The 72,089-nt window shown below is 41.8% G+C and overlaps 3 protein-coding genes across 7 annotated transcripts in view; 2 read left to right on the forward strand and 1 right to left on the reverse strand.

Moving 5' to 3' along the window:
* Positions 1-2,720: 2,720 nt before the first annotated feature.
* On the forward strand, positions 2,721-31,262 carry avpr2aa (arginine vasopressin receptor 2a, duplicate a). 2 transcript variants are annotated; one of them, XM_061775168.1, is made up of 6 exons: positions 2,721-3,038; positions 15,513-15,892; positions 18,250-18,495; positions 18,681-18,827; positions 25,212-25,728; positions 27,884-31,262. In XM_061775168.1, exons 2-6 carry the CDS (start codon positions 15,515-15,517, stop codon positions 28,081-28,083), a joined length of 1,488 nt encoding a protein of 495 aa, XP_061631152.1. In that variant the 5' UTR covers positions 2,721-3,038; positions 15,513-15,514; the 3' UTR covers positions 28,084-31,262. The 2 variants fall into 2 exon arrangements, with proteins under 2 accessions (XP_061631152.1, XP_061631143.1); XM_061775159.1 differs by lacking the exon at positions 2,721-3,038 and adding an exon at positions 8,956-12,028.
* A 17,888-nt stretch (positions 31,263-49,150) lies between these two features.
* On the reverse strand, positions 49,151-61,590 carry LOC133478736 (DNA-binding protein SATB2-like). 3 transcript variants are annotated; one of them, XM_061775201.1, is made up of 13 exons: positions 61,243-61,590; positions 59,620-59,832; positions 58,001-58,186; positions 56,383-56,509; positions 56,179-56,302; positions 54,590-54,692; positions 53,304-53,347; positions 53,134-53,217; positions 52,754-53,056; positions 52,462-52,662; positions 50,975-51,118; positions 50,560-50,751; positions 49,151-49,992 (listed from the first exon to the last, which is right to left on the reverse strand). In XM_061775201.1, the coding sequence occupies exons 1-13, from the start codon at positions 61,247-61,249 to the stop codon at positions 49,438-49,440; spliced, it is 2,283 nt and encodes a 760-aa protein (XP_061631185.1). In that variant the 5' UTR covers positions 61,250-61,590; the 3' UTR covers positions 49,151-49,437. The 3 variants fall into 3 exon arrangements, with proteins under 3 accessions (XP_061631185.1, XP_061631177.1, XP_061631167.1); XM_061775193.1 differs by lacking the exon at positions 53,134-53,217 and having other exon boundaries at positions 52,754-53,133; positions 53,297-53,347; XM_061775183.1 differs by having other exon boundaries at positions 52,754-53,217; positions 53,297-53,347; positions 61,243-61,589.
* Positions 61,591-64,919: 3,329 nt separating this feature from the next.
* The window catches only part of LOC133485934 (alpha-tectorin-like), a 21,604-nt gene continuing 14,434 nt past the window's right edge, over positions 64,920-72,089 (forward strand). Inside the window, exon 1 of one of the 2 annotated variants that reach the window (XM_061791623.1) lies at positions 64,920-65,048. The gene's annotated coding sequence lies outside the window, so the exon portion shown is untranslated. The remainder of the gene's footprint in view (positions 65,049-72,089) is intronic. The other variant, XM_061790783.1, reaches the window with a different exon arrangement.

Consider the following 72,089-nt stretch of genomic DNA (forward strand, 5'->3'; position numbering starts at 1 on the left):
AGAAGACTGGACCAATACAGCCAAGGTGATCAGAGAGGCAGGAAGGAGAGTACTTGGTGTATCTTCTGGCAGGAAAGTTGAGAAGGAGACTTGGTGGTGGAACCTCACAGTACAGGAAAGCATATAAGGAAAAAGGTTAGCTGAGAAGAAGTGGGACACTGAGAGGACCGAGGAGAGGTGAAAGGAATACATTGAGATGCAACATAGGGAAAAGGTAGATGTGGCAAACGTCAAACAAGAGGCATATGATGACATGTATGCCAGGTTGGACAGTGTGCTGGTGCCCATTTTTAAGAACAAGGGTGATGTGCAGAGCTGTGGGAACTATAGAGGAATAAAGTTGATGAGCCACACAATGAAGTTATGGAAAGAGTAGTGGAGGCTAAACTCAGGACAGAAGTGAGTATTTGCGAGCAACAGTATGGTTCCATGCCTAGAAAGAGTACCACAGATGCATTATTTGCATTGAGTTTGTTGATGGAAAAGTACAGAGAAGGTCAGAAAGAGCTACATTTCGTCTTTGTAGATCTAGAGAAAGCCTATGACAGAGTACCCAGAGAGGAACTGTGGTACTGCATGCAGAAGTCTGGAGTGGCAGAGAAGTATGTTAGAATAATACAGGACATGTACGAGGGCAGCAGAACAGGTGTGCTGTAGGTCTGACAGACGAATTTAAGGTGGAGGAGGGACTGCACCAGGGATCAGCCCCGAGCCCCTTCCTGTTTGCAGTGGTGATGGAAAGGCTGACAGATGAGCTTAGACTGGAATCCCCATGGACCATGATGTTTGTAGATGACATTGTGATCTGCAGTGAAAGCAGGGAGCAGGTGGATGAACAGTTAGAAAGATGGAGGCATGCACTGGAAAGCAGAGGAATGAAGATTAGCCGAAGTAAGACAGAATATATGTGCATGAATAAGAGGGGTTGTGGGGGAAGAGTGAGGCTACAGGGAGAAGAGATGGCAAGGGTGGAGGACTTCAAATACTTGGGGTCAACAGTCCAGAGCAATGGTGAGTCTGGTCAGGAAGTGAAGAAACGGGTCCAAGCAGGTTGGAACGGGTGGAGGAAGGTGTCAGGTGTGTTATGTGACAGAAAAGTCTCTGCTAGGATGAAGGGCAAAGTTTATGAGACAGTGGTGAGGCCAGCCATGATGTACGGATTAGAGACAATGGCACTGACGAGACAACAGGAAGCAGAGCTCGAGGTGGTGGAAATGAAGATGTTCGCTCTCGGAGTGACCAGGTTGGATAAAATTAGAAATGAGCTCATCAGAGGGACAGCCAAGGTTCGATGTTTTGGAGACAAAGTTAGAGAGAGCAGACTTCGATGGTTTAGACACGTCCAAAGGAGAACTAGTGAGTACATTGGTAGAAGGATGATGAGGATGGAGCTGCCAGGCAAGAGAGCTAGAGGAAGACCAAAGAGAAGGTTGATGGATGTCGTGAGGGAAGTCATGAGGGCAGTTGGTGTTCGAGAAGAGGATGCAGGAGATAGGCTTACATGGAAAAGGATGACACGCTGTGGCGACCCCTTAAGGGACAAGCCGAAAGGAAAAGAAGAAGAAGTTAACTGCTATTTGCGTGGGATAAGGACAGACCGAAAAACCGCTAGTAATTGATGCCTACTCAAAAATGTTTAATTGCCCATATCAATCATTTAAACCTTAAATACTATATACCACAGAATATGATTCCTAAACATCTTGTCATTTCTAATGTATCCTTCAATATTACCCCTAAAAATAAATGGCTTACATGAAGAAACCACTGGAAGTACGCATGTACATGCACATATGCTGACGACTCTACGCAACCTACACCAACAACCCAGGCTAAACTTAGCTCCTCCCCCAACGTACAAAGCTTGTTTCTTAGTGGAGTTGTATGATTTCAACATGCTTCCTTGACACCGACTACGATACTACTTTCCTATTTAGACAGGGCTTTGGTGGGATCTTGTGGCATTTTACTATGTTTCAGAAAGATCACGAAAAGGGCTGAGTAGCTTTTTCAGCAAATAGTGGAGGGATAGGTTTCACAGAATGCAAATTGGTGAGTTTGTGAATTGTGAACCGGTATTTCGGGATTACTGTACATCGCAATTGATTACAGAGGCTCCTCTCATGGTTTAAAATTACTTCTTGTGGCCAATGGAACAGAATTGTGTCACTCGAAGCACACAGTGGGAACCCAGCCATAAGAGAGGCTTGACACTGGCTGTGGAAGAGAGACTTTTTTCACATTAACCTTTACTGCTCTGTACATGCCAAGGTCATGACCTGCTGCTGGCCTGGCTGACTCAGCAAAAAGACATTGCTGCATGGGTCGTGGAAGTGAACAAGTACTCAGCCACCAGAAACAAAGGTCATGTTAGACAGCTGAACACAAGACAAGGGAGTGCTCGGAATCAAAAGAAAAGCAGTGTGTATGCACAAAGCATGAAGGGTTTGAATGAGGGGAGGGAGGCTTCCCACTCCTCAGCAAACATTAACCTTTATTTGTTTATAACGTGAGTGAGCAGCCCACCCTCTCCTGGTCTGTCTCTGTCTCACACACACATTATAGGTATGTAAAACAATCACACCCTTCCTCGACTGCCTACACGCTCCACCCCAGCCCTCGAGGACACGCTTGACCCAGGAGGAGGGGATACCAGTGGGAGGCAGGGAAGGAGGTGGGGGAGGCAGGAGCTCAAATTCATTTGTACTGGTGCAGCTGAAGGCAGAGCACATTGGAAGAGCATTTACAAGTGAGGCACAAGCTGCTGTCGCTGCTGCCGGGACGCACATGGCTACCACCGGGGATTACAAGCATTTCTGAAATACTACAGCATTAGAAGAGAGCCAGCCACCTACTTTGTCACCTACACAGGGAAAAAACACTTATATAAAGATGCGGTGACATTGTTGTTTATTTTGCATTCAACCTGAGTCATCGGAGAGCTGATGTTTTTTTTTTTAAACTGACCTGGATTGACCACTCTATCATTTCTTCTTCTGAGATCTCTCAGACTGTTGCACAGCCAAAGTGGATCATACGTGAGTGTTTCATGTACCCCCCCCCCCCCCAATTATTATTATTATTATTATTAATTCATTCATTAAAATATGGAATCAATCTTAAAGTCTGATTACTATAAGTGGTGGGGTATGGTTCAACTGTTCAAGGATTAATGTGGGTCATCACTCTGACAAACAAACTGCAGCTGACGTCTCCACGGGACACACACACATGCTTTTATTATGGGATCAATAATTCTGCCTTTTATTTTGATATTCAAGTACACAATGCTCTTACTATTAAGAAATACAAAAGTATGCTCTGTCACCTCTGTGTAGTTAAATGCAAATTGCAATAAAAACAAATCACAAAAGTGTTTATTATCTTTCTATTGTAATAATAAGATGATTAAAGCAACTGGATGTAATGATCATTATTCTTTTTTTTATAATCACAGGAAAAAAAATTCTGATATCAAAATATTTACTCTCATAACACGAGCTTTGTTCCACCAATTACTTTTGCTGTCATTCAAGACGTTTTCTGCCTCAATGGCGTATGCAGTACAAAAATGTACCTTTTACACGGACCATCTAAGGAGAAAACAGCTGTTTTAAAAATTCACTTGGATTGATACTGTAGATAACAAACACACAGTTTGTATTGAACTATATTAAAACATACTAGAAACGTCCCTCACCATGCTACAGCAGTCTACAACACTGCAACCACAAACACATTAATTAAGCCAATAAAATCCATCAAAAAATAACATTAACATTAACATTAAATGGAACAAAAATGAAGTGAAATGAAAACAAATCCAAATTATTTTTGTCAAGGCAGTCCTGATCAGCAAAATATTAACTATGTCTAGCATGGATGAGTGATAATGTGTTTAATGGCAGAGGTCCCTCAAGAGGGTTTGACTTGATTAGACGAGCTCCAGGAAAGTGTCAGCTTATTCCTGCCTGTTAACCGCTGAAGCCTGAAATGTTAATGGCCTGTAAATGGTGACAGCACTAAAGCTTTGTCTAGCAGCCGCGGTGGCAAAACACACGTGAGGAAGAGCAGAGCAAGGTGAGAGGCAGCCCGTGCATTCGCAACAGGGTTGGATGTCATAATCGATGAATGAACCCTTAAGAATTTTGTCAAATGGCAAAATGTGTGATTACCTTGAAGTGAGACGTGGAACACAAAAAATACATTATTCTTGTCAAACTGCGACTTTTCCCCTCAAAAAGGACTTTGAAATGAGTTTTTTTCTTTAATGTACCACTTTACTCAAAAATGCATTTTTCTTGAAACTATTCTTGATGGTACAATTTTATTCTTGACTAAATAGGGAGTATACAGTAATTAATACAATGACTTTTTCATTAAAACAATTATTTACCCTACCTTTCTCGCAAAAATATGACTACGAATACAACATGACTTTTAAAGACTTAATTCATGTAAAATTATGACTTTTTCATTAAAAAAAACTACTTTAATAAAAACTGATTAGAACTTTATTTTGGTAATATAATTATTGATTTTCTTTCCAGTGTAGCCCTACAGCTGTCGTGAGAAGCTGTGTTCTTGGTTTCTTTTACACTGACGTGTAAGAAAATTGTATTTTTAGCCTGCTGTGTGCTTGCAGAACTTTCCAGCTGGAGTAATGGCAATTAATCCCAGAAATATCTTCAACTTGTCTGCTGAAACAACACATAAAAGTTTGAGCGACTGACTTGTATTTTGGTGTGTTCACTTGATCATCCCTTCACCATTTTGCCTCACCCCTCCGCTGTAGTAAAGTGTTTGTTCAGGGCACTTGTTTGTGGTTAATGATATATAAACCCCACCCCACCCCACCCCAAAAAAAGTAAACTTATTCAACACTGCCAATTGGTGTACTGTATTGTGGAAATACACCGACACTGTTTGCGCCTGACACAAAGCGCAGGTGGCAGTGACAATGTGGGTGACTAATGAGGTGTGGTTACACACGATTAACATTTAATGAGCTGTTTTGGTGTGACGGTGAAAGAACAAATTGTTTACTTTTATTCATCGTGGCTGATGAATAAATCACAGGCTGACCACTGCTAATCCGCATGCATGTGTCAGAGCGTCCACCTACCTGGCATTGAAACGCCTCATTCACATAGTGTAATGTGTTTGTGCTGCATGAGGATCTAATTTAGTCACAGGCAAAGCTTCAAGAAGAAAGCTAGGTCATGCAGGCTTTATAATGCACTGGTGACTCACGCAGCCCTTTGTAGTATTGATCAGTATGTAAATTAAGTCTCATGCCATGCTGACAACAGCAACACAAAACTCACCACATTGTGCATCACAATAATATACTACTACCTACTCTCGGATAAAAAATGCCATTAATCCGTTTCACGTAATATTTCCACAGAGCTGGCAAAAGTACTCACACTCAGTACTTTAGCACACATATTGGTAAGAGTAGAAGAACTGATTCAACTACTGTACTTAGTTTGCCATTTTCAAAAAACAAAACAAAAACAACACTTTTTGTCACATTTGTTGAAACCGTCATTCAGAGACAGAAGGTGTCAATCATTGTCGCACACTCGCCGGCATACTCGTCGCAGGCGCGCCGCCGCGGCCTCGCGTTGACTTGTTACCTTGTTACCCCAGATAAGCACCTTTTTCGTAATGGATTGTTAATGCAACATCAAATGTTCTTGGTTTGAAGTTTCTTTTTTTGTGTGATGCTGTGGGGTGTGCCATAAGTACAAACTCCAATTCCAATGAGGTTGGGATGCTCTGCAAAACAAATAAAAAACGATATTCAATTGAATATAGTACAAATACAAGATATTTAATGTCCACACCTTTGCTGTTTGGTTTTGCAAACATTCGGTCATTTTAAATTTGATGCCTGCAACACATTGTACAAAAGCTGGGATGGGCACGTTTACCACTATCTTTCATCACCTTTCCGTTTAGCAATACTCAGTAAGCGTTTGGGACCTGAGGACACTAATTGTTGAAGCTTTGTAGGTGGAATTCATTCCCATTCTTGCTTGATGTATTGGGATGTTTAGATTAGGGGATGTTGTCAATCATTGCCAACTGTGGGCCTATGAAGCCCTTTGAGACTCTTTTGTAATCAAGGGCTATACAAGTAAACTCGACTTGACATGTACAACTTCAGTTCACTTCTTGCTCAACAGTCCAGGGTCTCCGTTGTCGTATTTTGCACTTCCAACGCCACATGCATTTTCAATGGCAGACCAGCGTAGTACTCGCACCCTTTTACTAAGAAGCCACGATGTTGTAACACATGCAGAATGTGGCTTGCCATTGTCTTATTTAAACAAGCATGGACATCCCTAAAAAAAATACATTGCTTGGGTGGCAGCACACTGTATGTTGCTCCAAAACCTGTATGTACCTTTCAGCATTAATGGTGCCTTCACAGATGTCCAAGTTACCCATGCCATGGGCATAAACACACCACTATACCATCACAAATGCTGGCTTTTGAACTTTGCACTGACAACAGTCCGAATGGTCCTTTTCCTCTTTGGCCCGGAGGAGGACACGATATCCATAATTTACAAAAGTAATCTGAAATGTGGACTTTTCAGACCACAGCACACTTTTGCACTTTCCGTCAGTCCATCACAGATGAGCTCGCGCCCAGAGAAGCTGCCGGCGTTTCTGGGTGTTGTTGATTAAATATACATATACATATATTGACTTTGCATGGTAGGTTTAACTTAAATTTGTAGATGAACTATGTTAACTTACAAAGCTTTTCTGAAGTGTTCCTGAGCCCACGTGGAAAAATCCTTGACACAATGATGCCGGTTTTCAATGTAGGTGCCACCTGAGGATCGAAGGTCACGGGCATTCAGTGTTTGTTTTCGGACTAGCCGCTTACGTGCAGAGATTTCTCCAGATTCTGTGAATGAATCTTTTGATGATCTTATGGATTGTAGGGCTTGGGCAGTTAATTTTGATTTTAGCTTTTCCCAATCACAAAAATGTTATAATCAAAGAAAAATGATGAGTGTGCCGCGGCACATGTTGTGTATGTGTACGTTCCTGCGTTAAAAACGCACCTTTGTTTCTTGCAGCAAGTGTGTGACGGTTTACCAACATTATTTCTATTTGCTAAATGCCAGATTATTATTGAGAGGATTTTTTTATACAACTATACATAACAGACAATACAGTCACCCCAGGTGTCCCAGTGTTTTTAGTCATGACTGTATTTTTTTAAATTTCTATTGTTTATTATGTTATTATTTTACTTGTTACTAATTTATTTTGGTGGGTGGTTGTTCTTTTAAATTATATTTAGCTGAGTTTTGGTAGTTAAATACCAGGTTTCGAAACCAATGAATAATCGTATTTATTAATCGTGATTTCATTATCAATCAAAATACTCGTGATTATTTTTTTCCATAATTGCCCAGCTCAACCATAGATGATAAAATCCCTAAATTCTTTGCAATTTACATTGAGAAATGGTGTTTCCTCAATTGTTGGACTATTTGCTCATGCAGTTGTCCACAAAGTGGTGCACCTTGCTTGTGAACAAGTGAACCTTTCGGGGAATGGCACTCAATCATGACACTCAACTTTCCCAATCTTTTTTGTTGTCCCTGTCCCAGCGTTTTTGGAATATGTCGCAGGAATCAAATTCAAACTGAGAGAATATTTGCAAAAAAAACAATAACGTTCATCAGTTTGAACATGAACTACTGTAGCTTGTCTTTGTAGTGTATTCAATTGAATTTGGATTTGCAAATCATTGTATTCTGTTTTTATTTACGTTTTACACAATGTCCCGACTTCATTGCAATTGGGGTGTGTATGTACTAATTTCAAGTCATAATAACTGTTTTAACAACTATGACAAAAATTATCTTTTTGAAAATTGCAAACTCTCCTTTAAGTAAAAATAAAAAATAATATACTCTGAAATGTACTTAAGTACGTAAAGTATAAGCAAATTTTTATATACAATACCCGTTGTGATAACTTGACACAACAACAACGAAATAATTATTTTGTTTTTCTCAGCCAAGAGCGAGCTAGCTAGCGTTGGCTCAGGCTTTTCATTCTATTAAAACAACGTGTTTCCATTGCTTTGCTAATTACACAAACTGACTGCTAAATTAGCTAATGATAACAAATGGAACTTTATAATACAATGTATGTTTTTTCAGATCAAACCGCACATTTTTGATCATCAGAATTGTGTGGTATTTATGCTATCGCAAGATACAATGCTTTAGCTACATATCATTCTTGGAGCCGACAATGTCAAACAATTCTCTTAAATAGGGCCATGGATAAGGAATATCTTGCTTCTCCAAGCCTGTTTCCACTGTGCTCAATGCTCCCGGGTTCACCTTTGTCCATGTCACTGCGTTAACTGTGTTTTGTTTTGTTTTTTTACCTTATAAGGTCCCATGATCTCAATTAACAAGGATGCCAAACACAAACGTCATTCCTTCTCTCTATTTTTGTCTTTTTACATTGTGCTGCCATCTGCAGAGGTTGAAAACAGTAATGATCCTATTTTGACAAAGTAAGTGGTAGAATGTAAAGTTATCTATGTTCAAATACAGGGGCAAAAAATAAAAAAGTTGTCAGAAAAAAGCAATCCAGTAAAGTACAGATACAACAAATCAAAATACAGATACTCTACCTTATAAAATCTACTTATCTAATTACTTCCCCACCACTGTATTTCTGATGCTTTTTTCTTGACAGTTATCATAATTGACAAGGAGCTCTTAGGGACGACAATAGAGAAGGAGTAAGTTAAATTAAAAAACGGAAGAAGATAAGAAATATAGGGGAAATTAGTTTTAAGGGAAGCACTGCACCGAAGTGAAAATGCGCAGTGGTCCCACCACAGTCCGTTCCCACACACAAACTGGTCCACTTTCACTAAATAAATAAATGGTCTCAACTTCCCATTGTTGCTGTCATGTTGCACTTCTTCAGACCAGCGGTACGCAACCTTTTTGTGCCACAGAACAGTTTTACATGCCGGCCCGGCATAGAAACAAATAGAAATAAATTATTCAAAGTACAGCTCACCATCACGCTGAATGTAAGAGAATGTTGACTTAAAAATGTATCAGTTGTGGTTTTAACATAGAGCAATTTAGCATAGCGTAAATCGAAAACCTTTTTTTGCTATATTTCTTTATTGCTCCGTTCATATTTAACTGATAGTCTCAGAGAGCTAATGGCGTTTGGCTGTGTGCATAGTTGGCTGATGACATCCTTTTTAGGGCTTTTGACCCAAACGTGTGCACAACATGTAAGCAGGACTGACATGCTGAAAGATTCTCTCGACCTGTAATATTTTATTGCGCACCTTAACTACCTGTTTCATGAAGCCTGAGGCAGCGTTACCAAGTCTGCCGAGCTCGGAGAGGATGAGGATGACATGGAAATTGATGGTTGCGCATCAGTTTGCCTCTGGAGAGATACATGGGGAATGAGCAGACTCCTTCAATAATCTGAGTGAAAGCCTCAAAGAGAGAATGCAATGTAGGACTAAGAGCGATGTCTGCAGTCCATTAAATTAATCAAACTTATTTCTAAAGCACTTTTAAAACAACAGATGTCAAATAAAGTGCTGTACCAGGAGAATAAAAGGGAATTATATCTAAAAATAAGGAATGAAATCAACCAAATTGAGTAAAATAAAAACACACAAAGGACAGACTTGTCATAGATAATAGATACTTTTTTTTATTGAATCACTAGGACAGATATCATGACTGCAAAGGAAGTAGAGAAAAATGACTTCATTTAACCACAATTGCTTGTGCAGATGACAGGACATGCAAGCAGTTTTAAACTATGCGCGGAACAGTTGTAGCCGTGGAGCCATTTGAAAATCACCAGTCTTGATTTCCAGGATGCACATGGAATACAAACTATAGTATATTTTGAGCGGGGAAAGGAGCAAGCACAAAAAAGGCATTTGCAGTACACCTTCAACCAGGAACTACCAAATTTACCAGTTATAATATTGTCATTCCCAGATGGCGCCTCCCCGTGTGGACGCCTCGGTTACATGCTCTCAAGTATTGTTTTTGTGTTGTGTTTTTTGTTCGTCTTTGGAGACATTATGCGACTCACTTACACAAGGGGGGGCTTGCTGAACATCAAGGAATCTACTCCGGACTTTCTTTCACCAACTTTCGCAAATCCGCTCAGTTTCCCCCCCGAGTTACTCACCGGAGCAGCGACTGCGGTCTTTGGCGCATGGAGACGAAGGCGACACCACAGAGGGAAGCGCAAGAGAGGATACAGATTGGCGTTTCCGTCAATCCACCTCGCGAATCTACGCTCTCTACCCAACAAATTGGACGAGCTTCATCTTCTGATAAAGACCAGTAAAGACTTCGGACGTTCCGCCGCCCTGTGCTTTACGGAGACTTGACTTTGTGAGGCTGTACCCGATGGCGGCGTGATGCTTCCTGGCTTCCGTCTTCACCAGGCAGACCGCGACATCGAATCATCGGGGAAAACAAAAGGCGGCGGAATATGCTTCTATATCAACGAAAAATGGCGTACGGACGTCACGGAGCTCAGGACACACTGCAGCCCGCATTTAGAGTCGCTGTTTTTGAACTGTAAGCCATTCTACTCGCCTCGTGAGTTTGCATCATTCATTCTCGCCGGTGTCTACATTACGCCTCAAGCTAACACGAACGCCGCACTGCTAACGCTCGCTGAGCAAGTAAACGAAATTGGAAAAAAAATACCCGGACTCACCCCTCATTATTCTCGGGGACTTTAACAAAGCTAAACACAACCACGAACTCCCTAAATACAAGCAGCACATCGACTGTCCCACCAGGGAAAATAACATTTTAGACCACTGCTATACTACGCTAAATCACGCATACTGTGCCATACCTCGTGCAGCCCTGGGGTTGTCTGATCACTGCTTAATTCACTTCTTTTTTTTTTTTTTTTTTTTGTCCTGTTTGGCTGTTAGGTCAAGCAGAATGGAAAATCTGTATCCCTTTTATGCCGGACCAGTTTTACAGTGTCACAGTGGAGTTTTTAAGCTTCCGCTGTGGTATTATAATTGAGGTTTATTGAGAATCAGACTTTGATAAGGCGAACAGAACAAAGTTTCTCGAGCGGAGAGAGAAACAAAGACAAAAGACAAAGCACTAATTGTAAACAGGATGAGAGAAGTAAATCTTTACATTATCTACAACAATGAAACATTAAATATGAGTGTTGCATGGGGCTGTAGTGCTACACCCTGGGAGGGAAGGACAGGACAAGATAGAACAGGACAAGGACAGGAGAAGAAGCATGCAAGACAAGGGTCGTGAACCCAGCAGTACAACTGAAGTGTGGTGGGATTAATTATGTAAATTATAAAAGTCTACAGAACAAGAGTATAAGTGAGGGGATACACAGGCGATTTGCATATTCATAAGTTAATTGTTGCAGTAAGTGCATGATCCCACACCCAGTGAAAGAGTCCTAGGGAAGCTGTGGTGCGGCCGACACAACCTGGAGCTACAGATGCTCAAGACTGTAGCGATGATTGTAGACTTCAGGAAGCATCCTTCCCCACAGCTTCCCCTCACGCTGTCCAGCTGCCTTCTGTCAACTGTCAAAACCTTCAAGTTCCTGGGAATTATAGTCTCTCAGGACCTGAAGTGGGCGATCAACATCAAGTCCGTCCTCAAAAAGGCCCAGCAGAGTATGTACTTCCTGCGGCTTCTGGGGAAGCACGGCCTGCCACAGGAGCTGTTGAGGCAGTTCTACACCGCGGTCATCGAATCAGTCCTGTGTTCTTCCATCACAGTCTGGTTTGGTGCTGCTACAAAAAAGGACAAAATCCGACTGCAACGGATAATCAAAACTGCTGAAAAGATTGTCGGTACCCCCCTACCCACCCTTGAGGACTTGCACGCTACCAGAACTAAGACAAAAGCGTGCAAAATCCTCTTGGACCCTCCACGTACCGGTCACCAGCTCTTCCAGCTCCTTCCCTCAGGTAGGCGCTACCGATCAATGCAAACTAAAACTAGCAGACATTCCAACAGCTTCTTCCCTCTTGCCATCAACTTCTTAAATAGCTAACTTACAATTCCATTGCAACATGCTGCCAATTATTTGTTTTGAGTTTGCTGTCACATTTCTGTCAGGCCAATTATACATTACTCGTGCACTCACTGTAGTAGTCTCGCCACGCTGCACTATTTGCATATCTGTTGTTGACCAATACTGGCCACTCATGCCAGAGTAGCATCCACAACTTACACACTGATTGAGGAGTATCTGCAACATTTGCACAATCGACATTGTCCCAGAATATCGCACTACTAGTCACTTTAAACTGCGTGCATTCCTTGAAGCCTGGATGCCCTTTGCACAATGGTCATTGCACCACACTATTGTTATATTAGTCATTCAAACTGCTCTAATTGCTAGAGGACTTTTTGCACAATTGTCAAAAAACAAATAAAATAAAATATATTGTACCGGCATAATCAGATTACTAGCAACCTTTTATTGCTCAGTGATTGTTTTTCTCAATGTATTCTCTGTCTTTTGTCGTACTAGAGCAGCTCCAACTACTGGAGACAAATTCCTTGGGTGTTTTTTTGGACATACTTGGCACAATAAAGATGATTCTGATTCTGATTGTTAGCCTAATAGCATAGTTGCCTGAGTCATATTTTCAATGAAAAACCCCACAGCATTCAAAAAACAAAAAGAGTCTAGTTGTGTCGATTCAAGAACAGATTACAATTAGCTGGATGACTGAGAATCTATATAGACATGAAGAAAAAACACAATTTTTAGCAAACACATTGGTATTTTTTTATTGCTCTTGTAACAGTAAGTTAAAAGGGATTTAGGCAATTGTACTATAAGGCTAATGATATGGTGATTCAGCAAACGTGTACGCCATTTTCTAAATTGAATTTTGAAATGAATGTGCACATTTTAATTCATACTTCGTGGTTTTGTTCTGTTGTTGATGTTGACATAACACTTTCAGCTGGTATTAAACACTTTTTGCAAAAATAATTTTTGCAAACAAAGGACTGACTCGTCAATGACTTTGAGTCCGCCGCTTTGTGATGTTTGACCAGAAGATGCGCTGAGTGAAAATGCAGACTGTTATGTAGCGCCAACTGGCTTGCTGCCGTATGCTTGTCACATGTTTTATGTGGTGTTCTAATATTTGACATGACATTAGTGGTTGATTTTATGATATACTTGTGTTTGTGTCACTGTTGATGATTAAAAAAAATAATAATGTGTGACATTTATTACACCTCCTCCTCTATTAAATTTCAGAGGGTTTAAAGAGTGTTTGATTGTTTTTGCTCTGTAATGTTACTTTATCTGCTTCTAGGCATTAAATGTCAGTTACATGGTCATACAGTTGCCTACAGAGACCATAAGACGTTACTGTATTGTCGGAACAAAGAATCCTCTATAGCGTAATTACAGAGAGGGGAGCAAGACTCCGAGTTCCTTTGAAGAAAAAATAAGACCTCCTTGTACCATTAAACCTTAATTAAAAAAATCTAAGGACAGTCATTTACGTCACACTGTATCTATATGCAGGTATTGAGTCACAAAAAGCTACCTAAGCTGAATGTTGCCTTGGTGTGCCATAAGGACAAAATATAGCAACAGCTAATAAGAACATTTAATATCCAAGGACAGGTTTAATGGAAATGTGGAGTAATGTTTAACAAGAGAAGAGTCCCGTTCTGGTTCTGCCTTGGTGCTGGTCACAGAAGTCCATCTGGCAAGGCTTCTCACTCATTCCTCCGTCAAAGCCAGCATGCGACACTTGACAATATTAGCAGCTAATTGGCCAGCACGTTCCCAGTGGAATAGTGAGAACCTCCCCCTACTAAGACACTTTTACCTCCCTATTTATAGCCAAGCAGGATATTTCCAAACACCCATTCAATGCAAGACATCATGTTGAAAACATAAACTAGCTACAGTGGTACCTCCAATTTCCATTTAGTAAACTCTCAAAACAAATTTCCGATTGGAATATTTAAAACCATCACCATCAAAATGTATACTGCACAGGCAATGATTGACATTATTAATTGCTACGAACAGGCAGAACTGGTCTCTGACCAAAGCTAAGTTCCTCACTAACATGTACGAGCACGATTGTCAAACATGGCCGTTCATAATGGCATGCGATTATGAAAGTGTGTAGTCGTGATAAATAGTCACAGAGAATGCCTGTCCAGTTTCAAGGAAATAGCGGCGGTAGTGCTGATGAACGTACCCACTGAGCAGAAATATTGCTAATTCCGAGTCGCTTCTGAATGGTCTCAGCTGCCCGCAATTCCCTCGCTCTGCTCCTGTTTGCAAGTCACACCACCTGTTGTTAGCAAATGAGGGATGAGCATTTTATTTTTATTTTCCAATGAGAGCTATTCAGTTATAGTTTCAGAAAAGCACCTGAAGCCCAGGGTAACATGACACTAGCGCGAGGCTGCGGGGGTGTACCCGCTTTGAGTGTGTCCACAAGTGCACGGCAATTGATTGACACCTCGTTAAATCCGCTGCATTAAAAGCAACCAAACTCAATATTTAGCCACCCACTCCTTTCTTATCATCATCTCTGACTCTTTGACCTGATATGTGTTATTTTCTTTTCCTGGCATTTTTTTCCACAATATCCCCCTCCTCCTCCCGGACTTTCTTCTATGGTCACGTTTATTTAAGCAAGACATGCACCCATGCTCCCATGGTCCGTCCAATCCTCAAATTGTCATGTCATTCATCTCTCTTGCGACGTTTGAGCAATTTATTTATAAGCAAAGAAAAATAAACATGACATTCATTGCACTCAAGAGTGACATGGGGAGGAGAAAAGAATCAGATGTACGCGATGAAGGGAGAGAGAGGGGGGCAGGGAAGAAAAACAAGCAAAAACAGAAATGCCCGGGGTAAGCATGGGATGATTGTGTGGAATGGAGGTAATGGGATAAAACTGGAGGGATAGAGGGAAAATCTGTCGATCAACCTTGAAAAAGTATGAAAGGGAAAATAAACCGCGCTGGACTTGCGTCAAACCGAACAGAAGAATCTGAGCGGTGGACAAACACACATACACAGACACACACTCCTGACTCATTAAAAACTTGAGATGTAATAACATGACAGCATGATTGCTACACGTCTGCCTTTTGTCTGTCACTCTGTCAAATTTGATAAAGTTGAGGCTGTTTGAAGAAAATGCAATCAGTGTTAATCAATCTCAAATATAAGGCTCAGGTGCTTGCCTTTCCATTGAGGGCAACTGTCAGGCCTTTGGAGAAAGGCAGACAAGATGTCAATCAGGTTATAATAAAATAATGTGAAGATAACAGCGATCTCATGACCGGGTACCACCACACACCGAGCAACATTTTCATCACGTTTGATACGTAGTACACAAAAAGATAATTGATTTTCCTCCCCACATGACCATGTTGTTCGTCTTGCAGGAATGGAAAGCATCAATGTGGAAACGGACTGGGATGCTTTAACCCTCTCCTCTCTGATCCTGACGGGAAGGAATAACCACTCTTCCTCATCTTTGTTTGAGCTCAACACCCTCAATGGCTCCCACAGCAGAGGATCTTTCTTTGGGATCTATCCAGAGAATGGCTCAAACACCACCCCTTACCCATTTCCCCAGCCCAGGGTGAGGGACCAGGGCCTGGCCCGAGCGGAGATCGCTGTGCTCGGGGTGATACTGGCTCTTACCACCCTGGGAAACAGTTTTGTGCTTTGGGTGCTGCTCAGGAGGAGGAAGCACAATGCGCCGATGCACGTGTTCATGGTCAACTTGTGCGTGGCTGACCTGGTGGTGGCCTTCTTTCAGGTGACCTCATGATTTCTTGACCTAATTACTTACAGTAGCCTATGACCTGCGTGTACTATAAAAGCCACAATCTCGCTGGAGTGACAGGTATATACACATTCCCCAGGGGTGACTGTTCTCAGAAGTATTTGCTAGGCTTCTACAGTAAAAATAATATAAACAATCTTATTTTGGGGTTACTTGACCCATGCATCCGCCATCCATCTGTCCATTGTTTTTAGCTAAAGTTAGGGTAACCTCTCGGTATGAAGCAGCAGTGTCAATCCATCCATCCATTTTCTTCGCGTTTCGGGGGCAGCAGCTTCAGCAGGGAAGCCCAGATTTCCTTTTCCCCAGCCACTTTGTCCAGCTCATCTGAGGGGATATTGAGGTCCCAGGCGAGCCGGGAGACATAGTCTTTTCACTGTGTCCTGGGTCGTCTCAGGGGCCTCCCCCGGTGGGACCTGCCTGGAACATCTCACCGGAGAAGTGTCCAGGGGGCATCCTGACCAGATGCCCGAGTCACCTCATCTGGCTCCTCTCGGTATGAATGAACAGTGCCTCACATCTGCACTCCTGACCGAGCTTCTCATGTTAACATTAAGTAGTATCAGTCAGTTCAAACTCATTCACTGCCAGCCTTCCCAGTTAACATGGATATTTGAGTTCCAAAGCCGTCAATGGCAGTGAATGTGTTTAAAAAAAAATAATAATAGGACTTTAATGACGAATGAGGAGTGTTATACTTAAAACGATAACAATCAAACAAAATCAACCAGTAATTCCAGCATTACACTGAGCGACGTGACTGAACTAGTCAAAAATGGACAATCACCAACAAATTCCAGTCAGTGACTGAGCCTCAAACATCTACCGAACTCTGGCATTCATAGCGGAAAACAACATTTTTAAGCAACACCGACAGTATATTTTATTGAATCACAAAAAGCGATTTGCCCTGACTGATGTGTCGTAGCTTTACATTTCTCTGTTAGCAGGGAAATACAAAGAGAGGAAAGGGCGAGAAGAGAGGATACAGTGGATAAAGTCCCACATATGTTTTTATGATGATGAAGTGGAATTTTTCAACCCTATCACCAGGTTTCAAGATGGTGATCATGTATCCTTTGCAAATTTCACCAGAATACATCCGGATACTACATTGGAAAAAGTATTCACTCAACTGCCTTGACTCGCATATTAACTTTATGACATCCCTGTATAGCCCTTAATCACAAAAGAATCTAAAAAAAACAGTTTACAAAGATTGACAACATCCCCTGATCTAAACCCCCCAACTGGGCAAGGAAAAACTAAAAAAACCAATTTGGGGATCAAAGAAAAAACCTTGATAAGGAACCTCAGATGGAGTATCCCCCTTTCAGGATGACCAGGCTGCAACTGCAATGGATGAATAAATGAATCTGAAATGGATGTTGAATGCATGAATAGTCCAGTTTTTTTTCAGTCTCAACTTGCTGTGCGCTCCAATATATATATATATAAACTTGCTGTGCCCATGCCTTCAAAGTCCAAACACAAGGTCACTCACTCACTCACTCACTCACTCACTCACTCACCCTGCCGTCCGTACACAGACTCATTAATCCAATCACATTCAGAAACTCGCTCGTCCAATCAAATTCAGATACCTTTAATGTACAGTTGGAATTTTTACAAATCTAACACCAATTCATGTAACACAACTTCATGGTTGAATGGTGTCCTTGAGTTCAGAGAAATGCACCTATATCTAATATGTATTATTATTATTATTATTATTATACAGTAATTACTATCTACTTATTTTATTATAAAACAAGCCAGAATATCACATTCCGTGTGCCTTCATCCTATGCTGGCCCGTAAGTGTGATCACTCACTCAGCAGACAATAGGAAAGCGACAGGTTTGTCTCAACACATACTGTATGTTACAATGATACTTAAAACCATAGCTCCACAGGACTAACTTCTAACATCTACAAATAGTTTTTAACATCCTACATCTGTCTGGCTCACTATTTGGGAATTTCTTGCCATGAGCTAAAATAATCAACATCATCAATACCAACTTTGTGAAGCAACCCCAATTAATCAAAGATATGACTCACCAGCGTCAAGAGTCATCTCTCGCAAATAGGAGTGATCGAGGCTCACTGCCAAACAGAGATCTGTTTTCCCAAAGTTCAATACTTGAGATTTAAAAATCTTGAGACTTTAGACTCAAGTTAGCAGCAGCTCATCAGTCAACAGAGGCAAACAATGAAAAAGTGAGGGTAGAAATGAACATTGGAATGATAAACTGGAAATGGGATTTATATAAAAAGAATGTGTGTGTGTGTGTGTGTGTGTGTGTGTGTTCTCAATGTGTGTACAGGTTCTTCCCCAGTTCATTTGGGACATCACAGATAAGTTCCAGGGACCTGATTTCCTGTGCCGCTCCGTCAAGTACTTGCAGATTGTGGGCATGTTTGCTTCCTCCTACATGATAGTCGCCATGACAGTAGACCGGCACCATGCCATCTGCTGCCCGTTGCAGGCTTACCGTAGCGGGGCAGTCTCCCGCTGGAACACCCCTGTCATGGTGGCTTGGGGCTTGGCTCTTGTCCTCAGCCTACCACAGGTAAGGGCTGTTGACATCATCTCTCCAACATAGACATACAGTATGTTCAGACAGGAAATGAGAGGCCAGGCTATGACTACATACCAGAGAACTCAATCTGTTTTTAGTGCCATGAGGTCATTGCCAACGTAAAATTCATGTCTGTCTGTTTGATGACCATCGCGTGTCTCTCGTCATTCTGTCAGGTGTTCATCTTCTCGCGCTCAGAAGTGAGTCCCGGGGAGTTTGAGTGCTGGGCTAACTTTGCTGCGGAGTGGGGACTCAAGGCGTACATCACCTGGATGACGGTGGCTGTCTTTCTACTGCCTGCCCTCATCATCACCATCTGTCAGGTAAAACTGGTTTCGGTTTTCATGCAGTTTCTGGTACATCGACAAAAGCCTGGTGACTGACTGGCGACCAGTTCAGGGTATACTCCGCCTTTTGCCCGAAGTCAGCTGGGATAGGCTCCAGCGTCCCGTGACCCTAACCAGGTTAAGCGGTGTTGAAAATGGATGGATGGATGATGTGATACCATCCATCTATTTTGCAAACTGCTTACTCTCATTCGGGTCACAGGTAGGGATGGGAATTGATAAGAATTTAGTAATTCCGATCCATTATCGATACTGCATATTGATCCGATTCCTTATTTTGTAATTGTAAGCATTTACATTACTGGGAGAAAATGTTTAATAAAAACTAGAGTTTCTTTTGGAAATTTCCATGATTACAGTTTTACTTAAATTTAACAAATAGTCGCTAAATTTTCTTTCACATTATTTCCTCCTACTAAAGCTGACGCCTGTGATTTGCTTTCTCTGGTCATGTGCCCTTCTGCCAAAGTCTCAAACATGACATATTTTTCCAAATATGACCTCAAAGTGCCACCAAGTGGTGCAATTTATTCGTTTTTCTGAGATTTTGAAAAAGTTGACTCAGAGTTACACTTTTGAACACATAAATACACAACATAACAGCAATTAACTAAACACAACGGCAAAGTTAAAAACACAACAGCAAATAACTAATCACAACGACAAATAACCAAGCACAACAGCAAATCAAACAGCACAACAACAAATAGATAATCACAAAAAATAACTGAACACCACAGGAAATCAAAGAAAAGACAGCAAGTATCTAATCATAGCAAGAAATAACTGAACTCAACAGCAAATGAAAATTCACTATCACAAAATGAAATCAAGCTACCGGAAAAGGTAGGTACTGGTGCGTGTGATAAGATTCATCGCCGATTGGACCACGCCGTCTGTGCAGCCGTAACCTCTTTTAAACGTTTTGTCAAGCGTGCCTATACTTATTTGAATGTCGTGATTAGTCCTGAGCATATCTATCCAGTATCACCACATATGTAATGCAAGAAAGCTCGGCTGTGTGGATGTACGTGAAGAAACCCCGGTCCCCAAGCCTTAAGAGGGTGCTGGTCGCTGAATTATGTAGCCCAATACATGACACGGTAGAAGTGTGGTTTTGAACCCCAGTGTGGTCGACCGCACAGGAAGTGTCGCTATAGTTACATAACCTAGAACACAACACAGAGGCACAAAATCAGATGGGTTACATACAGTGCCACGAAAAAGTATCGGCCCCCTTCTCAAATTCGTATATTTTTGCATAGTTTCACCACTTTGTTTAAGGTCATCAAACAGATGATGTAAATATCGGACAAATATAACACAAGTGAACTTAAAATGCTCTTTTTAAATGGTGATTTTATTTATTAAGAAAAAGGTTAAGGTTAAGGTTAAGGTTACCTGGCCCTGTGAGAAAAAGTAATGGCCCCCTAAACCTGATAACTGGTTGGACCATCCTGAGCAGCAACAGCTGAAACGAGGCCTTTTATCTAACTGGCAATGAGTCTTTCACATCTCTGTGGAGATATTTTGGCCCACTCTTCCTTGCAGAATTGTTTGAATCAAAAATTGAGGGTTTTCAAGCATAAAAGTCCTTTTTAAGGCCATGCCACGGCATTTCAATCGTATTCAAGTCTGGACTTTGACTAGGCCACTCCAAAACCTTAATTTTCTCTTTTTAAGCCACAAACTGATGGCTGAACATTCTCCTTCAGGATTTTCTGTTAAAGAGCAAAATTCATGGATCCATCGATCACAGCAATTTGTCCAAGTCCTGAAGGAAAAAAGCAGCAGAAGACTATTACACTACCACCACCATGTTTGACTGTTGGTGTGATGTTCTTTCTCTGAAATGCTGTGCTACATTTACGCCAGATGTTACAAGACACACACCTTCCAAAAAGCTCAACTTTCTTCTCGTCAGTGCATATAATATTATCCCAAAAGTACACCCTGAACTGGTTGCCAGCCAATCGCAGGGCACATACAAACAAATAACCATTTGCACTCGCATTCACACCTACGGGCAATTTAGAGTCTCCAATTCATGCATGTTTTTTGGGATGTGGGAGGAAACCGGAGTGCCCGGAGAAAACCCACGCAGGCACGGGGAGAACATGCAAACTCCACACAGGCGGGGCCGGGGATTGAACCCCGCACCTCAGAACTGTGAGGCTGACGCTCTAACCAGTCGGCCACCGTGCCGAAATCACCTTTTAAAAACAGCATTTGAAGTTCACTTAGGTTATATTTGCCAGATACCTACATTGGTTTGGTGATCTTAAACATTAAAGTGGTGAAACTATGCAAAAAAATAATAATTTGAGAAGGGGGCAATAATCTTTCACGGCACTGTATGTCGCGAGTCAAAATATTCTTTGATACCGACGGTAATTAAAAAAAAACAACAAAAAAAACGCCAGATGCGGAATAACTTCCTGGTCAAAGCGTCCAATCAAGTCCTCCAGCTTGTCCAATCAGCGATGAGTCTTATGTATCTCCCCATCAGTGGGCCACTAGTACCTACCTCTTCCAGTAGCATTATTTCATTTTTGTTTTTTTTTATGTGCTGTGATTTTTCATATGCTGTTGTCTTTTTTAACTTGCCGTGTTTATTTATTTGCTGTTTTGTTTTGCACTTCAGGGCCACCGTACATGAAAGAACATTGACTTTTGAAAAGTTTCATCTTTACAATTTTGTACTTTTATCCAACATTCCCTTATCTGGGTTGTTATATGAAGCGAGATTGTCTAAATTGTGCACATTTGTCATTACGTCAACATGGTATGGTATTATGGTTTTCCACATGCTGTACGCATATACAGACCTTTTCCAAAACATTCGAATATCATAGAAAAGTTTAGTTATTTCCATAAATCCATGCAAAAGGTTAAACTATAAGTAAGTATAGATTCACGGCCCACAATTTAAACAATTTAAAGTATTTATTTGTACATAATTTGGGCTTCCAATGACCAGCTTTAGTACAAAATCTGTGCACCTGATCTCCTGGCATGACCAGTCATCCCATGCTTAATCCACCTGTTAAATTAGTGTACAAGATGTATCCAAGGTAAATAAATTGTTCATGCCTGGAGAGTGAGCGCTCTGCATATTGGAAGTATTCCCCCCTTCGACGAAATTAAAGCTTTGCAAGTGTCATCTTTTCACATCAAATACAGCCAAACTTCAGAGTGCTTCTGCCTTGACGCCATGTTCAGAAGCAAAATATACTTCTTGCGTGTGACATCATATCCCATTTACGACATAAGAGGAATCCATAAACGGAATTGTCACGCAAGCAAACAAACGACTCGTAAGAATTGGATTACAGAGGATAGGATCTTAAAAATAACCAGTTTTCAATTCCCATCGCTAGTCACGACTTGCGGGTGAGCTGGATCCTAACCCAGCTGACTTTTGGGTGACAGGCGGCGCATATGCTGGACTGGTCACCAGCCAATCGCGGGTTACATAAAGACAAACAACCATTCACACTCACATTCAGATCTATGGACAATGTAAAGTCTTCAATGTACAGTGAATAGGTGAATTTGTGAATATCCTCCCGCAAATAGGTTGGGGTTCACTATACTTGTCATCTTGTCCAAATTGTTTTTTTTCTTATTAAATCCAAAAAGTAGACAAACACTGGACTTGTGTGCACTTCTTTAGGACACGAAGCTCCGCCTCCACCATGACAGTTGCGCTTTGTTGACACTCACAGTAGCGTGGGATTTGGCTCAGCCTTTGATGCGATTCGAGTGCCAAGTGACAACAAACAAGAAGGGGATTTGAGATACAACAGATAATGAAGCAATCATAAATGAAATTATTGGAAGTGAACTATTTGTGATTTTGCAAGTCATGAAGCCAGAGGGTCTTTAATTGAGTCAATTACACATGAAATTACAAGTGACAGTGTACGTGATGCATTGCCATCTCAAATTGTATATGTGACGCAGGTTTTCAATTTTAATAATGCATCAATGCATATTAATTATTGGTCACATCTGTAATGTATAAAATAAGTTCAAGGTTGTGTTGATTTCATGAAGGGCACATGCGGAGGATTTTGTTCGATAACCTACAGGGCACGCTGGTCGGTGTTATGTAACGTCCGTGGTGAGCAGGCCTCTTGGGCTCTTCTATTTAAGGAAACATATTTTCAGAGTCTAGCTATTTCCATTAATTAACACAACACTTGGACGACCACAACTGTGAGGACTGCTCAAAATGCTGCCCACACGGAGAGCTTCTTGCCAAAGAATGGAGATTGCAGCCAAACAGAATCGCTGATCCTTTTTTATGATCTCATTACAAATTTCAGGCTTTTTTTAAATGTGACAGTTTCTGCAAAAGGAAATCCTTCTTAAAGTTTCAATTTACTTGACTGTTCAGCACCATGTCTTTTACAAAATGGCGTGGGGCTATATTCTGCAGTATATTGTTGCAAACTTCATGTATGTAGAATAAACCCCTTCCCGTTTGGTTTGCGCTAACTCAGTCCAGTTTTAAATAAGTAAAAAAGGTATTTTTTAAAGACAACTGAGTGAGGACAACAAAGGAATGTCAACAAACAAGCATATCCTCACGAGGGTCGCGGGCGTGCTGGAGGCCATACCAGCTATCTTCGGCCGAGAGGCAGGGTACACCCTGAACTGGTCGCCAGCCAATCACAGGGCACATAGAAACAAACAACCATTCGCACTCACAGTCATGCCTACGGGCAATTTACAGTCTTCAATTCACCTTGCATGCATGTTTTTGAGATGAAACCGGAGTACCCAGAGAAAATCCACACAGGCACAGGGAGAACATGCAAACTCCACACAGGCAAGGCCGGGATCTTGGGAACAACCCAATATAAATAATTTATATAATTTGTTACACTATGCCAAGTTTATTATTATTCTTTAAAACATATCCAATATGTGGATAAAAATGTTAGTCGAGTCAATGCAGACACCCACATATTTATACTTTGTACTTATCGACTTGCTGTTAGGCAGCAGTGCCTGGCAGCCCTCGCTAAGCTCAACTAAACTAGGCTACAACCAGCGCTTCCATACAAGAAGCATCTTGTTACCATGGATATTGTCAAAGTCATTAAGTCACTCAACATTTGCAACTACCGCTACATTCCTTTACAGCAGTAGAAATGTAAACAAAACAAGCCAGTCACTTACTGTATTTAGTAGGCCTACCTAAACTAGCCAAAACTGCAGAAGCACCAAAGACTATCCATAACGCTAACATAAACAATAAATAAAAAACTCCAACTTAACAGTGATGTTGAGTGGATAAATATCAACATAGCAGAGAAGAAAACAGCAGCAACTCATTAAGTCCACATTAAGTCCCCGACATCGGCAAACTCACAGAAACTACAGATGGAGGAGAGGGTATGAAGGGTATGAAGGGCATGAAGGCACGTTCTGCATCCTTTTGAATGCAAAAGAGATTAAACTTACCATCAACCATAATACTAAATGTGGACTTCTGCCGAGTCAATACATGAATGAAACGGAGGTTTCAAGATCAGCTTTGATTGTTGACTTTCTCGACCAGGTAGCCATTTTGTTCCTCAAGTTGCTCAAGTTAAGTCTTATGATCTTCAATATCATCTTCTTTTCAGCTGACTTGTTTCTCCAGCTCATCGGCTATGATTACTCAAATTGTTCAAGGGAGACTGTAGAGCAGTCCAATTGGTCTGATGGGATCAATCTTCTCAGTGATATGAAGTTTAATGCCTTGTATGGCAAACAGCTCATTGAGTAATTTCTCTGGGATCTGCGCCAATGTGTCAGCGTCTGTTTAAAAACAAAAAAAACTCATTTGAAAGGAACACATGTCAAAAGAAGCCAAAATTCAGCAGTAGAAGTTAGGATAAAAGAAATAAGCTTGTAACGTTATTTTAAAGCTAGTAAGTCATGACAGACATGAGCGCTTGGTGCCTCAAATCCCCTTGCGACCATCTTGATCATATACAGTATATAGCGTTTGGAGTAGCAGATGCCCTAAAGTGTGGTGCGAAAGGGCTATGAGTATGAGTACTGAGGAATCGTTCTGTGCTAGTAAATGTTTATTGAGTCCATTCTGAACCCAAAAGAGAGAATAACAGAATTAAATAATGGTTGGCTGGTGTATGGCTGATGGTGAAGGCCAACACACACTCCTCCTTTTGTTTCAATTTCCTGCAGCGCTTCAACCAGAAATGCTAGCAGGATAACTTGCAGCTGAATCTGGCATGTGCCCATCTTAAAATTTAATCCAGAGTCCTTTTGCATGAGCGAACGTCTTGGTGATGTCATTTCAACTGTACTAAATCAAATTAAAAAACTATTGCCATCTTCCAGATAAGAATCTTCCGGGAGATCCACAACAACATCTACCTGAAGTCAGAAAGGATGGTGATGGCTGAGTTGAAGAGGAATGAAATCCTTTTCCGTTTCCACAGCTTTAAGAAGGAAGAGGAGCGGCCCAGGGAAAGGGGTCAGCGGGCGTCCGGAGGTGGAAGTTGGGCGGGGCTGCACTATGAGCCGATGACCAACATACCTCCCAAAAACACTTACAATAAAAGTCAAGTGGCGGATGTGACAACAACAACCACACCACCTACAGATCTGCAGCAAGTGAACAGTACTGACTGTCAGGAGTCCTGTACATCCTGCGAGACGGCCTCAGGTTCAGCTCGGTGCAAAGTCGACTATGCACCGCCTCACACACCAACGGCGCCACCACCAAGCATCACCACAGCCATGTCCAAAACAGTCCGAATGACACTGGTCATTGTGCTGGTCTACACCGTCTGCTGGTCCCCTTTCTTTATTGTCCAGCTGTGGGCTGCCTGGGACCCCAATCCTCCCAATCAAGGTCAGAAACATTCAACACTTACAAAGAGTTAGGGATATTTGGCTTTCATTTCTTTAATTTGACCTTCTCTAAATTCTTGAATGCACATGTCTAGGCCTGTCATGATTATGACTGTATCGATTTGAATGGACAGCCCACTTCCGAGCACTGGTGACGACACCACGCTTTTCCTCTTTTTGTTCTTTTTCTCCCCCAACACAATACAATACACTGGTGCGATCCATTGTTGTTATCGTCACCATGGTAACAGGTGTATCCGGACACGTTCACCGGTGACATGTTTTCTGGTTCCGCCTCTCCAACAGTGTTTGATTTGAAAACATAATGCCCACTGATCGTAAAAGAAGGGATACGGTGCTATTGCCCAAGATACGGCAAGATTTTATGGCAGTAGTCTGACGTGCAATTGTGAAAGACCAAATTTGTCTTGTAGTCTGATCCAGACATACGTCACAGCTTTTCCCATCCGGAAGCAGTAGGGCGTGTTCTGCCGGGATACAGAAGCCAATCATAGCGTAGTGGCGGGTGTCCTGGAACCAGTAATATTGGAGCAGCGCGTGTCCTGCCTGAAAACTACTGTATGTGGGAATCCTAATAACGCACCACAGAGTGTCATCAGCAGGCTGCAGCAGAGATAAAAAAGAGACTGGAAGAGTCACAGAGAGGCATAGTAGAGAAAGAATAAAAGGTTCCTTGAAATTCTGGTGGAACAGATTCACGGCTTATAATACCATTGTAAGGAAATATTCATTGCAACTATCCTCAAAAACGCAAACATTTTCATTGTTTTAAAGAGTGCAGATGGTAACTGAAGCTCTTAGTTTAGATCAACGAATGCCAACCTTTATTGATCTAATGCACATATTTTACATGAGAAAAATGTCATAGCACATGACCAAATAAAAATGGCACAAAAATGACATACTGTATACTGAAATAATGATGATCTTATCTCAATGTACTCACAATTTGACTTACTGAGTGTGAAATCCTGTGTAGTTGAATGCAAAACTAATTATTCTGTTGTTAACAGGTGGTTGCCCAGGCTAATTATGGAAGACCGATTAAGTAAAACTGGATCATTTGGCGAGGCACACCTGCTAAACAGTCGGCACACCTGATACACCCTCACTATTCCTGCTTTAGATGCATTTTTGGGAGAAAGTTTAGATTTTAAGGACAAAACAAAAGCACGGTGAGCGTATGCAGCTTCAAGACGAGCCCAATAATATACAGTAGATGGTGTCCTGTGATCTGAAGCCAAAGACAAACAACAGACCCCAGTAAATAACCTGTTTATATTCCCCACTGATTTTGCAACATGATCAGATGTTGAGATTTCATCAACAATGATCGGTGCCAGCAGCCTGCACACAGTCAAAATTACAGGCGGACACAAAGAGGACATTGTGCTCCCATGCATGCCTCACCTTTGTTTTGGAATTGACTTTTACTTTCAACGAACTAAATGTAATCTTATTTAATGTAACCCCCTCCCCACTATACACCCCCAAACCCCCACACACACAGGGCTGATGTTTATTGCTCTGTATTCACAAATCTTTTTTTTCTTCATTGTTATCCACGGTGATTGTGCATAAGCTTGTTTCAGTTATTGCATAATACTTATTATTAGCACCAAAATGAAACAGGATGTGCAGTTTTGCCCAACTGTCATGTTTACAGTACTATTGGGGGAAAGTTAATTATAATGCTGACTGGTCTGTATTTGGGGTTGAACAGACTGGTCGACAAGTTGATGAGTCAACTTTACGACACCGCATTGACATTTAGAACTTGAAATCAACTAATCGCTAATCACGTTTTTAGCATCTCGTAGTCCAATCGGCCAATTTACAGAAAACTTCGACTTGCCCATCACTGGTCAACGCGGCAACCCATTCTTTATACATTTGCGCGGGTCTGAGAGTACGATCACCGCTTGTCTTCAAATATTGATACTAGTGAGACCACGGAACGAGGCCAGCTCCATGATTATCGCCAAAATGTTATGTACAATGACACGCTGGCAACAACTTTGGCTCGACTTCCGTTTCTTTTGAATCGACTACAGTCGGCAGTTGTACAACCCCTATTCTATAATCAAATAGACTAACAATGTGATGTCCCCGCAATGACTTGATGCTGTTCACAGGAGTGGCCTTCACTATCCTCATGCTGCTGGCCAGTCTCAACTCGTGCACCAATCCGTGGATCTACACGGCCTTCTCTAGCAGCGTGTCCAGAGAGCTGCAGAACTTGCTGCATTGTAGGTCGCGACCTGGACGACGGGGCTCGCTGCCTGATGACTCCACTACCACGCACACCTCCACCACCAAGGACACCCAGTACTGACTGACTGAGACAAATGTGGGAAATTTGCATGTGCCCTTGCCCTGTCCTCTGAAGAACACAGGTGGCCTGCTACCGCCAGATGTTCCCAACAACAAATGACAGCTAGGCCATCAACAGGAACTCCATCTGCATTGGGCCCCTCCATACAAACAGAAAAGGAGCGCGTTATTGGACGTGTCAGTGCATGACAGAATGCGCAGTGACAGTAAGTGCGAGGCAAGGTGGCCACACCTCAGCTTTTGAGTGACACGTTTATTCCCAAATGAAGTTCTGTCAAATAAAGATGAGAGGGAATGAATGCAAAGTGTGAATCGCAGCGGACGTAATCGAGGACGAAGGGCTTGCCAACATTCCAACATCACGCCAACATTAAAGATGGCGAGGTTGCTGCTGCGGGACTGACAACCGATAGTGGATGTGGTGAATGTTCCATAAATCAAACTTTGTTAAATCAGAGTAAGTGAATTAGCGATGGATGAATTTATATTCGCTCAGGAGGAACCCAGTTTCTCAGAACAATAGAGAACTGGAAGCGAGCTGGCGAGAGACTCATTCAAGAGCAATTGAAACACACACTCACACAAACAAACACGAGTCCAAACAGCAGGTTAGGCTCGCAAGATGAACAATCCAAATTTCCGCAAACAAGTGAGACACAATGATGTGATTTTATTACATGTATACACAGCATGTAAAGTATACAAAATGACCTTCCTGACTGTGAAACACGAAGCATTACGCTGAAGAAACAAAAGGAAACATTTCAAAACCATTCCATGCATGAGAACGAACCATTTGAAATACAGTGTATTTATTTAAAATGTATCACGCGCATTAGACATGATTATATTTCTTGCAATGTAAATGTTGTCAGATGTCACTCATAAGGTCGTAATGCTGCATAACATGGGCGTTAGTAAGCCAATCCAAGATAAAATTGTGGTCTTCTTCCCAAAAAACACATTTCAAGGATATCAAAAGAAACAAAGAAAGTGTATGCCAGTCAAGCAATGAAAGTAGTCGTAGTCTAAAGCAAGAGTCCTTGATGCCCATGTACATTTTTAGAGGGGCCCCCCTCTCTGGTTTAATCGCACGCTGATGTCAGCCATGTTATATTAGGAGGCGCTATCAGCAGAGGTGGGCTCTTGTGTTCTATTTCACCAGCGCACTTTCATTTTTCAATTGTGTTTGTCAACAGTTTCTACCCTATGTCCAATCTCACACTTTGAAATCGGTAATGCATTCTGCCCCTCAACTGCGTGAACAGACATCAAAGTACATGTATTATAATTTTTTTTTAAGTATTGCTATATAACATCCTGAACATCCCGTAGATATGAATGTGTATTAACTGAGATCCCACCCAAATGTACATTCACGGACCACAGCATTAGGTACACTTGCACAAACCAATGAGAACTTAAAGACTGTAATGACACTGCAGGTTTCTGTGCCTGATTCTTACAATTTGCCCCCAAGTGGCACAATAAAAATCATATTTTTTTTATTTCATTCAATTTATTATACTCACTAATCCCTCAAGGGGAAATCCAACTCATCCATGGCTGTATACAGTATTGTGTTGATCACACACATGCAGACATGCAAGCGGACGTGTCAGAGTGATGAATCGTACGTCTGTTAATGTGAATGCAACGTAAACAAACAAATCCGATCTACTTCGTTCATGTAAGCCTGACATCATTGAAATGCTCGGTAAATCCACAGTTAAAGTATAATAAGTCTAATACTGTATGCGTAAATATGATATATTAGAGGTGCTAAGACGATTAAATAAGGAAAAATGACTGCCAACAGCAGTCAGTGGAGAAATATTGAGGTGGTGGAAGAGTCGTTTCAGGCCAAGAAAATATTATGTAACATATAATATTTGTATTGTATATACTGTATGTTCTTGTTTGTGTGTTCTCACTGCCCTATGTTAACACTCACACACGCAAGTTGTTTCAGGTGTAAAAGTAAACACAGAGCTATTTTATACATTAATTTATATGTACAGTTCTGCTCATTGGCGGCACGGTGGGCGACTGGTTAGCACATCTGCCTCACAGTTCTGAGGACTGGGGTTCAAATCCCGGCCCCGCCTGTGTGGAGTTTGCATGTTCTCCCCGTGCCTGTGTGGGTTTTCTCCGGGTACTCCGGTTTCCTCCCACATCCCAAAAACATGCGTGGTAGGTTAATTGAAGACTCTAAATTGCCCGTAGGTATGACTGTGAGTGCGAATAGTTGTTTGTTTCTAGGTGCCCTGCGATTGGCTGGCGACCAGTTCAGGGTGTACCCCGCCACTCGCCCGAAGATAGCTGGGATAGGCTCCAGCACGCCCGCGGCCCTAGTGAAGATAAGCGGAACGGAACATGAATGAATGAATGACTTGCAAGAATTTGTGAGGTGTACCATTCTTTAAAGAAAACAAAACACATTTATCTTATTTTTAATGGGATTCAATTAATAATAATCATAAAACATGTCAGAAATGCACAATCATTAAACAAAGCATAGCAATAAAGAAAATAATGAGATGGTCCCGGTTCAGTCATCAGTCGTATTTTTCCCAAAAATTACAAGTATTTCACCCTGAGCACAGCTGCACATATAAATAGACAGTTCAAAAACAAAATCACAATTGGGCACTTAGACCTGCAGTGTAAATCCAGTCTAATAAAATACCTGTATCTTTACAATGATACTGATTAATAAAAGTGTTCCAAAAAGTGTTTTTTGTTTTTTTTATGTTGGCTCTCAGAGGATGACACAAGACAACAAGAGAGTGCCATTTTATATTTGGCGCAGTGGTAACAGCTCCACCATGATTCAAAACGGCACAGGGAGAGAATGGATGGCTCTCTCCAAAAATATTTTAAAAAATCATTAAGCACTGTAGTTCGTTTTTGTCTGTCTGTTTGTCCTTTTAACAGGCAAATTCCTCATTCACTGAGTATGGCATAAGGTCTTATTCTATTTTGTTAAACGCCACATTGAAGCTATGGCTTCCCTCAGAATGCTGTTATGAGCATAAACCATATAAATGTACAATTGTCTCATCGCATTATTACATACTGTATGCCAATGGTGGGCGGTGAGTTTTGGGCCTGGGCCTTCAATAACATGATAAAAAAAAAAAAATTTTTAATAAATATTGTATATATATTCACTGGAAAGGCTGACAGATGCAGCAGACCTCCTTCCTTTTCTTCTGCCTGTCTATGTAAACTATATGTCGTGCTAATACATGCTGCTCTGAAAGTGCCCCAAAAAATAATTTTCCAGGTTGAAACAGGCCTTACATTTACAGTACATGGAAACACATACAGTAGAAGCTTAAATCTGATTGGACAATAACATCTATGTCACGATCGGATGGAGACTGGACTCAAGAGCAGGCAAAGGCTGAGAGGTTGTGATGAAGAGTTTATTGAAAGGGAAATGAGGATGGTCCTTGGGATGCGCTGGTGGGTTGTTGAGGCAGAGAATACGTGGCAGGCAGTGACGAGGACGAGCGGCTGGCTGGACGGCCAGGTGGCAGATATCCCCTTGATGAGGGACACGGAGGATACACTGAGGACAAGGAGAGACACGGAGGTCAGAAAGGAGATGAGGAATTGTGGAGCTTACGTGGAGACTGGGGAGCCATTGTACCGTTTGGAAGCTTCAATACTCCGGCGAGAGTTTCCAGGATCTGGCAGGCTTTTATGCAGGTGGTAACGAGAGCTGATTGGTGACACGTGCGCGGCTGAGGAAGGTGCTGGAAAGACAGAGGGGAGGGGAGAGAGAGGGCACAAAGCGCCACCCAGGCTCCAACCATAGTACAGCAGGGTGGCTCACGACAATCTACTTAATACAGTATAGTACATAACTGGAAGCTGGGCAGCCAAGACTGCACGCTATTAAATTAAGACAAAAGGCTGTTAGAAATGCCATCCATCCATTTTCTGAGCCGCTTGTCCTCACTAGGGTCGCGGGCGTGCTGGAGCCTATCCCAGCTGCCATCGGGCACGAGGCGGGGTACACCCTGAACTGGTTTGTTAGAAATTAATTAATATTATTATATTTTATGTATTATAATAAGCGGCACGGTGGACGACTGGTTAGCACATCTGCCTCACAGTTCTGGGGACCTGGGTTCAAATCCCGGCCCCGCCTGTGTGGAGTTTGCATGTTCTCCCCATGCCTGGGTGGGTTTTCTACGGGCACTCCTGTTTCCTCCCACATCCCAAAAACATGCGTGGTAAGTTGATTGAAGACTCTAAATTGCCCGTAGGTTCGAATGTGAGTGCGAATAGTTGTTTGTTTCTATGTGCCCTGCGATTGGCTGGCGACCTGTTCAGGGTGTACCCCGCCTCCCTCCTCGAAGATAGCTGGGCTAGGCTCCAGCAGCCCGTGACCCTAGTGAGGATAAGCGGTAAAGAAAATGGATGGATGAATGGATGTTATAATAAATATTATAACTAACTAATTATAGTTTAATGAAGTTGTAATTGTAGGTCAGTGCTTTTGATCGTGTTTACTGTTTAGGCTAGCAGAGAATGCTCTGAAGGCCCTTAGTGCACACTACTGCTGTATATACAACAAACTGATGGATAACATACAACACAGAAGTTTAAAAATCTGAAATCAAGGTAAATACTTTCTCTTGTTCAATTGATTCATACTGTAGTTGAACAAACAGTTTTTACTGGCTTCTGATTTAAAAAAATAATTTGTGTATATGTAATAATATGAGGTAATCATAAGGGTTTGCAGCCATAACGGCCCTCCGAGTGGAACCATAACTGCGATGTGGCCCGTGACAAAAATGAGTTTGACACCCCTGCTCTATATGGTGGAAGTGAACTCACTTCAACTCACTTCCCAACAAAATGCAGTTTGGCAGACAATGAATAAGGATTCAAAAAAGAAGCTTCAAGCTTTTCAGTGCAATTCCCAGTTGAAATTTTCTGTCAAACTAAACAAACCAAATGACACTTTGTGTATTTAAAACAACTACATAGCTTTGCCTTTAGATGGCATTTCCGTTCATTTCAGTGAGGATGGATGAATTGAGATACGAGTGTTTTGAGTTATGAGCGTGATCACGGAATGAATTAAACTTGTATCTCAAGGTACTACTGTAATATCAAGTTCTGAGTACGACACGGTGCACTACCAACTACAAGCAAAATAATAAACATACAGTATTGTTACAGGAATACCTCTCTGACAGTGTCTCATTAGATTGTGCAGCTGTACCCATTGAAGAGGCCACTGAGTGTAAGGGATCAAAGCAGACATTTCAGATGTTCTGTTTTTGTGTCCAAAACACAAAACGCTCAGGACAATGCTGGGATGCTTTCAAGATGTCTCTGGAATCCTCGTTCGTGTCGAAGGAGAAGCCTCACCTTTTCCTCTCGTCCGGCGCTCCGTTGTGCATTTGTTCCCCAGACACGAGGCTCCACTTTGATGGTTTGCCAGATGAAAAGTTACATCAACACCCTGTCGTGTTCCTACTTTGTTACATCAGGAAATTGATGAACTTCTTCGGGTATTAATGTATGTTCCTCTTCCTCATAGGAAATGGCGAGGTCAATAGATGGTTCTTCAGCTTCTCAGATTGATAAGAGATGTCACACATACACTACTTTGGTACATTTGCTGTCAGTCTGTAGAGCAATTAGTGGGCATTATAGTTGCTAAATTATACACATAAGAGCTCGCAGACACCCAACTATACACTCTGAAGTCAGCCATCTTCACAGCAAACACTGGAGAAACCGCCAATGTTCCCCTTGACAATGGGGTGTGATGTGATGTGGGGCCCTATGCTCGTGACGCACACCCTTAAATAGAAACTCAAAACAAAGCCCGTTAAAAGGCATCATGTTTAAATGTGTAAACAGGATCCAGAAACAAAATAATAATAATGATGAAAAAGAGCTACCACCAGCTAGGCAAGCACAGATTGTTGATTTTACTTTGTAGAAGAAGACGGCTGACTGGCAGTGGCTGAGGTGCAATTTCGGCGCCACATTTGTTTTTTGGTTTGTATTAATTTGAGTAAAAGTCAAATTTAATTGAACATTCATTCATTCATCTTCCGTTCCGCTTCTCCTCACTAGGGTCGCGGGCGTGCTGGAGCCTATCCCAGCTAACTTCGGGCGAGAGGCGGGGTACACCCTGAACGCCAACCAATCGCAGGGCACATAGAAACAAACAACCATTCGCACTCACATTCACACCTACGGGCAATTTAGAGTCTTCAATTAACCTACCACACATGTTTTTGGGATGTGGGAGGAAACCAGAGTGCCCGGAGAAAACCCACGCAGGCACGGGGAGAACATGCAAACTCCACACAGGCGGGGCCGGGGATTGAACCCCTGTCCTCAGAACTGTGAGGCAGATGTGCTTATCCTTAGATGTATTTCATGTATTTGGAAACAAAACAATGATTTCTGCTTAGTGCCACTTTAAGATTCTTAGACAATAGCCATTCATTCATTCATTGTTCAGGTGACTTGACTAAGGTCTGAATGCTGTTGTGCGTACTCTGCAACTGTGTGTGGTGTGTGTGTGTGTGTGTGTGTGTGTGTGCTTGCTGATTATCCTGATGGTGATGCTTTTCAGGCTGAAAAGAGGCTGCTGTCACAAGTCAAGGTCATGCTGTCATGCTGGAGTGGCGTTTCCTGCCAAGCAACGCACTATAATGGCAATGAATGGCTCCACTTGGAGGCTGTCGCAAGGTCAGCAAAACAGGTGAACCTCTCTCTTGAAATCAATTCAGGTCCAGCAGAAAAGTGTGGTGTGAGGGGGCCTCCAGGGTTGATCAAAGTCAGTATAAATCAGACCCACCAACCAGGAGCTCTGCTTAACCCAACAGACCTGCATTTCCTCACAACACTTCTCACCAGACTGTGAGCACATCTGCAGACAACCAGTCTACCATTTATGTTCTGCAACATCATACTGACGAAGCAGAGGAAGCCAACAACAAAAACAAGAAGAGCAATCTGTCATGACCTTTAAAGATAAAACAGTTTCTCTTTTTTGTTGTTTTAACAGTCCCAGAAGTATGAAATTAAATCATACATAAATGTTATGTGGGCAGAGCGATGAAATTTTGGTTCCGGGTTTTTATCTCGGCTCTGGTCTTCCTGTATGGAGTTTGTGTGTTCTCCCCATGCTCGCGTGGGTGTTCTCTGGGTATTCCGGCATCCTCTCACATGCCAGAAACACATATGTTAGCTACATTGGTGGCTAAACAAAGATATGAATAGGTAGATACAACACCCTTCTTTTTGAGCTGCGTGACTACAGCAAGTCCAAGCTAGGAGGGTCAAAGTCGTCTGCGTATTCCATGTGTGTGGATGGCAAGAAAACCAAAAAACCAAAAAACGTTGTGCTGCGTACGGTTGCGTACAACGCTGTACAATTACAACAAGGGAACTGGTAGTAAACTTTCAAAGGTAAAAATGCTTTTGGGGGCTTCTTTTTAAAATGTTATTTATTGAGGGTACATGCGTTGGCATTGAGAACAAGAAAAAGCAAACTTCATGAAAATCAATTGAGAAATGAGCAAGTTACTTGTTTTGAGGATTTTCTTGATGGTGGCTTGTGAGTATTTTCTAATGTAAAATATTTGTCTCGGTTCAATAAAGGTTGGGAAACACTGCTTCAAATTCTCCAGTGTGAAGGCTTGTTTGTCGATATGGCCAAGCCGATTGGCTGACGACCAGAGCAGGATGTACCCCTTCTCCTGCCCGAAGTCAGCTGGGACAGGCTCCAGCTCACCGAAACGCAACCCTAATCAAAATGATGTAAAGTATTCAAACAACAAAACACACACATAAAACTCTCCTTTTGACCACAACTGACAAGAGTTCTATGACAAATAGCCAGTCGATGGCTACCAAGCTAGCAGCTAAGCTAACATAGCAGAAGTTCCTACTGTAAGACCAAATGGAAAAACAGCAAGTAGCAACCTACCAATAAAAATCGGAAAAACTGCTAAAATGGCTTACCAAGCACGTATGTGTCATCCACATGACTCCTATGATCATCTCCGACTAGCATGATGCTGAAACACTTGCTAACGCCAAACAAAAGTATTTTGACATGTTTTCTTGTGAATATTCTCCTTTTCTTACCATCGTCATAGTTTGAGACAAAGACACAAAATGTCACAAAAAAGCCAAAGGAAAGAGCAAAACACAAACACGGACCTGAGTCATGTATGATGTGGTTTGAAGTCTGCAAAACGTTGATATTTGGAGTATTTGTCACCAACATTCTGGTCCAACTTTTGAGCCATTCTAACTTTAAGGTTCCACAGTGAAGATTTTCCAGTTAGTTTGTCCAAGCAGCTGGAAAATGATTTATATACATCCACATTACTTATGAGTATGGTTCATCTGTAGCTGTTTTCAGGTTTTTACCAAATATAGCCGTACTTATATTTTTATTGTTTGTTTGTAATTCTTGAGAAATTTTCACCTGACATTTTACAGACAGCGTGCTTGGTACTTATTGAAAAGAGCTCAAACCAAGAGCCGGGGAGGATCAAGGTGAGCTTTTATTGTGTTCGCCCACCTTGTTTTGATTATTTAGATGGCAGTTGTGTTTACGCCTCTCGAAGGACATGTTTCTTCTTCAAAACAGGCATGTGAGCGGCGTCTGGTGAAAGGCATTTTACGGGAGATGATTGAACATGCTTTCATTGGATATATGACAGTGAAACGCTTTGACGGGCTGCGTCTGCTCCCATTTCATCTCCAGTATTTCATGGCTGATGGCCAGCGGGGAGCAGTAAATGGGATCACACACTGTTACACTGGTGATTGAATGAAATAGGCTCCGGTATGATGGCGGAAAGAAAAGCAGAATGAAAGAAGAACCCAAAGAATGGGGATAGCTTCCTTATATGGTTCCCTTTTAACAAGCAACTGGACTGACAGACAAAGTGGATTAGTAGAAGCTCAAATAGGACAGGAAGAGCGAGAAAAGAGTGAAAGGAAAGCACAGAGGCTTACATGGCTCACTCACAGTTAATGCCCTCTGTTGCATTAGCTGCTGCTCTACCGTACATACAGCATAAGTCAGAGCCTGCATGCAATGGACATCCATGAAATTACCACAACAATCAATGCGACTGGAGTGTGACAAGAAGCCAACCGTGGTGTGAAAAGATACAGAGTGTGACTTCATGTGACAATCATTTGTCAGACGCGACTTTCCAAAATCTCACTATGGCCGCCGTCAGTCAGAGCGGGAGATGTTGTAATGCACACCTCTGTCAAAGCAGCTTTGCTCAACCTGTCACACACGCATCCGCACGCATACACGCAATCACGCACACACACACACACACACACACACGCACCCTCTAGTGGTATGTGAAATAATCGCTGAATTCAACTTTCAAACTGTATGTTAGAGTTCAGTTGTATTTAACTATAAAGTACAATACCTTTGCATTCTTTCAGAATTTTTTTTTTTTCAAACATTTATTTAGATATAGCATTTATTTAACTTTTGTTTACATTATATTAGCATTTATTAAAGTAAAGTTTGTTTATATTCCTATATTTAAGCGCAGTGATAATATTCAAACTGTGCATAATTTTATAGTGGCTTACAATACAATTAAATATACTTTTTAGGAATAAAACATCTGCCATATTATTGATGAACACTGAGGCCTACTACGCTACTCTATTTTAACGTTGGTCATAATGGTGTCACTTTTTGAAGAGCTTAGCATTATGTAACAGATGCGTAGCTGCGCTTTGCCCAGCATTATTTATTTATTTATTTATTTATGAGGGGGTACCTTGGTGTAAACAAATTGTTATCTTCCATAAGGAAAATGAAGAAAAAAAACTATCACTCCAGTGGATTTTAGCCAGCATTAAAGGATTGTGTGTTTGTTTCGCTTCTTATTTGGGACTTTTTGTGTGTTTTTTCTGACACAATGACACAATGGTGAGAGAAGAAATCTCAAAGAGTGTGGGCACGTCCTTGGGTTTTGGATTTCATGCAACCATTGACTACACGTGATGTTCATACAATTTTTCTGAAAAAAAAAAAAAGAAAGTCACTAATGATATTAGTGGTTTCAGGGGTGTCAAACTCATTTGTGTCACGGGCAACATTGTGGTTACGGTTTCCCTAAGAGAGTCGTTATGACTTTGAAACCATGTAAATGTTTAATCACCTCATTCTATTATTACATATACTGTACACAACTTATTGATGGACAACTAGTTTTGAAATCAGAAGTCAAGGAAAATTGTTTATTTAACTGTTGTTCAAGTTCATGTAAAAAGGGGGTTGTTAAAAAAATTAGCCCAGGCTTATTATTTATTACAAATGATGATTTGAAGTTTTGGTCCAGATTTTAGCAAAAAGAAATTGAAGTTGACACACAATTTGCTTTCGCAGGCCACATAAAATGATGTGGCGCGCCAAATCTCGCCCGCAGGCTTTGAGTTTGACACCTGTGGTTTACTCACTTGACTTCCATGTGTGGGTTCAATTCCCACTCAGTGACCATGCAAATGTGAATGGATGTGTGTCTCCATGTGCCCTGTGGTTGACTGGTGACCAGTCCAGGAAGTAGTTGACCTTTCAGCTCCAGCTCCCTGCAACCGTGAACTGGCTGAGTGGTATAGAGAATGAATGCATGGATATTATAGGGGACGAAATGGATGTGAATTCCCAAATGATCAATGCTGTAAATGCAATGCAAATCCATTGTAGTGATGTATAGAGCCAAAAGCCTAACAACTGTATCATGGTCCAAATACACAACTTTGCAGTGCTAAATCCATTGTAAAACCCTGGCTATATTCTAATAGTTTAATATGAGCTTTAGCTAATCCAACAGACAAACAATAATGAAATATAAATGTCCCATGGTTGTAATTACAATGGAACAATAACAAAATCCTCAACATACTGTATTTGATTTCTACTCCCGCAGTGGTGTGTAATCATGCCTTGGAACACCATCACATAACAGCAAGTAAGAAAGACAAGCCGGAGGCTTTGAACAGTGTTTGTTTATTCTATCAATTCAGTGATGCACCACTTCTTCCCACAGTCTCAAAGGTGACTCAATCTGGGAGTGCTTGGATCCCCTCCAACTCATGTCTCCTCTTTATTATCAACACTGGGACATCGCCATTGTCCTCTTGTCAAGGTGATTGCACACAAAGAAGGTTTTACATGTGCTTGCACCACGATTGTGCATGAACAAAGCCGGGGGGGGGGCGGTCATACGAGAAATTTCTTGCACTTTTTGTACAGGTAGCCTAGTTATTGCACATTTTACAGTGCCGGATCGTGTTGCACATACCAAGTTTGAATGAGTCTCATGGAAGTTTATAAAAATCTACAGTTCGCACTCCCTCTGGTCGAGTTCTCATCAATACAAACGTTCTCCATTGCAATGCAGAAAAAACAGGTTGTTGTTTTCAGCACTAAAATTAAAAGGTCAAAAGGTCAAGGCTCAACTTGGCTGAATGTCATTGAAAACCACAAATGAAGTGAAACTTCTTGGTTTCATTCTCAACACAGACCTTAATATTAAAAGCCACCTAAAACTGTAGCTAAGCCCCACCACACACCAAGCGAGAGAGAGACTGTTGGCAATGATCCATTAGCCCATCATGCTGACTGCATTCTTGTATTTTGGTGCTTTCTATACACATGTACATATGAAATTACAAATATACTTAAGTTTGTATATATATATATTTTTTTTTTTTGTGTGTATGTGAAAACTTATGGGCATTTTTGATTGGCTATTATAGCTCCAGTGGCCAACAGTCGACCACTCAGGAAAGGAAAACTACAGTTCAGTCGGTTTCAGTTGCCTGTCTCAGTGTCCGGCAGGCAGAAGTCTGCTTATTACTACCTGAAGAATATTTCTTGAAATATCTTTTGTCCAAACAAGGCACAAAAAAGCTGGTTCACATGTGCATTTTCAGTACATTGGACTATTGTAACACTATTGTATCTAGACTACCTACCTGTGAGTTAAAGAAAAGATTTGTTTTTTTGTTGGCAGAGAAAGCTGTGAGTGGTTTTGGTCCTAAATATAGTATATTGACAACCTTTTAGTTCACTAAGGGACTTCAGGATCAATTAAATCTGGCCTGAAAACTTTATTGCTTGCTGCTGCTTTTTCACAAATCCCAAATATTATTTCTTGTTTTAACCATCCGGCTTTTATTTAGTGATTTTAACTTAATAATCCATGTGTTTTGTCATTTGATTTTTGTTTTATCATTTCCTTTATCACGCTGGATGTAAGGATTATATCTGGAATCGCTTTTTTCATAAACTTATTTTTGTACTTCTTATTTTTTAGCCTCTGTAAAGCAATAAGATTTACCTTGTGTTTGGTATGAATGGAGCTTACCATTTTTTTGGTGTGTTTTGCTTACCTTGCATTACAGTTGTGTTGCTTTGGAGGTCACAAGGTGGGGGGGGGGGGGGGAACAAACACATTAAAAAGAATCAGATGCCACTAAGTTTGAAAATCAGTAGCAAAAAAAAAAAAAAAAACCAATAATTATTTTAATGAGAATCTATGAAAGGTCAAAGGTAACGAACGTTGACGTAAAACAGGGCTTCTGAGGGCATTACGCAATGTGTTGCATTTGCATTACATTAACGACAAGTTTGTGAAAAAGTTCAAGACCATCCACTGACCGCTTGATCGCCACAGGACTTGTGTAAACTGCATAACCCTGCCACCTTGTGTTAAATTGGTGTAACTGCACAACAGCCATGATAAAACCGTCGCCAGTCATCGACCCTGTATATTTGAACAACTAGTAATTACTAACCGTAACTCTAAAGAAGTGAGAAAGCAGTTGAACTTGGGTGGAATTTTATAACCATAGCCATGTCAAATAAATATAATGTTTTATTTTCTGGTACATGAATAAAATAAAGTATTGTAGCAGCAAAGGTCACCGTCGAGAATTCTACAGTTCCGTCTGAATATTAAAGTACTAAAACTTTACGACCATCCTGTTCTGAGAAGGCCCGATCTTATCTGAAACAAAGCAGGGTTAGGCCAGTGTGTAGTATGAGGAGGCTGACGATGTTTACCCATCCTCTAGATAATTTTTTTTCTATAGGCATTTAAACTACATCCTTGTAAATTTTGAAAGTGGATTGCAGGTAATGGGATATAGTCTGTAGTATAAAATGCAAACGTTGTATCAACAAATGAATATTCTTTTATTGTTAGTTGCATCGTTGGCCACCTGACTATTTTGTATTTATTTTTTGCAGAACAGGCGAGTTTGAAGTTCTCAATCCATAGGTTTCAATATGACGTCGGACCACACTTTGCTGCTGTAGGAGCTTCAACTCCTCTGGGAAGGCTGTCCACCAGGTTTAGGAGTGTGTGTCTTTCTGTTGGAATTTTTGACCATTCTTCCAGAAGCACATTTGTGAGATCACACACTAATGTCGAAAGAGAAGGCCTGGCTCTCAGTCTGCACTCTGCACTCTCAGTCGTTCCCAAACGCTTCCACATTCTTATTATACAGCTGACAGTCGACTGTGGAGTATTTAGGAGCGAGGAAATTTCACGACTGGACTTGTTGCACAGATGGGATCCTATCACAGTTCCACGCTGGAATTCACTGAGCTCCTGAGCACAACCCATTCTTTCACAACTGTGTGGAAAAACAGTCTGCATGCATGTCTGTAATGTTGCAGTTGCATACAAATACCACATGAGGGCGGTATTTCACTTTCAATGAAAATGCCAGGGTACTGTACTGTACTGTACTGCACTGTACGACCATTTTTTCCACCCCAAAAAATAAAATGTTAAACGAATTAATTTCTTGCATGTTTTTCCTCTACTTGTGTGTGTTTTCTCCAGGAACTTTGGCCTCCTGCCACAGTCCAAAAAAAGTTCATTGAAGACTAAATTGCCCATAGGTGTGAATGCTTGTTTGTCTGCATGTGCCCTGCAAAATGCTGGCGACCAGTTGAGGGTGTAGTCAACTGGGATAGGCTCCAGCACAACCGCGACCCTAGTGAGGACAAATGGGGCAGGAAATGGATGAACACAATTGAATAGAGAGAGAGACTCCGGGGTCATATGGGTCACATTTGCAGCCTTGAATGTGTTTCTCACAGAGAAATTGAACCTTTTACCTCGGTCAGACAGTCATGGAGACAGAGGTTGCTGGAAAAAAAAAAGAACCTTAACAAAAGAGTTCCACACAGGCTCTGTAATTCCCCATCCTTCGTCCTTAGATTCGATGCTATTTAAAGCTGCTGCATTCCTCTCTGAGAAGACGCTGATCTCTTGGAGGCCCAGTACAGTGCCAGAAATAACAGGTTTGGACAAACACATAACTGAGGCGTGGTGGGCTTGGCTGACCATGACTGAGTTCCATTGTGGTTTTTGGGCCACTGTTCTTTCGCCCGCCTCTATTCGTCTGTTTTTCTCACAGACAGCAGGGTTTGCAATGGGGATAGTAGTATGTGAATGTTTGTCAGCTTAATCATTGGAAGTGGCAAAAATATAAAAAACAAAAAAAGGTCTGGGAATGCAGGTGACTGTAGTCAGATGCTGTTGTGTGGTCCATGTGTTTGAATTGCAGGGCGTCATTGGCCAAGGTGAGCGTTGGTGTACTGTACGCAGACGTTTGGTGTCTTCAACGATTAATTGAGAACTAATCGATCGTCAAATTAATCGACAACTATTTTGATAGTTGATTAAAAGTTTCGAGCCATTGTTTAACTTATAAATGTGCAAATCCTCTGATTTCAGCCTCTCAACAGTGATTATCCTCCATGAAACCAGACGGATTATCTTTTGTGTTTTATAAAAATAAGACACTTGCAAACATCTGCATTCAATTTCGAATACCATGAGCAACATTTTGCCCATTTTTTGACATGTTATGGACCAAAGCAGTAACTGAATCATAATCAATTTATGGTAAAAAAAAAAATAATAATAATAATAATAATAGTTTAACCTGTTATGAAAATAATCATTATTTGCAGATGTAGTATGAATAATCTCTAATTGACATGTAGGTGAACCCGAAACAGCCTAAGAAGTGTAGAAGTAGTGGTTGTGTTTAATCATTTAGCAATACCAAATAAGCAAATAATAATCAGTTCATTAACAGAAATCAGAAAAAGAAGATTTTGGAATAAAGTTTACGGCAACATTTATTTTCACATGATTATTTGATGAATCGATGGAATATCCGATGGAACAATGCATTCTAAAAATATTTACACTAGTACTTTAGTAGAATTACAGATGCTTGTGCAAAACACTGGTAAAAGTATCAATATTCATTTGACTAATTTAATTAAGTAAATGCAAACATGTACAGACTAAAATGTAATGTAAAAGTACAAAAGTAAAAATGCAATTTTACTGTACGGTATATTATATACAATACCCATTTTGATAACTTGGCACACCTAAAAAAAAAAAAGAATACAAAATAGTTTGTTTTAAACCCAAGAGCTAGCTAGTGGCTTTCATGCGATCAAAACAATGTGTTCCCATAGTCTTGCTAACTACATGAAATGACCAAAAAAAAATTGTTTTTTTTAATTAGCTAATGATATAGAAATATCATTTGCTAATAATGGAAAAATTACACTTTACCTGAACGTGTTTATTCAGATTAGATGAAGAATTTTTCAGCACCACAATCTTTTTAGGCTGAGCCATTTGCCAATCACTTGTCAAAGACAAACTCAGTTCCCTTAAAGGGGGAGGCTTGCAGTGTTAAAACATGCATTACTTTCCATGCTGCTGCCTTGCATGCAGATAGTGTGGGTTCGATTCCCACGAAAGCCCTGGTGTTAACAAAATAAACAAATGAATAATGGATGGCTTGCATCAGACAATGTATCCAGAGTAAAAATAGTGGCTTTGTCAGCTTGTTAACTTTTTTCAACCGCTGCGTTTAACGACGTGACGTTAGAAAGACATAAATACAGAAAGGTAAGCCCAGCTGCAGTTAAAGGCTGCTACATTGGTAACATGACTTGGAGTGTTACTGTAACACTAAATTATCACTTTGAATTTCATTTGATCAGAAAGTACAGTCAGTTAAAAAAAAAAAAAAAAAAAAAAAAGCGGTGAAGCCGTGTGGCTTCTGAATCATCTCGGCTGCTTAAGGTTAGTCTCATGCCCATTGTTGGCAAACAAGGGATGAGCATTTATTTATTTTTCGAAGGTGGATATTCCGCAACAAAGTACCTGAAGCACAAGCTAACAGGTCAGCAAGAGACGACGGGAGTCTGCCGGCTAAGAATGTGCCCGCGAGTGCATGACAAATGATTAACGCCGTGGTGGTCACGCCTACTGTCTCTGATTGGTTGTTTTTCCTCAGGCGCTGTAGTTTCTTAAAAATCAAATTAGCGGTACAAGATGGGGCCAGAGAGAGCTGATTTTTCTGAAACGATTATTTTACTCACATACTGCTGTCAGTTCAAACAAATATGACAAACAGCTATTTTGGGTAAAAGTGCACAATGGCCATCTTTAAATAAGGCCATGGAGGGGGAATATGTTGCGGCTCTCAATCCTAAGCGTCATGGACGTTAATGCTCCCACGTTCATGTATATCCATGGCGGTGCTGTCCCTGTTTTTTTTCTGCCTTTTAAGATCCCAACATAGTGATCAATGAATCAACATCTCAAACACGGTTGACTTTATCTCTTTCTATTTACTTTTTTTTGTTTTACATTGTGTCATCAAGCCTTTTGATAAAGTAAGGAAAGTACATATATCTGTGTTAAAAGCTAAGCAGTAAGTAAAGATACTTGACAAAAAAAAAATACTTAAGTACAGTAACAAATTAATTAAACTTTCTTACTTCCCACCACTGGGTGTCATAAATGGGGTCCTTGCCGTGGTGTACTTAGAGGCCATACACATGTTGGCATATATTAAAAACACACACCCCCTTTATTGACCAATTGATCCTTGTTGCTATCGTTGCTTTTCTGCTTTGCAACTGTGCCTCCAATTAGCCCTTGAAGTCAGCCGGGTTCAGGCCCGTGAGCTGCCAGTTGCAGTTGCACTTATTTACCAGTTTCTACTCCATGTGACATTTTGAATAAAATATCATTCATCAGGGAGAGTGACAACGACTGTGGGGATGACGTGGAGTTGTGCTGTCATCCTGGGATGTGGTATCATGCATTATTTGCCAGGAAGATAACACTAATTTTGCATTAGATTCATGGCCCAGCGCACCTGCCTTTTTTTTTTCACCCCTAACACACAAACACACACACACACATGCACATTTGTCGCCTCTCTCGACACTGTGGACAAGAATGTAGGTCAGATACTGTATGTGAGCGTTGGTGCTTGTGTGTGCTGGGGGTGGATGTACACACACACAATCCAGCGGTAGGTGAGTTTAATATTTAATTGGGCTGATGGACGGTGTCTGTTGCTCTGCGAGACAAACATCATTATGACACACTAAGTGACTTCAATCTAATTAGAGCTGAAAATCACATTATAGCCGCTCAGTGATATATGAAGCTGCTCTCCTTTTTTTTTTTTTTTTTCTACACAGCTCCCTGTGGTCGCAAACAAGTAACTGGTTAGAATAATAATTTTAAATCAATGATTATACAGAAGTGATTTTTAAACAAAACAACAACCAAATACTCATAATCATCACCTTTCTTATTTCACACCAAAGCAAAAATTGTGTGCGTGTATGTGTGTGCGTGTATGTGTTTGTGCTGTAACTTATGCACAATGAGGGCGCAAACAGCTTCCATTTTTTGGTTACATGCTTTTGCACTTTGTGTGTATTTGCGTGTGAGTGTTGAGCTCTGGTAACAGCTTTGTTTTTATTTTGAAGTATCTGCATCTGCATTGGAATTTGTTTGTTGTTTAATTTACGCAGGGGAAGTGTAAAGTGAATAAGATTCAGCGTACAATAGGATTTAGCATCATGTGTGAGAACTTGGGATGTTGAAGGGGGGGGGGGTATGGGGGCGGAGGATGTTCACCACAATTCTGAGTAGCAAAATAAACCACAAAGCTGTAATTTGGCCAATGCCTTTGGGTAAGTGACTAAATGCATGCAATATGTGACAACAATGAAAATGCATAGAAAATCATAGTGCCAAAGCCTCCTAAATTTAGTTTATTACAGGCTTTGGTTTCCCTGTTGGGAATCTATATTTTTGCTTGCTCGTATCTGAGATGTCTTTTTTATTAAAGGCCTTTCTTGTCTGAATTTCTGCTCCTTGAACCACATCCTCTGATCTTGCTCTGAGATGAAACTGTCTTCAGACACGACCACGCTCCGCCCCATCACAGTGCCACGCTTCAGCCTTGGCGATAGGCGGTATGTCCTTGTTCTCTCCTTCTTCCGTTCCCTCTGTCCCTCGCTGTTTGTACTGAACAGATGCCAGCGCTGGGTAAAGCCCTCTCCGAAGGGGCCAACAGCAGCATATTGGTTTATAATTCATGAAATTAGGGCCCGTGTCAGCCGAGGAGGAATCAGTCCCATCGTACGCTAGACTGCTCCCTTCAAGAAAGCTGATGAGAAGAAACAGACAGCTGGGTCACATGCTGCTTTACTAAACTCTATCAAGACAAACACTATAATTTAAAAAGAAAGAAAAATAAGGCCTAAAGTCATGTAACGTGTTTCCTTCAGATTATCGGTCCGACATAAACCTGACACAAAATACACACAACCATTCACATTCACATCTTTGGAAATGTGGAAGTACAACATTGGGTGTGCTAGTTTATTTCTAGTAAAAAATGTCTGTATGGTGCCTCAGTTAACGTGAAATATGAATTAAAATCGACCACGCATTCCTGAGTTCGAGACGTTTGTCTGCCGAGAGGCCTGAAATCAGGTCATTCAAATTTCTCGAGCTTATCTACGTCGCTAGCGAAGATCTAGGAATGGCAGAGGATCCCCAAATCCAGGTGTGAAAAACGTGTTGCATCCTTCCCAAGAAGACTCATGGCTGCATTAGCTCAAAAGGGTGCTTCGACTAAATACTGAGCAAAGGGTCTGCGTACTTATGGCTGTGTGACTTTTCTGTTTTTCTTTTCCAAGAAATCTGCAAAAATTTCAACAATTCCATTTTTTTTTTTGGTCAATATGGGGTGTGTGTACATTAATGAGGGAAACAGTGAACTTCAATGATTTTAGCAAATGGCTGCAATATAACAAAAAGTGAAACATTTAAGGGGTTGTGAATACTTTCCGTACCCACTGTAGCTAGGATGCAGTGGCTGAGGGCAGGCAGACGGGCCGTCTTTGATGCCGACAAGGAACAGCCGCTGTTAATCGTCCCCGTATAAATGCTTCGGCAGGCTGTGTATGGGAACCAGCGAAGGAGGGAAGGTGGTGTGAAATCTCAGACACCTGGTGGCGCTTCCTACAACAGAGTATGCAGCTGGTGCGGAAAGCGCATAACCGCCTGGGCAGCTGCGGATCCCCTGGCAGTGCCCAAGGCTTGGAATGGACCGATTACATCACCTTATAGACCTCTATGTTCATTCAATTCAAAACTAAAATGTTCACTCAGGTTTGCTGGGATATGTTGCTCGCACTTATTCAGCAAGCATGAAGCCTGTTGCCTTGCATAATCAGTGAGGGCCTCAACAGTACATTGAGCATCAGCTGAGGTCAAAGGTCAGGGAGGCATTCATTTAGGAGCCACGACACTGTCCGATTCAAAATCCCTGGGAATGCATCCACATTCGTCTTTCAGTGAATAACAGCACCACGGTAGACTAATTCTAAGCGGTATGTGTGGACACTCCCCTCTTAGCTCCCATCGTAATTAGCGAGTTTAATACTCAGCACAACAATGATTGAACCGATATGCATTGTAAAAAGTTCACTAGTTATTCTGGACCCTCAAAATAAGCTTTTTTTTTTACCAAAGCGTAACATTTTACTACTCAAAAGCGATGGGACAAAGAGGTGCAAATCAATTTGTTTGATTTGATTTTGCATTTGCTTTGGATTTCTTTTCATCGCTGTTCCACCAGCTGTTCCAAGCTTAATACGACATCCTATTTAAAGAAAGACGAAATAAAGTAGAGCTGCCGCAATGAAGTGTTGGTACTCAAATGAGATCATTGCTTTGTGACAGGCTTGATCTTTAGCGTTGGGAGCTCTAGAGCCATGTGTGCATAAGCTTGTTACAAACAGGGAATGTTGATGTTGTTCTTAAACAATGAAATGATTGTATCTTGTTGAGCGTGTTTTCTGAGGCAGCCAACTGTACATATTGTTGTATAGTAATCACCCATTGTACTAAAAACTCATCTTTTTTCACTTCTAAGTGAGCGGACAACATTCAACATGCAGCATCAGCAAATGAGCAAGCAAAGTTGTTTGATGTGAAAGAATGTCCATCTCAAAGTACACACGTGCACTTTGGCTGTTGGTTGCATTGTGTCGTGCTCAGCGGTTTATAAAGTTCTGTCGCTCTGAGTATTAGCCTGTTTATCAAAGTGTGTATGAACATGCTCTACCTCAGGGGAGAGTGCGATTGTGTGTGTGTGTGTGAGCGAGAGACAGACAGACCGTGTGAGCAGAGGATCACAGGTGTGTTTGCAAGCTCCACAGAGAGCCTCCTTCCTCCAAAACCCCTCCGCCCCCAGCCCTGAGCATCCTGAGTAATATCAGCCCGAGAGCACCTGCGTCCTTATCCCACGACATGCCTGCACACACACACACACACACACACACACACATCTAATGGGCCTTTATCAGCCTGCCATACGGCTCTAATAGCCAGCTGTGTGCAGAGAGCAAACGGAGCGTGCCAGCAGTCACTGATGCAGTTGTAATGTTATATGAGAGCAAATTTCACATGTACCTTTACAAAACTTCAAACCCAGAGACAACTCGCTTATATATACACACACACACACACGTTTCATGCTCTGTGTGTGACTTTTGTTCCAAAATGTGAAATGTAAGCCGAAGGAGATGTAACTTTTTTTCTCTGTATCACATCTACAAAGAGCCATAGGAAGGATTGTACATTTTTATTTACTCCAGTAAATATAAAGATTTTAAATATAATAATAATAAATACTGATGTTTATTGTTGAGCTGTTGAGTTTCACTAGAAATTCAGTTGGTACAGCAACAATGGAAAAATAAATTAAATGTAATTGTATACAATGTGTAACTGTGGCTCCAGTTCGTGTGGAGTTTTTGGTGTTGTTGTGCCCAAGTGGCCCAAAACAATTACATTAAATGTGGGAATAATAAACCAATATTGACAACATAGGATGTAAAATCTCATGGGGGCTTCTCAGTTTTTTCCTGTTGTTATCTCTGCTGCCCTGCAGAATTGGGGCTGTCCAGACTGCAATATGGAGACAAGGTTAATGTTGTTGGTGCTGAGGCTTTTCCATCATCCCTCTCCTTTCGATCCATTTCTGGCTCTCGCTCAGTTGCAAATGTGTCTACTGAACCTCTCCGATCTTCACTCGAGTCCACAGACACGGCGAGCTGCCCCTCTTCTCGTACTACCTCGGAGGGACACTCCCGGTTGTCATCATCTGGGCCTGACTCCCTGGAATTGTGGTGCTTAAAGTTGTAGCGCTGGTTCTGGAAGAACTTGACAATAGTGTGCTTCGGCAGGTCCAGCTGGGCTGACAGGGTGTGGATGGCCTCCTGGTCAGGGTAGAGCCCGACGTCTCCAATGAAGCTCTGCAGGATCCCCAACGCCTCTAAGGAAATTCGGGTTCGCGAACGAGCCTTTTTTGGTTCTCCAAGCCCAGGGCTCATTCCATGCTGAGGCCCGATTTCTGAGCCACCAAGGAGGGGTGGGTCCACATGAAGAGGGGATAGAGCTCTCAGAGGTGGCAGGGGTGGTGGTGCCTGTCAAAAAATAGGGAAACCAAAATAGGTTCAATATGTCACGGACCTTTAACTCCCACCTCTCGAGCCATTCTGCTCCCCCAAATCTGCAGTGATATGAATAGAAATGCATCTACGCAGAAGTGTGATTGGCCAACTAAATTCCCACACTCCTACCGACCACGTTTAAAGACTGTATTACCGGGGTGGGGCGAAATGCACACCCAAACACACCAACCCGGCATAAAAAAAATCTGTGGGCCATCAAATAGAGAGGACCTAAATAGAGATAATGGAAATTCCTTCAATTTCTCTGCTTCAAAAATTACAGGCTGCGTTTGGAATAATACTGAGGTCAAGCCTGACGGGCAAGTATTTGGGGTTTTGTCGGGGTAGGTAGGGGAATGTCAAGCAGCAACTGTGTGGGCAGCTCATTCACCATGTCTATTTTCAATGACTTACGATGCACAAACAAAACAAAGACGAGCTGCTGAAGGCTATTAAACAGGAAACCCGGCCCTCTTAAAGTTCTGTAACCGTATAACATTTGGTTTGGGTCCACAATTCTGTAATTCAATATGCTTGTACCTGCTGCTCCGGGTTGTGCGGGACAGCAGGGAGCTTATCAGCGTGCTGCTGCCTCGACTCCTCCTCATAAACCCGATCGCGTTCAGCCTGCGGGATGGAAAGAAACCTGCGGATTGTGCACAGGTTCTCCCACAGTGTGCGGTTGTCTTGGCTCGGGCTTTCTTTCCATCTGAGTAGCTCACACAGCCAACCCTGGCAGAGATGTGATCATATTTTAACATTTGCCCAATCAAAGTACAGAATCTTGCAAGAGAACAGCATGAAGAGGGGTTGGGGGAAATTGCCTTATTTTCACACCAGGCTTTATTTGGAAATTAATACCAGTAATGTGATCATCCCTCCGTCATCTCAGCTATCTTATTGTCACTGTGAGATAAACAAAGCTATTTACAGCAAACAAACCTCTACAACTCACTTGGCTTTTGTTGGCGGAGACCTTGGCGAACAGACACTGGGAGACCTTCGCCCTCTTCATCTCCTGCTGGATCTCCTCGTAGATCCTCGAAGTGATGTTCCCAAACAAGTCCAGCTTGAGGGGAGTCTCCGCATTGGACTTAGTCTGCACACAAGAATTAAATCTAAAAGTTCTTTTCAATGTATCGATTTTTGATTCTTTACAACTTGATCTCATACAGTTTTCATTTAGGTTTTTGGTGTAGTTATGCTAGTAATGTTCTATCTTAAAGCAGTAGATGTATAATGACATTTGCTACTAGGTACCAGCAGAAGGCACGAACGATTAAGGTCTTGAGTCAGAAAGACCTGTAGGGATCTGGCTAACTTGGGACGAGAGGTAACTAGCAAGAGAGTGGTCGTACAGTCCATCCATCCATTTTCTACACCGCTTATCCTCACTAGGGTCACGGGTATGCTAACGCTGGAGCCGATCCCAGCTAAGTGCGGGCGAGAGGTGGGGTACACCCTGAACTGGTTGCCAGCCAATCACAGGGCACATAGAAACAAACAAACAACCATTCGCACTCGCATTCACACCTACGGGTGTCTTTAGAGTCTTCAATCAACCTACCATGCATGTTTTTGGATCAACTGTCACTCGGATGCTTTATCATGTTGCCATATTTCTTAAGATCACACACCACTAGCAAATACCTGCACATCCATTTGCAACACACTCAGGACGAGTTATAGCAAACAAAGCAATAGTTTTATGTGGTTGTTTGCTCCCAAAAACTATTGCAGCAATCGATTTATTTTTGTTTTGTTTATTTGTTTTGCTGCTCTTCCACAGTGATCAAACCCCAATTTTAAATACGGAATACGAGCTGTGTGCAAGTCCATCACAACTGAGACAACAAGTCAGGCAGCGGTCCTCCTCACCTACAATTCCCTAACAAACTGGCCTTACGGATATCAACAGTTCAGTCATCCCAAGAGAGCTTGTTGCTTGTCTGAAGCGCTCGCGAGTATACACTTGAACTCAGCATGACAGGAGGAGAAAAACAAATCGGAAAATGTTTGGTTGATGCAGTTTGCTGAGAAAATCTTAACTCATAACTCGTCTCATATCCGCTGTTTAGTTTTGCATTCAACTTGTTACCAATAATATGTACAATCTGTTAGATTGAGTGTAAACAGAATTTAGCGCTTACTATTTGGGATTTTCGTAAACGGTCACAATCTTAGTAACAGCAACAGCGCGCAATGTAGCGCCCACTATTTGGGATCTTAGTAAATTAGGCCCAAGTTGTTTAGTTTAGAATATAACATTATATGCTTGAAATGAATATTTAATTGCGGTAAACACACTGTATATGGTATTTTCTCAAATCCAAAAATGATTTATCAAATGTTTTCTCAATAATCGATAAAGGACACTTTTTTTTTTTTTTTGAACGAACCAATTCTCCGCTCAATCTTTCAAGTAGTCTGTGTGTAGGTAACCTGCATGTGTCTGTGAGTGTTGCCATTGGAGATGTGATTGTGGTTTGTCTGAGTATTCCTCTCTCGCTCTTCTTGGTAGATGCGGTCTCGTTCTCCTTCTGGTAGAGCAAGGAAACCCTGCATGGCCTTCAGGTTGACGAGAAGTGATTGTGAAGCTGAGCGGGGATCTTCCTCCTTGCGCAGGATCTCTGACAGCAAACCCTGCCCGTGTAGGAAGAAACGTTAGTTGATGTGTTGTTTTGGATGACCTTTATTGGTCTTGCGAGCTGCTAAGAACATTTGGTCACTTTACCTGTGTGCGGTTAAAAGCCACCCGGGCAAAGACAGCTTGAGAGACACTGGCTCTCTTTAGCTCACTCCGAACTCGATGGTAGATGTCAGAAGACACTTCAGCTCCTGCATATGTGGCGCCGGGGACCTTGCATGTCTGTGAAATGGCTGAGTGGATGACGTAAGGCTGGGGGACTCCCTGTGCGGACTGCCGGGAGAGCAGGCGGTTGACGGCCAGTTGCTGGTTGATGAGGTGCGCCACGGCAAGCTGATGGCGCATGAGCTGCGGGGGCAGGAGGCCGCCATGTCCCAGATGAAGTGGAGCCTGGGGGTGCAAAGGAGGGCTTGGGGTAGGATTGGTGGAGTGCAGCAGGGGGGAGTTCTGCTGGTCAATTAGGTGACCTTTGATGGTTCCAGTACCACCCAGGTAGGGTAAAAGAGAAGGAAGATGCTTGTTGAGGATACTTGGCTCCCAATCTCTCTCCACTGTGTAAATACATGTTGTAAAGTTCTTATTTAGCTTTCAGCTTGAAATCCGAGAGAGTAAAGAAAAGACTAAATGTACCGTTTACATCAGATTTGTCCTGGCACTGCCACATCTTCTCTCCATAGTCACCTGAATGAGATATTATCAATAAATAGGATCATACTGTCTGTTACAGTCACAGGAAATGTTCAAAATCAATTTTCTCATAGCGCTTGTTCTCATTGGGGTCACAGGTAACTCGAGCCTATCCAAGCAGACTTTGAGCAAGAGGCGGTGTACACCCTGAACTGGTCGGCAATCAATCGCAGGGCAGATATCGACAAACGTTCACACTCACATTGACGCTTAAGGATTTATTTATTTCGTTTTCAAATTAACCTACCACACATGTTATTATGATGTGGGAGGAAGCCAAGAGCATGCATAATTCACACAAAAATGTTCTAGCAGAAATTTGAACCTGGATCTCCTGACTGTGAGGCAGATGTGGTCGCCACGATTCCACCATTCAATAAATGTACAGTACAGTATATCATTTTTCAAAATCATTTATCATGTACCATCCATCCATCCATTCTCACAGGTGAGCTAAAGCCTAGCTCAGCTGACTGTGGGCTGAGGTGTAGTCCACCTTAGACTGGTCACCACTCCAAGGCATAAATAATAGAGGTAGTGTATAATTTAGAAAATATCATTTTATGAGAGTGGTTCTTCTTTCTGTTATTTATCTACATAGGAGGGGGAAATTATTAGAAGCGCTCACTCACACCACTGCAAATGACAACTTTAAATGAATACTTGTATGTCATTAGATTTTGAAGTTGGTAGTGTACCTAACATACCGGCCAGTGTGTGCATTATTGAGTTGTCGATAAGATTTCTTCAGTTCAGTTTTGTTTATTGTTTGAGTAATGATCTGATAGCATTTTGTTGGGAAGTCCTTTTCAGTTTTGCGGATTTTATTGGCTCATCCTCCCTGTACTGAATCTGTTTCTTGTTACACTTGTGCTTGGTTGAGGGTCACATGGGCTATTAGGAGAATAAAAATGGGAGTGAGGTTTGGCAGGGCATCAAATTTGTACCCACCGTCCTGTGTGTGTGTGTGTGTGCTAGCGTGCGTGTGTGTGTGTGTGTATGGAGAAGGGGGTTGCTGCTGATGTTTCTTATTAGGATTTAAGATGGCTTAGTTCTGCTGTGTGTATTAAGGGTGACATTAATGTGAACCACGTGTGACGGTTTCTTCTGACCATGAGCCGTCACTGATGTTTGCCACGCGAGCTCGACACTTTAGCTCAAACACACTCACACACACATGTAGCTTTAAGGGAGAAATAGTAAATCAACGCCAAATGTTTGCATGTGAGCCGTCACCTTGGATGCGTTTGTTACGTTTGTACCAGCGTCCAAACTCCTGGCATTTGGCGATGGAGATGTTGGCATAGTAGGAACTGTTGATGATGGCAGAGATCATACTCTGGGGGAGATGGAGACATACAACATTGATAGTGAGGAGAGGTGAATAAAATGTGATCACAGGGAAGTTCCAATAATGTAAATTACACTCCATTATTTTTTTATATTTGCTTCTAAGAATTTTGGGTTGGCTTTGATGGTGACGAAAAGACATAAAAAAAAAAAAAGGAAATGAGCTATAAGGTCATCTTCTAATTGTTGATTTTTATGACAAGGGATGGGAATAAAAATAAAGGGTTCTTTGAGAACAGGCTACTAGTAATTCAATTCCTTGAAATTATTTGTTTGCTTACTCGCTGATTGATTCCTCTTCGGGGCTCGCCCACTGGTGAGGCCGCTTAAAGCACCTCGTTCTTGGGTAGGATGAACGGTTTGGACAAAAAAATACGCCGCTGACGAGAGCGCTCTGATGCTCACCTCTCTCGGGTGTGCCTGAGTGGAGGCTCCCCCGACTATCTGGAGCTGCCATTTTTGAAAAAGGGGGTTTCTATAATGGTGCGGGAGGTATTTTGAAAAAACAAACAAAACAAAAAAACGGGTCAAATACAGTATTATTTTATTTATTTATTTATTTATTTTTACAATGGAACAATTCTTTTTTTTTTATGTCTGAATTTGTTTTGGATGAAATTTAATGGAAAGGGAGCACAGTAAATATTCCCAAATGTTATGAGCCAAAGTGTCCTATCTTGGGAAACCTATCCATCTAACCATTTTCTAATCCTCACGAGGGTCGCGGGCGTGCTGGAGCCTATCCCAGCTATCTTCAGGCGAGAGGCGGGGTACACCCCGAACTGGTCGCCAGCCAATCGCAGGGCACATATAAACAAACAACCACCCGCACTGACATTCACACCTACGGGAAATTTAGAGTCTTCAATCAACCTACCATGCATGGTTTTGGGGATGTGGGAGAAAACCCACACAATTTTTGGATCAGTTGGGCTTCAAATACCATGTATTTTATTTTCTCTGGAGCAAAAACTGGACAATTTCGCAAGGCACTCTGATATCTTGTAAGGTATGCCAAAACTGCGTTAAGCTTTTTGGTCTTTTGGAAACCCAAATTTATTTAAGGGGGTCTGAAGATCAGCTCTAGGGGGGCTAAGACAAGAAAAACCTCTGCAACAACACATAAGACCAAATATTTTTTGGGGGGGGGCATGAGTTTTTTAGGGGGGATGGATCTGCTATCTTCTGTCCAAAGTTGAGTATCCTAAAAAGCTAAAGCACAAAAACTCATTTGTATAATTTAATTCCCTTACCCGATGAGAATCGATATGGAATCGAGTAAATAAGGAGTATCCATAATGGAATCATATTCGCAAAATTCTTATCAATTCTACCCCTATTTACGAATATAGTTTCCCATCAAAAATGACAAATTGACTTATTAGGAAAATGTTGAAAAAAGCTTTATCCAAATAATGTTGACACAAACAGGAAGTCCACACTGGGGGGTAGGTGTGTGTGCTCGTCCTACAGACCTGAGAGAGCGGGCACTCCTTGGGCAGATAGTTGTGATTGGTCTCTCTGAGCAGCTCTTTGAGGGCCTTCCTCACGGTGGCATGCGTCCACTGCTTGGAGGGCAGCTCCTCCAGCCGCGCAAAACTGCGTGTATGGAAAGTTGCTTTTAACACTCACACACAATCTGAATTTTTGAGCACATCCGACGCTCAAGAATGGAGGACCTGTACAGCAGGATCCGTAGCGTGACCATGTGGTAAACGTCCAGCAGCATGTCAGCCACAGTGGCCTCTGGAGCATCTGTCAGGTTGTGGATGGGCATTGGCTTCCACTGGCCCACTTTGATGATGCCTGGATAAAACACACAGAAGACCCACACGTTTCATGTTATAGATTCAAAGCAGAGGAACAACTCGAGAGAAAAAAATTCATGACAATAACAGTTACGGTATGTAAAGTGATTTGCAAAGTTTGTCCTTGCAAAAAAGGACCTTCTTCAACCGTGACCAGAAGAGCAAAGTAAGGATTCCAATCATATTAATATCCCCTAACTCAAACACAGACCGTGTGTGTGTGTCATGGCGGCACGAGGTTGATGCTGATGTGAGTAAGAGAACAAAAGCATTGTTTCCCCAAGCCCGATTGGGCCGAGGAGACGTTTATACTCAGAGCGGTGTTTTGATGTGGAGGTGCTGAACAAACGCGTGATGTCATGGTTCTCCTATCTGACGGCAAAGGGGCCTCTTTGCATTACTCACAGCTTTTCTGCTTCCTGCGGCTGGCTTAATGTTCAAAGGAGTAGACAAAAAAAGTCAAAGGTCCTCTGTAAAAAATGTCAAGTGAGCTGCTTGGAGAGAATCCTCAATATTTGTTATGCCTTAGAATAAAATACTTAAAGGTAGTTATCCAACTAGAAATCCTATATTTAATCCCACACACTGGAATCTTGCACGTTTAGAATAAACAGCTACTTTTATGACTGAGCCACAACATACAGTACAGCTTAATCAAAGAACCCCCTGTCCCACTTTAAAAATACTTCAATGAGCTAAAGCTATGCCAAATAAAATGGAATCAAAAGAAAAAAATAGACTGTATAATTTTGGTTGTGACCACTTGCAGAGTGGTGTTGGGACAATGCCAGACTCAAAAAAATATTTAGATTGGGCGGAGGAGGGTCGCATACAGGGTGTTACCCATTTGGTTGTGCCCTGTGTTTAGGACACAACCAGGAATGTCAAACCCTACACTGCTTTTATATTTGTACAAAGAACTAGATCTTCGGCATTGAAAAAAACAACAACATCATTTGCCTTTATTGTCTAAACGTTCTGGCACGCAGTGCACTTATGTGGTCTAGCCACCCATCTGGAAAACAGCTACAATCTATTCTTTCGCTGCTGTTAATAATTCATTACTCATGAATTACCAAACAAATTAGTGGCTGAAATATGAAGTGATGGAACATTTTAGATAGTTTCCCAGACGTGAAGTACCAGAGATATTTTTTTCTGTAAAAAAAAAAAAGAATTCTCACTTGAAATGAGTTCTAATCCACCTAAATTCTCCAGAAGTAGCAGACTGCTTTTACTTGCAAAGGGTGCCAATTGAGGAGCTCCGTGAAATACAAATAAATACTAAATTGTGGACAGAATATACTAACTTGTGGCCACAAGACAGGACGTAAAGTAGCGCCCACAAATTAGTATTTTATGGCCGCAAATTAGCATCCTGGGCGCACATTAGAACTATATTGTGGCCACAATTGATGAGTATTTTTTTTTCACATCATGCCTAAAGCTGTGTAGTTATCAATGAAGTCAACAACCATAATACACACACCTCGGGCCTGTACGGCCGAGCCTTGCGAGTACCCCAGGGACATCAGCGCAGTCTCCACTAGTTGCGTGAACAGGATGTCTTTCCGTATCAGCACAAACTCGGCGTGACAGTGACCGTGCCGCTCGTCGTCACTGGCCATGCCCGTGTCCGCATATTCCACAACGCAGTAGACCGGGATTGTCACACCTAGTATAGAAAAAGATACAATATACGTTAGACTCAGAAATGACTCTTTAAGAACACTTTTACTGAGCTTCTAATGAGGAAATAGCAGAAAAAGTCTAAGTCACTAATTGTCACTCAGTGGCGAGATATCCCAATTAAGGGGGATAAACAAGGGCATATACATATCCATTCATCAATTTTCTACTGCTTATCGTGTTCAGTGTCACAGATGAGGTGGAGCCTTTACCAGCTGACTTTGAGCGAAATGCAGGGTACACCCTGGAGTCGACCCCAGTTGAGCACAGCGCATCTCTAGCTAAACAACCAATCACATTCACATTCTTAACTGACCTAATCTACCATTTTGGGGACGTGAAAGAAAACTGGAGCACCGTAGTGCTCAGCCAAGATTCAAACTCACAACCTTGACAACTGTGTCAAGAAAGAAACTGGTTTTGTAGTGTGTAATTACTGTACGTTGGGACAAGCCAAAAGTCACAATTCTGGTATGATCTGTGTTGTCACAAGATGGTGTCAAAGCACTGGCCAATAGGAAAATAGTAATTGGTGTCAAGGAGGTGTTGTTGAACTTGTACTTCTCAACTGAGAGATCGACATTTTTGCATGTCTAGGATGACCTAACTTTAACCTGGGTTGTTAGTGAAAATGACAAAGAGTCTTGCTGCATGTCCAAGTGCACTTTCAGTGCATTTTTTTTCAAAATCAAATCATCTGTAAGCCATTTGTTTTGAAGAGTAATGTAGGAATGTATTATTTTGAAATAATATAAACCGTTTTGGGATTAAAGTTTTTGCTATATTTATGGTTTCAACTGTTAATATAGACAATTCTAAGCATTTTTATCAGAGGCATTAACTACTCACGTTTTTCCTTTGTTGGCGGCAGGGCCTGCCTACACCCTGCCAATAGCGGGGGTTTACCGGACGTAAGTTCACTTTACATCAACCTATTTGGTGGAGCATGTTACACGTCCTTTGCATGGTCTCTCCTCCTGCTTCTTCTGTGGAGCAGAATTTTTCAGGTACCGCAGTTTCCGACCAATAAGTGTGAATGTGAATAGTTCTTTGTGCCCTGTGACTGAGCCACTTAGTCTACGATGTACCCCGCCTATTACCCAAAGTCTTGGGATAGGTTTTAATTTCGCTGTGACATTAAAGGACCTTCCATTCCGAAACTTTTTCACCGTTCCAAGGCGGTCCAAATATGACGTGATTGCCCAATTTACATTACATTTTATTACATTGTAAATCCATCCAATCAATCATTAAAAAAGCAAGACTGGAATTTGCTAAACTGCATGTTGACAAGCCACAAAACGTCTGGGAGAACATCTTATGGACAGACAAGACACAACTGGAACTTTGAAGCTTGTGTTAGAGTACGTTTTTGCGATGATGATGATGATGACGATGATGATGAGGATGATATGTTACCCTGTGTTGCAGTCGCACCTCCCGGCCTCAGAGGTGTGTCGCTGTGAAGTCGCCATTGTGGAGTATCTGGGCCGCCATTGACCTCCAGAAGATTCATCTTGCACGGCAAAGGTCCACTCGGGATGGTATTCCCACCCCTCACGCCGCCCTCCTCTGGGCTGTCTCGAGCGCTGTCCGTTCCACCTGCTCCGCCTGGGTCGCCTGGCAAAGAACCTGGAGAACATGAAGCCACATTGAAGAGCTCATTTAGGGGAGACATTTTTCCAAGGACCCCCTCATAATGCTAATGCCAGTTTAACACAACTGCCATGTTTACCTCTAAATGCCATGCAAATTATTTTTTGAACATTTCAACCTAAATACTCATGTCCTGTTTAATAGGAAGGAACTTAATCAAATTTGCTAATGTCATATTTATGTAAAGATATGTCACAATCATTAAAGCTTAATTGGCCCAAAACTATGGTAGAGATGCACTTTTTTTTAAATGATATATTTATTGCAAACTATTTTGCAGACACCTAAGCTACAGCTCGCCCACCACGACACCCCCCCCCCCCGACCCGAGGGTCTTGCAGCCCAGTTTGTTATTTACACACAAATGTGCCAAAACTAAACATGGACCACATCTAGACCCGAAATCATCTTTCAGGAGACTATGTAGCCTAATATATATTACATGTCTTTAGACAGACAGGTGTTTGGACTTGGCACTGAGCCTGAACTGGAACTACATTTAAAAATGGTAATAATGCAATGATCTAAGCAGGCTGACCTGTAATGCAAAGCAGAACATATCTCATTTTGGATTCTGAAGAACTGAAAAGGCTGCTGCTTCAGGACTCAGGAGTAAGGGGTTGCATGTTCGAGCAAACCAAATACATGTGGATCAAAATATTGAAGTGCAGATTGAGTGTTCAGGAGAAGCCACATCCCATTCCTCAGCCAAGGTTCTTGTGATAAAGTCACAGAAACACTTTTTTTTTTTTTTTTTTTTTTTTTACAGTTCCTGTGAATATTCTCATTCATACAGGTCATTTAATTCTGATGGCATTGAGTGGATCGCACCTGGAATTTTCTCGCTCAAAGTGTAACCTACAAAAAAAACTAACATTTGTACTTCTAGTAATACATTACGAGAAGCATTGTTCAGTAGTCGAGTTTTACTGTCATGAATGAAGAGGAAATAAATATCTGAATTGTTGTCTCTCCAGAATATCATTAAATATCTCCACCATTTAATTAATGATTTTAAACGTATCCGAAGATTAATTGGTGATAATATGTGTATGTGTGCGGTATATTCGTACACAGCTGAACATATAAAGATGGAATGGCTGATTGGACAAGATTAAGAATGATCTCAATTTATGGTGTCTCTAAAGTATCTTTACAATTCAACAAAAGTATTAGAAAACCAAATGAATACACATATCTGTGGAAACTATTGTTTTTTTTTTAGTTGTTGTCATATGAAGAGACTTTGTGGACACCATGTCCATTAATTTTCATCTTTAATTCTAGGGAATTTAACATCACAATTAAATATCAATCACTGGTTTAGTAACTACTATATACATAGATGAAAGTATAGATTTTTAAAATATATTAACAAGCACTTACTTTTCATGATGCCACCTTGCTCACTAGTGAATAAAGTCAGTCCATCGGGGATTTTGCGCAACTCCAGTCTGACAGCAAACTTTTGCTGGGCGGGCTCACGTGCGCACACGAGATGTGAACACAAGCAGTGAAAACTATGCAAATGCTGCAGCTTTTGCTGCTGAGAGGAGAGAAAGTAGGATGGGAATTAAAAAGGGAGGGAGCCCAGCAGACACAGTGGCACTGAATAACTAATCCCATCCAATCCAATCCAACTTTATTTGTTAAGTACTTTTAAAGAATAAGTACAGTGCAACAAAGTGCTGTACAAAGAGATAAATACATAACACCATGGACAGAGAGGTTGACATGGGTAAATTAAATACAATGAAAATGCACAAATGCCAGTGATAAAAGGAGCAATAAAATCAATCGGAATGAATGAAATAAAAAAGAAAATAAATAATGATAAATGAGTCAACATCTCACTGGGTGTCAAAGGCCAAGGAGACGAGATGAGTTTTAAGAAGTGATTTATAAACAGGGAAAGAGAAGGCCTGTCTAATGTGCTGAGGCAGTTTGTCACATAGTTTTGGAGCGGCAACAGCAGAGGTTTGCTCCCCTCCGAGCTTCAGCCTGACTATAGGGACAGTCAGGAGCAGCTGGCCAGCTGACCTGGGAAAGCGAATGGGCTCATGAGGGTGAAGAAGCTCAGAGAGGTAGGGCAGGGGAAGAGCATGTCATGATTTAAATGCAAATTTAAAAAAATTCAAAATGAATCCTGAAGCGCACTAGCAGCCAGTGCAGTGAGGCTAGAATGGGGGAAATTAAAAGTTAAAAGGTGGGCAGCAGCATTCTTCTCGGGTGGAAAACCAGGGACAGCAATTACATGGAGAAACGTGAACCGGGGAGCGTTAACGACAGCAACAAATTCAGAGAAGCAAGATATTCCCCATCCATGGCCTTATTAGCGTTAGAGTCGAACTATTGTTTTAAAACAAATGTACTGACATAACATAACATGATTTTTGTTCTTTTTCTTCGAGCACTTTACAAGTTAATCAATGAGGGAAATAATTTTGTGTGTAGTGACCTTTTTTTCCATTGTGCCAAGTTATCGAAAACATGATATAACTGACGGTAAAAATGTATTTTCACTTTGTACATTTCAGTCGTTACTTTGACTTAAAGAGCCTGCAAAGTTAATTTGCAGATGTGTTTCGAAATACATCATACAAGTTTGAAGATAATTGCTGAAAACGTGCAAAGACTGACAACTATGTAGTAGGCTACACGACTACTGTAATGTGCTCCATTACACAGTTGTAATGCTGCTGAAAACAATTTTAATCAAATCTGGTCAATTTGGTAGAGCAGACGTAAACATTTATTTGATGTTGACATCTAGTGGCAACCAGAAAAACACCACCATGGTGCTCAAATCCCAATTTTAGCACGATGACCTTTCTAGACAGCTTTCTTCAGCTACATGTCCGTGTAGATTCACATTCATCCAGGTCATGGGAATCTGCAAAGGTTGAATCAAGCTAACTGGACTGTTCTTGTTTGTTGAACAAAGTTCACCTTTCATCCAAAAGGCTTTTTTAAATTCTCAAATTTCGGTGTGGAGTCTCCCTATTTATGCCTCAGTGGGTGTGTTCCCTGGGGGTGGTCAACAATAGGGTGTTGTTGTTGCCCGGCGTGGTTAGTGAAATGACCGTCCTGCATACCGATCAGTCGTTCACTTGTCTTGTGGTAAAACAGCTCTCTAGGGCCACTCTTCCCGTAGAATGAGGCAAACTTTTTGGGAAGAGATGTCAGGACATTTTTATACGCAGACAATAAGTGATGCCTGATCAAACCTCCTCCTCTGTTTAAAGACGGCTTTTCTAGTTTGACAAAGTATCACTTTAAGGCATTAGGAATAAACAAATTCATAAATGGCAGACTTCACGAGGTCCCTCCGGAGAGGCCAATAATCTCTGATTGTGGATTTATTGACTATCACTGACTATTATTTAAACCCACTAAAAATCTAAAGGACAACTACGAGTTCATTGAAAAAGATTAAAAACCTCAACATTCCATTTTATTGACTATTGAAGCTGACAACCTTTACACTAACATTGGCATTATTTTGGCCATAAAATACCTTAATAAAAACAGAAACATTAAGAGACTGCACACAAAAAATTCTACAGCTACGAGAAATTAACCTAATCAGGGACGACTTTGAATTCAACGGCCAATAAGAGTACAGCTATGGGCAAGGAATTTGAGCCTACCTAGCCTACTTCACACTGTGAAGAGTACAGCTCTGTAAAAATTAATGCCTGCTGTAGAAATATTTTAAGACACTGAATATTGCAAAATGTCAGTCAACAGCCACAATTTGACAGAGGTTTTTTTTCATGCCGTGCCACAACCTGTATGTATTTTATGTATACATTTCCAATGTATGACGGATGTGTGATTAAGGATGGAGATGGGAATGTGTTATCTGGTGCCGGTACTGTGCTGGATAGATGGAAAGAATACTTTGAGGAGTTGATGAATGAGGAAATTGAGAGAGAAGGAAGAGTAGAAGAGGCAAGTGTGGTGGACCAGGAAGTGGCAATGATTAGCAAGGGGGAAGTTAGAAAGGCATTAAAGGGGATGAAAAATGGAAAGGCAGTTGGTCCTAATGACCTTCCTGTGGAGGTATGGAAGCATCTAGGAGAGGTGGCTGTGGAGTTTTTGACCAGCTTGTTCAACAGAACATTTTTAAGAACAAGGGTGATGTGCACAGCTGTGGGAACTACAGAGGAATAAAGTTGATGCGCCACACAATGAAGTTATGGAAAAGAGTAGTGGAGGCTAGACTCAGGACAGAAGTGAGTATTTGCAGGCAACATTATGGTTTCATGCCTAGAAAGAGTACCACAGATGCATTATTTGCCTTGAGGATGTTGATGGAAAAGTACAGAGAAGTTCAGAAGGAGCTACATTGTGTCTTTGTGGATTGAGAGAAAGCCTATGACAGAGTACCCAGAGAGGAACTGTGGTACTGCATGCGGAAGTCTGGAGTGGCAGAGAAGTATGTTAGAATAATACAGGACATGTACGAGGGCAGCAGAACAGTGGTGAGGTGTGCTGTAGGTGTGGCAGAGGAGTTTAAGGTGGAGGTGGGACTGCATCAGGGATCAGACCTGAGCCCCTTCCTGTTTGCAGTGTTGATGGATAGGCTGACAGATGAGGTTAGACTGGAATCCCCGTGGACCATGATGTTTGTAGATGACATTGTGATCTGCAGTGAAAGCAGGGAGCAGGTGGAGGAACAGTTAGAAAGATGGAGGCATGCACTGGAAAGGAGAGGAATGACGATTAGCCGAAGTAAGACAGAATATATGTGCATGAATGAGAGGGGTGGTGGGGGAAGAGTGAGGCTACAGGGAGAAGAGATAGCAAGGGTGGAGGACTTTAAATACTTGGGGTCAACAGTGCAGAGCAATGGTGAGTGTGGTCAGGAAGTGAAGAAACGGGTCCAAGCAGGTTGGAACGGGTGGAGGAAGGTGTCAGGTGTGTTATGTGATAGAAGAGTCTCTGCTAGAATGAAGGGCAAAGTTTATAAGACAGTGGTGAGGCCAGCCATGATGTACGGATTAGAGACTTCGGCGAATGACCAAATGAGCAGCCAGCGTCAGCCGTGCAAGCGGGGGCGGGACTTAAGTGAACTGAGTGAGTCGTTCAGTGAACTGGTGTACCGAGGAATATATATGTTTTAACTTCTAAGAAAGTGGTTCGCGACTTTGCAACAATAGGAAACTGCGGGCCCCAAGGTGACAACAGTTGAGTACCACTGTTCTAGAGAATATCTGTGTTTATGTGTGTGGACTTATTCAGTGGCGGAGTTTAAAATATTTCTGGACACATTAAATAATCATACCACTAGAGGGTACTCTTGCTCTTTCCTCAGAAAGCAGCTCAACATTTTCTTAAAACGAGAAAATTGGTCTGATCCATAAACGGCAACGAGAGGATGCATGCAGGGTCACAGAATAAACGTGGCATTCAGGAAGAACAAGGACCTGTTCAGGATCTTCTGGCCAGGGCAAAGATAACACCACTCTCTTGCACTAAACCCAAAATGAAGGGTCATTTTTTTCAGCACCTATATTTGTTGTGCAATAAACATTAGAATTAGTATTACCATGGCGACCGGCACGGTGGGCGACTGGTTAGCACATCTGCCTCACAGCTGTGGGGTTCATATCCTTGCCCCGCCTGTGTGGAGTTTGCATGTTCTCCCCGTGCCTGGGTGGGTTTTCTCCGGGCGCTCCGGTTTCCTCCCGCATCCCCAAAACATACTTGGTAGGTTGATTGAAGACTCTAAAATTGCCCGTAAGTGTGAATGTGAGTGCAACTGGTTGTTTGTTTCTACGTGCCTTGCGATTGGCTGGCGACCGGGTCAGGGTGTACCCCGCCTCCTGCCCGAAGATAATTGGGATAGGCTCCAGCAGCCCTCACGGGACCCTGGTGAGGATAAGAGGTAAAGAAAGTGGATGGATTACCATGGCGGCCTGGACACCAAAAAGTGTGTTTATGTCATAGACCAGCGGTCACCAAGGTGGAGCCCACGGGCCTGTTCTAAAAGATTACTCACCAGTAAGGGGACATTGTGATTTCCTAGGAATGTTTTAGAAGTGATCATTTGAAAATGTAAACACTGTCAGACATTAATAGAAATAAATACCAGCACAATGATATACATCTGTTTCCTATCTTGATAAATAATTATTGATAATTAATGTGTGAAGTCAACATAATACATGTCTTGACATAGATTAATCCATCCATCCATTTCCTGTACCACTTATCCTCTCTCAGGTCGCGGGCGTGCTGGAGCCTATCACAGCAAACTGCAGGCAGGAGGCAGGGTACAGCCTGAACTGGTTGTCAGCCAATCACAGGGCCCATATTGACAAACAACCATTCGCACTCACATTCACACCTACGGGCAATTTAGAGTCTTCAATTAACCTACAATGCATGATTTTGGGATGTGGGAGGAAACCGGAGTACCCGGAGAAAACCCACCCAGGCAAGGGGACAACATGCAAACTCCACACAGGCGCGGCCTGGATTTGAACCTCGGTTCTCAGATCTGTGAGGCAGAAGTGCTAACCAGTCATGCACTGTGCCGCCGACATAGATGAATCTAATTAATTATTATAATAACACGGTTAAAGACAATTTGAGCAAATTTCCTATTTCATAAATATGTATCAAACTGGAAGCCCTTCGTATTAATCAATGTCCTCAGTTTCAAATAGGTCGGTGACCCCTGTCCTAGACAGCAACGTCGTGGTGACTTCCGGCCAAGCTGATCTCTGCGAGCCGTTGCTGATGTCAGGGCGCAAGCAATATTTTGGCCGATATAGACCCTTTAATCTCCAGTTGGCCGGTGCACCTTTAACCACTGGTCTAAATTTAAAATAACTAATCCTAAATCTAATGCCTAACCCTAAACCCAAATTTTACCCTTACCCGAACATTACCCCAACACTAACCCGAACCTTATTCATCTTAACCTCCGACTGAAACTACCCTCTCAGCCTAACTCTAAGCCTAACCATGCATTGCAGCCTGGTCATCCTGAAATGGGACTCCCTCCATCTGTGGTCCCTTCTCGAGGCTTTTTATTTTCTCCCTAAATGGGGTTTTAAGTTTTTCCTTGCCCAATTGGGGGTTTTAAATCAGGCGATGTTATCAACTGTGGGCCTGTGAAGGCCTTTGAGATGGTTTTGTGTTTAAGGGCTGTACAAATAATCTTGACTAATAATCTCCTCCCATACTAATTCCTCACCTCTTGATGAAGCCTGCTAGGGCGAAACGTTGAGGTGTGCCCATGGTTTGATTGTTTTTTGGACATGTTTTTTGATACTTTCTCACCAGTTAACGCAATACCCTCAACAAAAGCTATATACGGAAGAAGCAACGGATGTAACAAAAAGGTACGAAGGTAAACTCAACTCAACTAAGGGAAACCTATTAAGCAGAAACCAATCACTAATCAAATAAAAATTGTGCCCCGGGTGAATTTTTTTTCGACTGTTAAATTCAGAACTGTTTACCAAACTGGTATGAACGGTTCCGTAGGTTAATTTGGTAAGCTTGCTCTTTAGAAGTTTCTTTCGTTCAAGTTGGCAGTTGATTTGCACTTTGACCCGAACCAATCTGTGGTCACTTCCAATGTCAAATTTGTTTAGGGTGGTGCAATCCGTAAATACCACTTTGTCGTTGCACAGGAAGTAGTCTATGATGCTAGTGTTACGTTTGGGGCTTATCGATGTCCACTTTCTGTTCCATTTCTTGTTAAAGAACGAATTGATAAAGTATAAGCCTTATGGTTCAGCAAATTCTATTAAGCGTTCTCCTCTTTTGTCTCTTGATCCCATTCCGTAGGATCCAATTGATTTCGCACCAGAGTTAAGGCCAATCCTGGCGTTAAAGTCACCCATGACTGTTCAAAATTTGTGCTTCGATTGACTATAAAGACGGGATAAATCTTCGTAAAATGATTCCACCTCATCGTCGGTGTGGCTGATGGTTCGGCACGGTCGGTACATATGGCGACTCTATCGGAAACACTTTTGACGCTGGTAACGTAATTGGCGATCCTTTTATTAACAATGAAACCAACTCCACAATTGCGTCCGCTTTCTGATCCTCTGTAATAAAATAGATGGCCATTATCGAGAGTCAACATAGCTTCAACTTTCCGACGTATTTCCCCGAGTCCAATTATATCTAATTTGATGGCTTCCCCTTAGAGATAGGGTGAGAAGCTCGGTCATCCGGGAGGATCTCAGAGTAGAGTCGCTGCTCCTGCACATGGACAGCACCCGAGTTAACTATATGAGTGTCAGAGCAAAGGGTCTGAATACTGTTTCAGTTTTTCTTTTTTAATAAATCTGCAAAGATTTTAACAATTTCTGTCAATATGGGGTGCTGTGTGTACATTAATGAGGAAAAAATTAACTTAAATGATTTTAGCAAATGGCTGCAATATAACAAAGAGTGAAAAGTCTTAGGGGGTCTGAATACTTTCCGTACCCACTGTATATATATTTATGTGTGTGTGTGTGTGTGTGTATATATATATGTATATATATATAGTCCCCTCCAAAAGTATTGGAATGGTAACGTCAATTCCTTTGTTTTTGTTGTATATTGAAGACATTTGGGTTTCAGACAGAGCACCTTTTCCTTGAAGCCACCCAATTTTCAAGTGAGCAAACGTATTGGAACAGACATTATTAAATTAACTTAAAGTGAATAAGATTTAATATTTGGTGGCACAATCCTTACTTGCAATAACTGCATCAAACCTGCGACCCATTGACTACCATACTGTTGTATTCTCCATTTGAAATGCTTTTCCAGGCCTTTACTGCAGCCTCTTTCAGTTCTCGTTTGTTTCTGAGGGTTTCTCTCTTTAGTCTCCTCTTCAGGAGGTAAAATGCATGCTCTATTTGGTTAAGGTCCGGTGATTGACTTGGCCAGTCTCAGACCTTCTACTTTTTCTCCCTGATGAAGTCCTTTGTTGTGTTGGCAGTGTGTTTTGGGTCATTGTCTTGTTGGATATGAAGCTTCTCCTGATTAGTTTGGATACATTGCTCATGGATAGGTTTTGCCCCCTCTCTTCTCTCTTGCAGCGGGGCACAGCAACTGGTATAAAGACTTTGTAGTCTGTGAATTTGGGGCTTTTGTTTCTTGGACCGCAATGGGAAAGTCCAGTACTGTATCTTGATATCATGCTGATTCTTTCAGTATACTTTGTCAACCTCATATTGGCCTGTTCATTGAATCTATCAATATTCTTTGGAAACTTCAAATTAGTGTATGCCTAATTTTACTTTAGAAGGTTACACCTAAGAAAAAAACATCTTTACAGTATACTGCAGTTAAATGTGGTCGGTTCAGCACCTCAAACTGGGCAATCAACTTTTTGGGAGAGATGAATACTCCCTGCTCATTTTTCAGAAATGCAGCCTCAGGTAACATTGTCATCATTTTTCAATGAGTGTTGAAAATTTGACCACAATAATTAAAACATTGTTTATGTTTTGGCTGTCACAAACCTGTTTAAAGCTGCTCAATCTCCTCTGGGTTTATTATGTTTTTTATTATGTGAACGTTCAGTTCACATTCACTCCCTGCTAATTTTTCAGAAATGCAGCCTCAGGTAACATTGTCATCATTTTTGCAATGAGTGTTAAAAATGCAGTTTGACCACTATAATTAAAACCTTTTGTTTATGTTTTGGTGGTTACAAACCTGTTTAAAAGTGCTCAATCCCCTGTGGGCTTATGATTCTTTTTTCTTTTCCTTTTTTTTTACGTTCAGTTCACATTCGACTTCAAAAATATTGAAAGTGAGTACAACTTTATTTTTGCTGTTGACTGGGCATATTTGGGGTTGACACCACAAGATGTATATCAGACGAAAGCTTTTATTTCCTGGAGTTTATATCTGGATTGCATAGATAATGTACAAGCTATATCAGAAAAATGAAAGATCATCAAGTTCATCACCGTGCAGCAAGATCACGACCTAAAACAAAGCCAGATCAACAGAGCAGTTTATCAGGGGAAACAAATGGATGATTTTACAGTGGTCCATCGGCCGATTTAAACCCTATACAGCATGCATTTAATTTGCTATTGCGGAGAGTATAACCTTCTAAAACAAATAACTGAAAGAAGCTGCAGCTAAATATTACCACTTTTTCACTTTAGTCTCCTCTCCAAACTTCTTATTTCTCTTTGTCCTTAACCCTATGCAGGGATGGCCACAGCAAATCATGTTTCAATATGTCCCTGTCCTCTGCGTCTTCTGCTGTAACTCCTTCCATCTGCAAGTCTTCCCTCACCACATTCATAAATCTCCCCCTTGCCTCTTACCTGGCAGCTCCATTTCCAGCATCCTTCTACCAATTTGTACAGTGTCCCTCCCAATGCCATCTCAAATCTGGCTTATCTAACATCGTCTTCAAACCTTCCAACATGTGCTGTCTGTAGTGTTACGTGTCCCCCTAGAAGGGCTGGACTATTGATCAAAATTTGATCGTGATTTCGATTTTGGCATCTCATAATCACAAAAACATAATAAAATAAAAACAATTGTGCTGCATGGTGCGGTGAGCATGCAAGTACTTGCACTGTAAAAGCACAGTGAATGCATCTGTGTTGGGTGCAGCCGCAGAAAGCATTTGTAAGGTAGACAATATGTAGAAAGGCAGCCTTTGGTTGAGAAGACAGGTGGGACAACTTCAGTCGTCTGGAGACATTTTGGCTTCAGGTTGTCGGATGTTGAGCAAAATGAAATTTTCATGTCATGTCTACACCGCAACACAACACAGCCAAATTATTCAATCATTTGAAGTTCAGTCATGACGTGGTCTATGACCAAGCATAAAGGAGCAAAATATCCCAACAATGCAAGTTCATCAAGTTTCGCAAGCGCCAGGACTTTCCGCCAGAAACTTTCCGCCAGGGGGTCCTGCGAGTGGTGCTCTGGGAGTATGGGGTATCAGACCCCTTAATAAGGGTTGTTTGGACCCTGGACGACCAGTGTCAGTGTTTGGTTGGGATTTCCGCCAGTAAGTCGGATCCGTTTTCAGTGAGGGTTGGACTCTGCCAAGGCTGCCCTTTGTCACCGATTGTGTTCATAACCTTTATAGACAGAATTTCTAGGCACAGCCGAGGCATTGAGGGTGTCCGGTTTGGTGACCTCAGCATTACGTCTCTGCATTTTGCAGATGATGTGGTTCTGTTGGCTTCATTAAGCTGCAGCCTTCAACTCTCACTGGAGCGGTTTGTGTGAAGTGTGAAGCAGTTGGGATGAGCGTCAGCACCTCCAAATTTGAGTCCATGGTCCTCAGTCAGAAAAGGGTGGAGTTCCCGTCTCCGGATCAGGGAGGAGATCCTGACCCAAGTGGAGGAATTCAAGTATCTCAGAGTCTTGTTCACGAGTGGGGAAAGAATGGAGCCGGAGATCCACAGGCGGATGGGATTAATGGGAACTCTGTCTATCTGTTGTGGTGAAGGAGCTGGCCGAAAGGCAAAACTCTCGATTTACTGGTCGATTCCAACCCTCACCTATTTTGGTCTTTGGGTCACGACCCGCAGCTCGTGACCCAAAGACCAAAATGACCAAAATGAGTTTCCTCCGCAGGGTGTCCGGGCTCTCCCTTAGAGATAGGGTGAGAAGTTCGGCTATCCAGGAGGGGCTCAGAGTCGAGCTTCTCCGCCTTGAGAGGAGCCAGATGATGTAGCTCGGGCATCTAATTAGGATGCTTCCTGGACGCCACCCTGGTGAGGTGTTCCGGGTATGCCCCACCAGGAGGAGGCCCAAGGGACGACCCGGGACACGCTGGAGAGACTATGTCTCCCGGCTGTCCTGGGAATGCCTCGAGAGAGCCCGGAAGAGCTGGACGAAGTGGCTGGGGAGAGGAAAGTCTGGGCTTCTCCGCTTAAGCTGCTGCCCCAGTGACATGACCTGGATAAGTGGAATAAAATGAAGGGATGGATGGAAGTTGCTAAAGATGTCTCCATGCCCAAGTTTTTGCCACCACGATGGATTTGTTGTCAAGTCACACAATTGAGCCGCAGATATCCCTCACCTTGCATTACATTGATGCATATCTCACCAAAATGTCTTGAAAGCACATTTTTCCCTGATGACCACACAGTAATAAACATTGCTGATGATTTGGAGCAAGCTATGGCTGCATGGGATTTGAAGCAGGCCAACCTTGTTTGTGTGTCTTCTTCTTTTCCTTTCAGCTTGTCCCTTTGGGGGTCGCCACAGCGTGTCATCCTTTT

Source organism: Phyllopteryx taeniolatus, chromosome 1 (assembly GCF_024500385.1).
Source record: "Phyllopteryx taeniolatus isolate TA_2022b chromosome 1, UOR_Ptae_1.2, whole genome shotgun sequence".
Classification (NCBI taxonomy): domain Eukaryota; kingdom Metazoa; phylum Chordata; class Actinopteri; order Syngnathiformes; family Syngnathidae; genus Phyllopteryx; species Phyllopteryx taeniolatus.

Coding starts and splice junctions, on each gene's coding strand:
- avpr2aa (XM_061775159.1), top strand. CDS start 11,551: ATGCTCAAGACTGTAGCGATGATTGTAGACTTCAGGAAGCATCCTTCC. Junction 12,029..15,512: donor CTTCCAGCTCCTTCCCTCAG/GTAGGCGCTACC, acceptor TTCGTCTTGCAG/GAATGGAAAGCATCAATGTG. Junction 18,496..18,680: donor TTGTCCTCAGCCTACCACAG/GTAAGGGCTGTT, acceptor TCATTCTGTCAG/GTGTTCATCTTCTCGCGCTC.
- LOC133478736 (XM_061775183.1), bottom strand. Junction 56,510..58,000: donor CTCGGCCGTACAGGCCCGAG/GTGTGTGTATTA, acceptor TGTTTTATCCAG/GCATCATCAAAGTGGGCCAG. Junction 52,663..52,753: donor TGGCTTTTAACCGCACACAG/GTAAAGTGACCA, acceptor CTACACGGGCAG/GGTTTGCTGTCAGAGATCCT.